At 42.4% G+C, this 72,089-nt stretch overlaps 1 long non-coding RNA gene across 4 annotated transcripts; it reads right to left on the bottom strand.

The window, feature by feature from the left end:
• Positions 1-38,478: 38,478 nt before the first annotated feature.
• Positions 38,479-40,211, bottom strand: LOC109236950. Of its 4 annotated transcripts, none has more exons than XR_002069570.1 (4): positions 39,916-40,211; positions 39,514-39,755; positions 39,195-39,292; positions 38,479-38,687 (listed from the first exon to the last, which is right to left on the bottom strand). It is a non-coding gene; the product is annotated as an uncharacterized LOC109236950 (long non-coding RNA). The 4 variants fall into 4 exon arrangements; XR_002069569.1 differs by having other exon boundaries at positions 39,514-39,589; positions 39,916-40,209; XR_002069572.1 differs by having other exon boundaries at positions 39,222-39,292; positions 39,514-39,589; positions 39,916-40,209.
• Positions 40,212-72,089: the final 31,878 nt, after the last annotated feature.

The following is a 72,089-nucleotide window of genomic DNA, read 5'->3' as shown; positions in this document are numbered from 1 at the left end:
CTAGAAGATGATGGAGGAGTAGAACTAGGTTGAGAAGAAGAACCACGTACAGATATTGACCCTAATCTACGCAACCTACTACCTCTCCTACTTCTAGTAAGAGCAGAAGAAGGGGGAAGTTCGTCTACAATGAGGACTTTTCGAGGATCAGGATTTGAAGAAGACATAGTTGTATGAAGAAGTAAAGCGTACTAAGAACAGGATGTAGATAAAGAACACTGAAGAAATTTTTTTGTGAAAGTAAAGACAAAGGGTGTATATATATGCAGAAGCAATCGTCATGCAAAAAAGGTAATGATGGAAACGTCATTATGAAAACTGTCACTTCGTGATTGATGCAGCTGTAAAAAAGCCCTAGAATCCGCTGAAAAGTTGCAGAGCCAATCAATGACCGCCACGTGTCACGTGCATTACATGAAAGTGACATACGACGCGTCAGTTCGGAAGAAGGTATAATGGTATGCGAGAAACGGCAGCAAAAATTCCCGCTTTAAATGAGATCCACTTCGCAAATATTCAATTGTTGAATAATTGACAAGTGGGGAGGGGGGGGGGGAGGGGGGGCTATCTTTATTGGGAAAAATAAATATTACACGTGGAATTAATTATGTGGCTAATATGGCAAGATACGTGGATCATTAGAAAAGTGACAGCTGGAAAAGAGTACTTAAAAAGACATGGGTCTTAATAGGTTTGAATAAAACGTATAAGAGACGAGAAGAAACGGTTGCTCGAGTCTCTTTAGTAATTTGAAGAGACACCGGTGGAATGAACCAAGACAGGAATAGACATTATAGCATTCCATTAATGTCATTAATGCTCATAATGACATGATCATAAAGGGGAAAAGACGTTATACTTAGAGGTGTCTATATAAGGAATAGAAATGTCATTTGTATGGACACGTTGATTATTACTGGAATACAATTATTTACTTTTGCTTTACACTGATTATTTTGCTATTTCATACTCTAATTTTCCTTTCTTATTGCAAAAATATTCCTTTCTTTGATTATCAGTAACTCGAGTAATAGGCTTTGACCGAAATTTCTATTTTTTGGTTAAACAATAACTTGGACAAATACATTCAAATAGGTACTACTTTCTCCATTTCACTTTATTTGTCGTAATTTAACAAGAATAAGGTTATAACAAAAAGATAAAGGTTTTTGAATATTGTGATCTTAAATATACTACATTATTTGTGTGGCTACAAATATTTTAAAGCTTATATCTTTAAACATGTGATATGTTTGTGTAGCTATAAAAATTTCTTTTTAAGAAAATAATGTAAAGTCTCATTTATTTTTTGAATGGACTTTAAGAAAATAGTGTCAAACAAAGTCAAGCATGGCACATTTCTTTTCTTTTTTTACACTATGTTACAAGTTTATATGCAATACATGGGAATGGAGTTAAAAAGAAATGTATAGTTATAGAGCCACTTCTGTAAAGTAATAGCATGCAACAACAACTATAGACTCAGTGTAATTTTATAAGTGGGGCAATATATATAAATATACAGACCGGCCAATTTTGATTTGTCCGTAAAGGAGAAACGTAGAAAGATCTCGAGCATAAGTGAGAGTTTCATCAAGATCCTCTGGATTAACTTTCCTTTTCAAATTTACCACAATATACCCAAAAAGAACCTACAAATTACCTCCAATTTCTTTATTCCCATTTGAAATTTAAAATGTTGACATAATTCTTGTTTTTTTTTGGGGGGAGGGGGGGTTTGGGGGGGGGGTTAAAAATAAAGATTTAAACTAGTTTAGAGGTGATATTTAGCTTTACCAAGGAATAATATTTAAATCATATAGAATGCATGCACATTCTGAATTGTCAATCGAGTGTGCTATATTCAAACGAGTACAAGAAAATCAGAATTACAAATTTGAACATCTACCGACCAAGTTCAACACGTATTAAAGGAAATTTCTGGTCCCTTATCTGTTCGCAAGACGCAACTAAGTGTGTACAAAGAAATATTCCTAATCACACTCTTTTTTTGTCAAATAAAATGTGTTTAGTTTAATCGAGGTTATTAAGTGAAGGCTGAAAATCAGAATTGACGACTCTTTGGTTAGATATATCATATATGATGGGGCCATCATGATATTTTTTTCATTTGGAATAAAATAACAGAACTGGGCGCACTTGACCTTTGTAAGGTATTTAGGTGCGTTTGGACATAAAAATTGTAAATTTCGAAAAAAAAGTGAAAAACAATTTCAAGTTAAAAATGGTATTTGAAAATTAGAGTTGTGTTTAGACATTAATATAATTTAGAGTTATTTTGAATTTTATGTGAGTGCTTTGGCATAGTCAAACACTGATTACGAAAAAAAAGTAAAAAATATTTCGAAAAAAAGAAATCTTTTTATGGACAAACGGACCCTTAGTTCCTATTTGGTGTTGTACAAAAATGGTGGGGGAATGAAAATAGAGTTTAAGTTATAAATTATTTTTATTTTTTACAGCGTTAATGTATAGAATTTAAACTATAAAAAAACAAATTATTGCCAGGGAATATCTCCTAAGAATGCGGAGATTCGGACTTTGGACGTCAGAATAAAGGATTATTCTTTCCCAAGCAGCACGACTTTTTTTTAATTCTTGGAGTACATCTAAAATGGTTATTTATTTATCCCTCCGTTCACTTTTACTTGTCCACTATGGACTTTGCATACTCCTTAAGAAATAATAAATAAAGTGCATAATTTACCATGATACCCATATTAACTGATGCATATTTTTAATGGATTTGAGAAAATGATTTGAAATAAGTAATTAATAAATATTGTGGGTATGATAGGAAAAAAAATCGTCTTTTTTTGATATGCTAAAAGTGACAAGTAAAAATAAAAATTTATTTTGAAACTACTGGAATATTAATTTATTACGTGAGTGCTACTCTTGGAGGGAATGCCCATTTTACCATCTTAAATTAAGAGAAAACCAAATGAATCGTCCCCCCCCCCCCCCCCCCACAACCAACCCCCCAACCCCAAAGTTTGTATAAAAGTTAAAACTCCACCTCTAACTCTAACCTGTAACGTTCTTCTCTAATCTCAATTAAATGTTATAAATGCTTATTTTACCTAAATTATCAAGCTTTCTTTTTACAATTCTTAATATCATCTTTTTTATGTTATTTTTTAATAAAATAGTATTGGGTTCAACCATATAATAAATAGAATTTTCCTCCTCTTTTCTCTCTTTTATTTATTTATTTTAAGTAAGAGTTTATGCTTGCCAATACATAAACGAGCAAAGAGCATGTAGTAATGAGTTGGCCACGTCAACTATTTGTTGGGGTCACGTCTAATTATTGTCACTTTGATTAAGTCAGCATGCATGATTGTCGATCTCCTCCTGTTTGGGTTATTTTGTGAATGAAAATTATGCTCTAAATTTTTTAGAAAGTATAATGGAAGGAAAATCATGGAAAGTTGTAGATGTATGGGTCAAAATCCGGCATAGGAAGTTAGGCGTGGGAAGATCGTTAAGTGAGAAGACTGTGTTTCGATTTGGGCGGCTAGGCCCAGGTCGATCAAAGCCCAATAACGAGTAGTCCCTGAGCAAGCCGTTAAAGCCGAGGTCGAGTAGCGAAGAGTAGGAACAACGACTAATGTAGTCTTGGAACTAGCAACAAGAATATTCCCTTGAATATTCTCTTTGTTGTACTTTTTTAGGGTTTTTAGAGAATATCTCATATAAATAGAAAGGGAGAGAGAGGAAAAGGGGCACGTGAGATTGATTCTGAGAAAAACTATTGTAAGAAGTTGATTCTTGAGAGAAAATACCAAAGTTTACCTCTCCACAGTGATTGATTTTGTGGATTATTCTTCCTTTCTACTCATACGATCCAAGAAAGCATTGTTCATTTTTTTACTGATTGCTACACTTTGTTGTCAGAAGGAAGAATCTTTCACATCATTCAATATTTGGGTGAATCGTTCTTCCTATTTACATTTGTTGTCATTTTCCATATTTATTGCTCATCATTCATTCTTCATTTATCCTCAAAAGCGTGCATTTAATAATCTGATAATCGATTCCGTGCGTTAAGTAGACGATACCATTTAAATACTTAGCTAGATCTAAGAATTATTATGCTTGACTAGGATTCAACTTTCACCTTATTTATCTTTTGATTAGTTTAACAAAGAGTGCTATACTTTTTGGTCAAACAAATTGGCGCCGTCGGCGAGGAGGTTCTAGTCAAAATCATAGTCTTTTTCGATCTACAAAAGTACACCAATAGCAAAATACAGGACTTTCTTTCCCCTACTTGCATAATCTAACATGGTAGGAAATGGAGAAGAAAGATTAAAAGCAGTGGCAGGCCTTACTACTAATCCCCAAAACACCATCAATCAGGGAGAGGACGAGGAGAACGTGACATCACGCGCCTCACCTAGGCGAAATGATTCACCTCCCCCCCTCATGGCAGAGTTACCTCTTCTCACGGAAAGGGAGCCTCTACGTCCACAACGGATGAAGCACCACCAGCGGTGAAAAAACTACTAGAAGCATGGCTAACGAATATACTGAACAATATACTCGACAAACCCGCTCAGAGGGTAAGCAGAGAGGGTGCGCGAGTCGACATCGCAACAACAACCAATGAGCAACACGCCCCGCCTCCCTCGACAGGTATCACTCACTCTGTTAATGATACAGGTAATGACGCCCTCGTTTCTATCCTAAGAAAAATGGAGGAGATGGAGAATGAGAACAAAGCACTCCGCGACCAAATGAGAGAACATCAAGAAAGGGTAGATAAGATACGGGCACCCCAAAACTCCTACCAAAGCGGGACGCCGGCCGGTTTGCGGAACAACCATATAGTGACGAGGCTGCACCACATGCTATACCCAAAACATTCAAGATGCCACCATACTTGAAGATATACGACGGTACAACGGACCCTGAAGATCACATCATCCACTATGTCACCCCAGTGAAAGGCAACGACCTCGCTAAAGAGCAGGTGCCATCTATATTGTTGAAAAAGTTTGGCGAAACCCTAACCGGGGGAGAATTAACGTGGTACTCGCAACTGCCCACACGATCCGTACAAATATTTAAATAAATGGCCGACAAGTTCGTCACCGCCCATGCAGTGGCCAAGAAAGCGGAAGCCAGGGTGAATGACATATTCACCATCAGACAACCACCTGGCGAAGGGCTCAAGGACTTCCTCGCCCGGTTCAACAGAGTGAGAATGACCCTTCCAAATGTATCAGAGGGGATGGCAGTAGCAGCTTTCCAAAACGGGCTGAACAGGAGCGGGTCGAGGGCGACCAAAAAACTGTTGACAAACTCATGAAGTACCCTCCCACCACTTGGGAAGAAATACATAACGCTTATTGTGCCAAGGTGAGAGAGGACGAGGATGACCTTAATGGGCCAATCCAGTGGTTGACGTCAGTCCAGATGGAGTTGAGAAAAGACCACAGAAACGACAACAGGAGGGATCATGCAGGTCCGCGCCTCAATCGCGAAAGACACCAGCTGTACACCAGAACGGCCGCCGTACCACCTGCCCGCCACGGTGACGGCTCGCCTAGGCCACAAACAGGGACTCACCGAAATGAAAGAGGTATCTCCACTGTTATTTGCTCATAACTTCTGTGTTTCTCCTTCAGAGACTGTCTACGCTCTAGAGAAGCTCGGCCCTAAGGTGAAAGGGCCACAAAAGATGAAGTCCGACCCAAACACCAGAAAATCGAACGCCCTATGTGAATTCCATCAGGAGCGAGGCCACAAGACCGAAGACTACATCGCCTTGAGCTAGGAGGTAGTAAATATGCTCAACCAGGGGCATTTGAGAGAACTGATGAGTGACCGAGGAAGAGCGAACTTCGCTCGCGGACGAGAACAAAACCAGGGGCCGCCCAAACTAGCTTCCCCAATTTGGACCATTCAAATGATCATCGAAGGAGGCGATGATGCATCTATCAACAACGTGAAGTTTACCACCACCCACAAACTCAAGCGGTCAATCACCCACGAACGGTATGACAAACTCGAAGAAAGTATCATCTCCAATAAGTCAGATACCCACGGTTTGGACTTCCTCACTATGACGCCCTTGTCATTACTTTACGTGTTTTTGATACTGATGTAAGATGTATCATGGTCAATGATGGAAGCGGCGCGTGCATCATCCATCCTCGAGTTCTCGCCCAAATGAAGCTCGAGGACAGGATAGTGCCACGCTGCATCACGCTAACAGGTTTTAACAATGCAGTTGAGCGGAAATCTGGAGAAATCACGCTGCCCGTCTTGGCCGGTAGCGTCACCTTGGAGACCACGTTCCACATCATGGACTAGGATACGACGTACAATGCCATCATAGGCCGACCATGGATACACGCCATGAAAGCCATCCCCTCCAGTTTGTACCAAGTCATTAAATTTCCCACCCCTTTGGGAGTATTCTGCATCCCGGGAGAGCAACGCATGGCCCGAGAATGCTACCGCATCGCCAAGACTACACATACACCCAACAGTTGAAAGGAAAAGCCGAGGAAGCATATTAATTAACGAAGTTGGGGTCGGATGGCGATGAAAAGAAAGACGTCATCAGTGACCCTAAAATCATAGAAGCCACTGGGTCAACCCCCGTCCAACTAGACAACAACGATCACAGCAGGAAAGCTTTCATCGGCCATAAACTCCAAGATCCAGGTAAATTTCATCAATTCTTAAAAAATATCATAGACATATTTGCTTTTTACCATGCAGACATGCCAGGTATCCCAAAAGAGATAGCAACTCACAAGTTGAACGTCGACCCATTTTACCCCCCAGTAAGTCAAATTAGATGAAAGTTTAACTCCGCAATAGACGACACAGTTCGAGAGGAGGTCGAGAAATTGTTAGTGAACTGTTCTATCAGAGAATCGAAGTACCCTTCGTGGGTCGCCAATGTGGTCATGGTGAAAAAGAAGAACGGTAAGTGGAGAATGTGCGTGGACTTTACAGATCTGAACAAAGCCTGCCCAAAAGACTCGTTCCCGCTGCCCCACATCGACCAACTCATTGACGCCATAGCCGGGCACGAACTGCTAAGTTTCTTGGATGCCTACTCGGGTTACAACCAAATCCTCATGGAGGAGGAGGACCAGGAAAAAACCACCTTCATCACCCACCAGGGGACATACTGCTACAGAGTGATGTTGTTCGGGTTAAAAAAATGCAGGGGCAATATACTAGAGGCTAGTGACCAAAATGTTCAAAGATCAACTCGGCAAGACCATGGAAGTATATATAGACGATATGTTGGTCAAGTCAAAGAGAAAGGAAGACCATAGACCACCCGAGGGAAGCCTTCGACATACTCAGAAGGTACGATAAGAAATCAAACCTCGAAAAATGTGCTTTTGGCGTGACATCTGGAAAATTCCCTGGCTTCTTGGTATCACAACGAGGCATCGAGGTCAATCCCGACTAAATCAAGGCCATAGAAGGAATCCCAAAAAATCTAACCAGCAAAAAGCAAGTGCAAAAGCTGACCGACCGGATAGCCGCCCTATCAAGATTCATCTCCCGGTCCTCCAATAGGTGCCACAAATTTTTCAAAAAGGATAATGGACTCCAATGGAATTCCGAGTGCGTAGACTCCTTAAAAGAACTAAAGGCCTACCTGTCTTTGCCACCGTTGCTCGCTAAGGCAGAACTCGGAGAGCGCCTCCTTGTCTACCTGGCCGTGTCCGATGTTGCAGTAAGTGCAGTCCTGGCCCTGGTCATAGCTTCACGAAAGCATTAGCAAATAAAGGTACGCAATCTCCGATCTATTGCATTAGCAAAACTTTGGTCGACGCTGAAACGAGGTACCCCCACCTAGAGAAGTTAGCTCTGGCCCTGGTCATAGCTTCACGAAAGCTTAGACCTTATTTCCAGTGCCACCCCATCTCGGTGGTCACGACTTTTCCTTTAAGGAGTATCTTGCACAAACCCGAATTGTCGGGCAGATTGGCCAAGTGGGCCATAGAGCTGAGCGGACACGATATAACCTATTAGCCGCGAACAACGATAAAGTTGCATGCTCTTGCCGACTTCGTCACCAACTTCAATGCGAAGATAAATTCCGGAGTCGAAAGGGAAACTGCCATTACTTCCACCAAAGTGCACGACCAATGGGTTTTGTGTACCGATGGCGCTTCTAACGCATCAGGATCTGGACTGGACTTGTGCTCGTGGTCCCAACAAGCGAAATGGTTTGACAGTCCATACGATCCCTGGTATGACTAACAATGAGGCCGAGTATGAGGCCGTGATTGTAGGGTTAAAGTTGGCACTCAAGTACGGAGCACATCGAGTCATCCTTTGATGCGACTTGCAACTCGTCGTCAACCAAGTCACAGGGACTTTCAAAATTAAGGAGCAACGACTACAAAAATACCAGGCCAAAATTTGCAAACTACTACCCGAGTTCGATGAATGCCAGCTCGACCAAATACCCCGAGCGCAGAACATCGAAGCGGATGGTCTCGCCAAACTAGCAGCGTCCGCCAAAAGCATAACCGGAGAGGGGGACGTGGTCACTCTACTCCATTTATCAATAGATAAAATCGAGGTACGATCTATAAACCTGACTTGAGCCTAGCACAATCGTATCATCTCATACTTCCAGGACGGAGTACTCCCACCCGACAAAAAAGAAGCCAAGAAGCTTCGAACGTAGGCGGCCAGGTACAACATAGTCAATAACGACTTGTACAGAAGAACATTTGGTGGTCCCCTAACAAAGTGCTTAGGACCAAATCAAACTTGGCGCGTCCTCGAAGAAGTACACGAGGGTCACTGCGGAGCTCACACCGTTAACCGAGCTCTCGTCAAATGCCTTATACGAGTAGGCTACTACTGGCCCAAGATGAAAAAAGAGGCCGCCGAGTTCGTCAAAAGGTGCGAGTAATGCCAAAAAATGATCCCATGGTCCATCAAGCTAGAAAGCACCTCCACTCAGTCATGTCACCCTGGACCTTCATCAAATAGGGAATGGATAGCGTCGGACCGCTCCCCCCAGGACAAGGTAATGTGCGATTTCTTTTGGTTCTGACTGACTATTTGTCTAAATGGGTGGAAGCAGGTGCGTACGCTCAGATACGCGAACAAGAAGTGATCGCCTTCATATGGCGGAACATCGTATGCCGTTTCGGCATTCCCAAGGAAATTAGTTGTGATAACGGACCTCAATTCATAGGGAAAAAGGTCGCCGAGTTCTTCGAGAAATGGCACATCAAAAGAATACTCTCCACGCCATATCATCTTGCCACCAACGGCCAAACTGAATCCTCTAACAAATCAATATTGAATATCATGAAAAAGAAACTCGAAAACGCCAAGGGACTGTGGCCAGAAGTGCTGCCGGAAGTTTTATGGGCAAATCGCACCACGCCAAAGACGAGCACATGGGAAACACCATACTCACTAGTCTATGGGACCGATGCAATGATACCAATTGAGGTCGAGGAACCAAAGCTAAGATATTCAAATGAAAGCGGGCAAAGCAACGACGAGAACAGAAGGCAAGATCTCGACGAGGCCGAAGAACGAAGAGACATGGCTTACATAAGAATGGTGGCCCAGAAGCATCAAGCGGAGATATACTACCACAAAAAAGCCAAGGTCAGGCCACTCAAAGTCGGGGACTACGTACCCAAAGCCAAAACGCAGGCGAGCAAAGACCCACGAGAAGGCAAATTGGGGACCAATTGGGATGGCCCATACAATATCACGGCGGCAGCAAGCAAAGGGTCGTTCCAACTGGAAACAATGGAGGGAAAAGTGCTACCGAGCAATAGGAACGTCGCTCACCTCAAATACTTCAACTTCTAAAAACAAGACGTCCTCGAAACCGTATTCTTTTAGCCTCGCCCAAGTTTTGTTCCAATTGGGTTTTATCGGGGAGGTTTTTTAACGAGGCGTCGAAGAGGGCATCTCGAAGTTAAGTATAAGTTCATCGCCTGACCTCTCAACAACCTCTCCAGGTTGGCCAATGAAGGGACTAGATAGACTGGGACTTCTCCAATGCATGTATGAGCAGAGCAAAAACATGTAAACTTCTCCAATGAATGTCCAAACAAAGTGAAATACGCAAACACATGAGTTTCTCATTTCTCCGCAAAGTTTATATATTACGCCAATCTCAAAGTCAAACATTCGACCTCGCTCGAATCGACTAACATTCGACCTCGTTCGCATCATTCAGAGTCAAACATTCGACCTCACTCGAATCGACTCACAATCGACATTGTTCAAATTAATTAACATTCGACCTCGCTCGAATCGACTAACATTCAACCTCATTCGAATAATTTAGAGTCAAACATTCAACCTCGCTCGAATCGACTCACAATCAACATTGTTCGAATTAATTAACATTCGACCTCGCTCGAATCGACTAACATTCGACCTTGTTCGAATATTTCAGAGTCAAACATTTGACCTCGCTCGGATCGACTGACAATCGACTTTGTTCGAATTAATTAACATTCGAACTCGCTCGAATCGACTTATATTCGACCTCGTTCAAATCAGAGTTAAATATACGACCTCGCTCGAATCGACTCACAATCAACTTTGTTCGAATTAATTAACATTCGACCTCGCTCGAATCGACTAATATCGACCTCATTCGAATCAGAGTTAAACATTCGACTTCACTCATATCGACTTGCATTCGACCTTGTTCGAATCAATTTAAAATCAATATTTGACCTTGCTCGAGGCAACTTATGTTTCGACTTTGTTCGATTAAAAACACAAGTCGACTTTCAACCTCGAACCAGCTCAACTCACAGTCGACCTAAGTGAAATCGCAACCAAGAAAGTCGATTACAAAAATAACATTCAAGGGAAAAATAAGAAGTTCAAGAACAGAAAACAAAAGTATTATCATTGCAAAATGTCATCTTACAAGGGCCAGATAAGTGTCCGCAAAACATAAAAAAGAGAAAGAACAAAAGTACAGAGAAAAGCACACTATTCGGCTGTAACTCCCCCATCGCCATCACCACCGACGCCCTCGCTATTAGAGTATTTGTCGTCATACCAAGCATCTAGCTCAAGCCCGTCCAAATCCTCTTTGTCATCATCCATCCCGGGCGTGCCGGGGTCATAGCCGCAAGCGGCGTGAGCTGCACGTGCCTTAACACGAGCATCCTCAAACTCTGCCTCAGAGGCTTTTCTGGCCGCCATCAACCCCCTATATATGTCAAGATGTGCCTCAGCATGGATCCACTTCTCGTACAAGTCTCGTGGGACGTTGGGATAAGTGGAAGCATGAGAGGTAGATGACCGGGCCTGCTGCCGCGCTTTCTCGGCCTTGAGGACGGCTATCTGCTCGTTCAAATCCTGTCTCCTTCCTGTCTACCTATCTGCTCTTCGAGCCTTGCCTCTTTAAGAGCAGAAGTCTCTACTTCACTAGCCCGCTTCGACCTGAGGACGCGGAGGGTGCCTGCTAGCGCCTCCGCCACCTTGACCGTTCTAGATCTTTCAATTCTCTCCAACTCCGCAGCTTTGGCATCCAGCTCATCCCTCAAGCCGTTAGCTCTAGTTTCGCGCTGCTCAAGCTCGGCCCGTAAGGACGTCACCTGAGCTTGGAGGTCGACGCACTCGGCCATGACCCCCTTGCTCACCTCAAGCTCATCATTTTCGGTCCTTAACGTCTCTTCGAGCTCGCTGCACCTACCGATAACCCTCATGAGCTCATCATCCTTCTCCTTCAACTCCTCATTTTTCTGTCTCAGCTCGTCACGGGGAGTTAGGAGCAAAGCGTCCTCACCAAGCATGCGGACCAGGGCCCGGTGTTTGGTACGGTACTCTCTGTATTTTGAGTCCATCTTCTTATAGAGAGCCATCCTCTTCTCCTCCCAACGGACACTCTCAATCTCCAGCATACGAGTGTGATAAACAGAATGAAGAAGGGTCAGCAAAGGCAAATAACGTAAAGGAAAGAAGAGATTAAAATGCTAAGAGAGAACTTACTCGCAGGGCCATCTCGGAAATGCCTAATGACAGGTTTGTATCCTTCAACGTCTGCAAGGTCCTGTTCTCGGAGTCTGCGCATAGAGGGGGCCAAAGCCGGAACCACACGCTCCGAGTTGACCAACAAGTTAAAATCCACGGGGTTACAATATTTCGAGTGGATCCCTCGGTCCTCACCGCCACTCGAGTAAATCTCTCCTCGAAAGTCTGCACCTTCTCAGGGTCGATATCAGAACCGGACTCGTCATCATCTACAACGACTGTTTTTCCTCTACCACCAGCAGACGAAGAGCCAACCTCGGCTGCCTCTGGTGTTTCCCTTTTTGCAACAGCCTCCTTCGTCTCCAATGGCCTATCCTTCGTGACAACCTCTGGTGGGGGAGCGGTCCCCGCAGCTGAAGGCCACGCCGCTTCCACGTCCATAATTATTGCTCGCTCAGGTGTGGCCACAGCCTCTACTCGTCGCCTTTTCAATGAATTACCGGCTAGGCTGGGACCTCCGCTGATGGAATGGCCATCTGACGACCAGGTTCGCTTAATATCAGAGTCTGGGAAGAAGTATTTCGCACAGACTTGGCCAACACAAACTACATCCCAACCAAAGCAACCGCCTGGCGAAATGCGGGGATAGGAGCCTTCACCTTCTTAGAAGTTCTCTGACCTGGCATCAAAAGAAAACCATGAGCGGCAGAAAGAAATGCACCACAACAAGAGCGAAATAGTTATAAGGGCGAAACTCGACTTATCGGTCGAAGGATTGAGCCCTAACCTCTTGCTGAAGGACGCCCAGTCACGGATCCCTACGGTATGAGGCAAGACGCAGGCCACCTAGTCACTGATATCGATGACCAAAGAAGGGGGATGCCTCTCAGCTACAAAAAGAAAATCAACGTAACAAGTCACGAAACACGAAGAGAAGGGAAAGAACATACTCCAAAAAATGACACTTACGAGAAAAATTCCATTGTTCAGGAAACTCGCTAGGGTTCGCCACCACGTGCTCGGTTTTGATGAAGTCGTAATGGGCCCAAAACCGGCGGTTCGTCCTATCATCTATCCCCGCCACCAACCCTTTGGTTCCGCGGTGGCGGAGGAGAATCATCATGCCCCTATGGAAACTCGGTCCGAAGAGATGCAGTAGATGGCGGATAGAGACTTCACAGCCGGTCAGCTCCGCAAATTTCGCCAACATAAGGAAAACCTTGTAAAGGTAGGGAGAAAGCTATGCCGGGTAGAGGAAGAGAATAACCTATCTGGAACGGGTAGGCGTAAAATGCACAATACCCAGGCCAGTGAACTTGAACCACGTCATCTCCAGCCGGAACCAGGTCAACATGGGCAGGAATGTCGTATTTGGTCCTAAGGGCGACAAGGTGCTTCACCTCCATCTCGGATTTCGTAGGCTCCGGTTCATGGGTGGGCTCCTTAGAGAAGTCGGACCTAGTAGGGTTACAAAGAACGATCTCCTCCACTGTGGAGAAGCTCTCATCCTCTATAACCTCTGATTCTCCGTCACCAGAAGGCATGGCCACCGATAATGGAGTAGTCAGAGACCATCTCAGCGTTGGGGGTCACGTTAGCCATTTTCCGCTAATATGTATACGGTGGAACAGAAAAGGAAGAAAGGGTGGCAACGACTGCAGTTGCAGGGAGCAAGAACGCAAGAAGAAGAAAGGGACGTGAGTGCAGGTTTGAAGAAATCAGAGAATGCAAAAGTTCCATTGAGAAGTTTTCCCCTCTTTATTTATCGACATTAGAGGCGTTCGAATCGATGCAAGCAACCACCAGTGGCCCTAGAATCGAAACGGCAGGGACTCGAGGAACGAGGCAACACAACGGGAAGATGCACAATGATGATGCATGCATCGTGACATCATCCTGCACCAACCCCACGACCCACGAATCTCAGAGCGACACGCCATTATTTCGGCTACGGACACCTCCACTCGATCACCACTCCAAAAAATTTTCCTAAGTTGCTAACTGATAAAGTCCGCTCATCGGGGCCGACCAGAAGGCGACCTCGACAAGCAGAGGGACTAACTGTATGGGTCAAAATGCGGCTTAGGAAGTTAGGCGTGGGAAGATCGTTAAGTGAGAAGACCGTGTTTCAATCTGGGCGGCTAGGCCGAGGTCGACCAAAGCCCAACAATGAGTAGTCGCTGAGCAAGCCGTTAAAGCCGGGTCGAGTAGCGAAGAGTAGGAACACTGGCTAGTGTAGTTTTAGAACTAGCGACAGGAATATTCTCTTTGTTGTACTTTTTAGGGTTTTTAGAGAACATCCCATATAAATAGAAAATGAGAGAGAGGAAAAGGGGCATGTGAGATTGATTCTGAGAAAAACTATTGTAAGAAGTTGATTCTTGAGAGAAAATACCAAAGTTTACCTCTCCACAGTGATTGATTTTGTCGATTATTCTTCCTTTCTACTCACACGATCCAAGAAAGCATTGTTCATTTTCTTACTTAGTGCCACACTTGTTGTCAGAAGGAAGAATCTTCCACATCATTCAATATTTGGGTGAATCGTTCTTCCTATTTATATTTATTGCCATTTTCCATATTTATTGCTCATCATTCATTCTTCATTTATTCTCAAAAGCGTGCATTTAATAATCTGATAACCGATTCCGCGCGTTAAGTAGACGATACAATTTAAACACTTACCTAGATCTAAGAATTATTATGCTTGACTAGGATTCACCTTTCACCTTATTTATCTTTTGATTAGTTTAACAAAGAGTGCTATACTTTTTCGTCTAACAGCAGACTCTTGACTTTTCTCTTTCAGTAAACTGGGGAGGGGGTAGGTATATTTGTAGAATGGATAAGATTAAGAAGAAATATTTCTTCACTTTAGATGCATGAATCAATTTCGTTGTTTCTCTTATAAATAGAAAAAAACTTCCTTCATTTCATAAGGGTCCAATTGAAATTTAAAGACATAATGTTGGATATATAAGGTTCCATTGAATAGACATTAGAATTAAGAGTATAAAAAGCTCAAAAAATTCTGAATTATAAAAGATGTAATAAATAATTGTGATGCATCTGAGTGTTTATATTGAAATACATACGACCAACTCACTCCATTTAGCGTAAACTAGTTTTCTCCATGCAGCGAATAATTTGCCACGAAAGAATTTGGGAGAGGCTGATCATGCGAGTTATGCAATTATACAGTCAGACCTCTCTATAACAGCATTCTATATAACAACCCCATACAATAAAAGTCAAAATTTTCCGGAATCAATTTTTAAGTTATGTTATAATATATGTTCTCTATAACAGCACTTCGCAATAACACCAAAAATATTTAGAACAAACGAGGCTGCTATAGAGAGTTTTGACTGTACATCTTTATTTGATGTGCCAACTCTCAAGGAAACCTAATTTGTAGAAAATATTTTACTTTCTTTTTGTTCATAGGTTAATTTCATATATAGGTACCTAACTTTAGTTTATTGCGTCAAAATCATAAAACCTAAGGGCATGTTTGGAAATTATTATTTAATTACTTAGTTGTGTAATTATAGTCAAACCTTTCTATAACAACTTAATTTGTTCTCATATTTTTTTTATGTTTATAGCGATTGATTGTTATACACCTATAAACAACATTTGACATTTAAATATTATTTGATAGTTACATATAAAAATTATCCAAAAAATTAATTTTTTCATTTTTCATATTATAAAAGATAAAAGAATTATTTAAATATGAAATCTCAAAATATGTGTATATATTTTGGTTGTAATATTCTTTATCACAAGTGATGTATTAAAGTTTCAACACATTTGGTCAAAATCTCTAGAACTACTATATTGATAATCTTAGATGTTCTATTTCTAAAAAGATAGTTATTATATTATTAAAAAAAAAGGATGGTTATTATAGAGGGATAAGTTTAAAAAAACGGAATGTTAGAAAGATGATTGTTGTTGTAATAAGTAAGAAAATATTACAAAAAAAAAACTATACTATAACATAAAGATCGATTTCGACAAAAGCTTAACTTTATAGTGAAATATCGTATTATATAGAGTGACTGTTATAGAAAAATCTTATTATACTAGGATGATAACTACACAACCAAATAATCACAAAGTACAGTAATATCATGATCTATTTGTTTTCTATAGCGTAACTATAGTGTAATTCCAAGTATAACAGTTGGTTGTGTTAGAAAAATAATGGGACGAAATAATTTGGCCTTGATAATGTAATCACTGTCCTTAACGAATTTAAACTTCCCACTTTGTTACTGAATGGATAATAGCAGAATTCTTTCAGAATTTTACAAAACCTCTGAATTTTAGTTTCAGCAATTAACTCGAATTTTCCACAAGAAAAGAATATTTATGAGTTGTAGAAAATAAGTAGAAGAGAAAGAGATATAAATTTTTAGATGTATTTCGTTTTGGAGATGATATGGGTATTAAAATACCTCTAGGAGTACTCATCTTTTCATATGCACCTTTTAAAACCAATAGTCTCCTTTTTGAATTTAGAAAAAGAAAATTGTTAAAAACGCTTTTTGAGATTTAATTTAAAATATATTTTAAATTAATTAATAAAATAATAGGTGATTAAAATATTAATTTTAGACTACTTAATAGGACCAAAGCACAAGTATTCAAGTGCCCAATCTTGACTATTAATAATATAGTCGACAAGAGGGGGTTGCTCAGATGGTCAGCACCCTCCACCTACAACCCCAGGGTCATAGGTTCAAGTCACCAAAAGAGCAATACCTCCAATAAATAGGATAAAAAGGAATCAAAAGGGGAGGGAAACTAAAAATAATAATAATATAGTCTGAATCTAATTTTCCTCCAAAACATCCTTTAAAATATTCGAACTATATAAGATAGAGAAGTGCTTTAAAACACTTCTTCATTTCTTTATTTTTCCAATGAGGGACAAAACAACCCTTTCTCGAATACTCCCATCAAACACTAACTAATCTGACATGTTGTACATGTGAAATTACATAAATTAATATTCTTATATTTTAGTTAAATCTAATTAAAAAATAAATATAGTCTATTCATTTTGAACAGGTAAATAATGTTAACATGACAAATATATGTGTATAGAAGAAATATATATTTTAAAATACAAAAAAAAATTGAAAAGTTATTATTAATTACACCATGTAATACTTCTAATTCCTTGCTCCCTCTTTAAAATTAGCGTAATTATTCCTCGTTGATACTTTTAATTGCTCAAAGTAAAAGTTGGCTCAAGCTTGGCTTGAACAGCAATGGTGTCACGACCCGGATTTCCCATCCTCGGGAGTCGTGATGGCACCTACTAGTGAAAGCTAGGCAAGCCAATTATTCCAGTTATTTAACCCTTTTCATTTTTAATCTCTTAGCAATTGTGAATAAATATTATATAAACAGCGGAAGTAATAAAGCGGAAGAATAAAATGTAACAATTTAATAATAATACCGATACTAATCCATAAACATAAGCTACCCAGAATTGGTGTCACAATCTTACAGACTGTCTAAGAATACTACAAATAGGGGTCCGAAAGATAAATACAACGTTGTTTCTGAAGTACGTAAAAGAAACAGTATGGAAAGATAGAAGGAGACGCCAAGGCCTGCGAACGCCTGCAGGACTACCTCGAGTCCCCTGATGGACCGAAAGCAACAACCTCACTGTGGTTCAAAAGCTGCAGCACCGGGATCTGCACATAATGCAGAGTGTAGTATCAGCACAACCGGCCCCATGTGCTGGTAAGTGCCTAGCCTAACCTCGATGAAGTAGTGACGAGGCTAGGACCATACTACCAAATAAACTTGTGCATTTAATTCATATACAATGGAAGGCAGAAAATTATAGGTAAAGATAGGAGGGGGAAAACATGTTGCGGGGGTGTCACGACCTGGTCGGTCGTTTTAAGAATTTACGCCCCGATGGCCTATTAACTGCATTCCCCGTGTTTGTTTCTGCTGTTGTGAGTTGCCTGGAGGGGTTATTTGGAGTTTCGGAGAGTTTTGGGACACTTAGTCCCCCAAATGAGGGTTTAAGTTTTAGAACTTGGACCGTAGTCGGAACAGCGTGAAGACGGCCTCGGAATGAAATTCCGTTGGTTCTGTTAGCTTCGTTGGGAGTGTTAGATGGAGATTCTTGTACAGTTATATGCCAGGCGGCATCTTAAACACTATTTAACTTTGTTATCTTGATTTTAGTTATTTTTTTTCCGCAATTGTTTCATTTCCGCATTTGTTAGGCTTACCTAGTCGTAGAGACTAGGTGCCGTCACGATAGTTCACAGAGGGCGAACTGGGGTTGTGACAAGTTGGTATCAGAGCTCTAGGTTCATAGGATTCATGAATCACAAGCCGGTTTATTAGAGTCTCGCGGATCGGTACGGAGACGTCTGTACTTATCTACGAGAGGCTATGTAACTGTTAGGAAAGTTCCACTTCATTTGATTTCCTTGTCGTGCGAGATTTTTGATATCACAATTCTAAACTTCGGTCTTCTACTCTCTCACAGATGGTGAGGACACGTGCTACTCGAGATGATCAGGCACCCGCGCCCCCTACTAGAGCCGTCAAAGGCCGGGGCTAGGGTAGAGGCCGAGGACGCGCTCGTGGTACAGCCAGAGCACCCGCGCGAGCTGCCACCGAGGTGTCACCAACAGTTCCAGCAGAAGTCCAGACACCTGATACGTCTGCTACTACTACTCCAGCACTCCAGGAGACTCTGGCGCAGTTTATGACTATGTATACTACTCTAGCTCAGGCAGGGTTGCTTCCCCTTGCTGCAGTTACATCCCAGGCCGGGGGAGGAGCACAGACTCCCGCCGTCCGCACTCCTGAGCAGCGAGTGCATGTTGATCAGGTTGTAGAGATTATCCCTGCGCAGTTGGTAGCCCCAGCTCAGCCGGAGGAGAGGGCAGTAGCTTTAGAGGAGGAGCAGAAGAGGCTTGAGAGGTTCAAGAAGTATCAGCCTCCTACATTCAGTGGGCTAGCCTCAGAGGATGCTCTTGGATTTCTAGAGGAGTGCTACTGTATCCTCCGTACCATGGGTATATCAGGATCGAGCGGGGTTTCCTTCACTACCTTCCAGCTTCGAGGAGCCGCCTATCAGTGGTGGCGTGCTTATGAGTTAGACAGTCCGGATGAGGTAGCTTGCCTAACTTGGGCTTAGTTTTCAGATATGTTCACGAGAGAGTATGTTCCCTAGAGTCTCAGGGACGCTTGGCGCAGAGTTTGAGCGTTTGCGTCAGGGTACTATGACTGTCTCGGAGTATGCTGTCCGTTTCACCGACTTGGCTAGACATGCACCAGCCTTGGTTTCTACTGTTTGCGAGAAGGCTGCCGGTTTATTGAATGGCTTATTCCCAGCATCGGGTCTAGAATGGCTCGTGAGTTGGATATGGATATTTCTTATCAGCAGGTGGTGAGCATTGCTAGGAGGATTGAGGGTATGCATGCTAGGGATAGAGAGGAGAGAGAGGCCAAGAGGTCTCGAGAGTCGGGCCATTATTCTGGTGCTCGTGCCCCAGCTGCAGGTTGTTAGGGTAGGGGTTATATGAGTCGCCCTGTTCATTCAGCTCTTCCAGCAGCCAGTGGTATTCCAGCTCCTCCCAGACCTCAGGAGCCTTATTATGCGCCACCAGTATCTAGTGCGCCTCCTACACGGGGTGCTTCCAGTGGTCAGTCCAGCAGACCTGGCCCGAGCCAGTCGCAGCCGCCAGGCCCTCCCAGAGCTTGTTTTGAGTGTGGTGACACACGCCATATGGTGAGGGATTGCCCCAGACTTAGGAGGGGTGCACCTCCACAGACTTCTCAGTCGCAGCATGCCCTGTAGAGTTCTCAGGCTATGATCACAACACCAGTTGCTACCCCACCTGCTCAGTCAGCTAGAGGTGGAGGTCGGGGAGGTAAAGGTCGCCCTCGAGGGGGAGGCCAGGCCAGATACTATGCCCTTCCTGCTCGTACTGAGGTTGTCCCCACCGATTTTGTCATCACATGTACTATCCTGGTCTGTCATAGAGATGCATCGGTTCTATTCGATCCAGGCTCCACTTATTCTTATGTGTCCTCTTATTTTGCCTCATATTTGGGAGTATCTCGGGATTCTTTGAGTTCTCCTGTTTATGTTTCTACTCCTGTTGGAGATTCTCTTATTGTAGATCGCGTTTATCGGTCGTGTTTGCTTACTCTTAGTGGTTTTGAGACCAGAGCCAATTTGTTATTGCTCAGCATGGTAGACTTTGATGTTATTCTAGGCATGGACTGGTTGTCGCCCCATTATGCTATTCTTGATTGTCACACCAAAACCATGACGCTGGCTATGCCAGGTGTACCGCGTGTTGAGTGGAGGGGTACCTTAGATCATACTTCCAGTAGAGTTATTTCTTTCCTTAAGGCTCAGCGTATGGTTGAAAAGGGGTGTAACACGTATCTAGCTTATGTGAGAGATATCAGTATTAATACCCCTACAGTTGATTCTGTCTCAGTAGTACGGGATTTCTCTGATGTGTTTCCAGCTGACCTTCCTGGCATGCCGCCCGATAGAGATATTGATTTTGGCATTGATCAATTGCCGGGCACTCAGCCCCATTTCTATTCCTCCGTACCGTATGGCTCCTCCTAAGTTGAAGGAGCACTTACAGGAATTACTTGATAAGGGTTTCATTCGGCTCCAGTGTATCACCTTGGGGTGCTCCTGTCTTATTTGTGAAGAAGAAGGATGGTTTATGCGTATGTGTATTGATTATCGCCAGTTGAACAAGGTTACAGTGAAGAACCGTTATCCTTTGCCTCGTATTGATGACCTGTTTGATCAGTTACAGGGTGTTTGTGTGTTTTCTAAGATTGACTTGCGTTCAGGCTATCATCAGTTGAAGATTCGTGAGCCAGATATCCCGAAGACTGCCTTCAGAACTCGGTATGGTCATTACGAGTTCCTTGTTATGTTATTTGGGCTGACTAATGCCCCAATAGCCTTCATGCATCTGATGCACAGTGTATTCCGGCCATATCTTGACTCACTCATTATTGTCTTTATTGATGACATTCTGGTATATTCCCGGAGTCGGGAAGATCATGAGCAACACCTGAGGATAGTGCTTCAAACTTTGAGGGAGAAGAAATTATATGCTAAGTTCTCGAAATGTGAGTTCTGGTTGGATTCCGTGGCATTCTTGGGTCACGTGGTATCTAGTGAGGGGATACGGGTGGATCCGAAGAAAGTGGAAACAGTGCAGAGTTGGCCCAGACCATCCTCAGCTACAGAGATTCGCAGTTTCCTTGGCTTGGCGGGTTATTACCGTCGATTTGTTTAGGGGTTTTCATCCATTGCAGCACCTATGACCAGACTGACCCAGAAGGGTGCTCCGTTCCAGTGGATGGAAGAGTGTGAGGAGAGCTTTTAGAAGCTCAAGACAGCTTTGACTACAACCCCAGTTTTGACATTGCCTACTGGTTCGGGGTCTTATACTGTCTATTGTGATGCCTCGAGGGTTGGCCTTGGGGCGGTATTGTTACAGGACGACAGGGTGATTGCCTACGCGTCCAGACAGCTGAAGGTACATGATAACAATTATCCTGTCCATGATCTCAAGTTAGCTGCTATTGTTCACGCCTTGAAGATCCGGCATCATTATTTGTACGGTGTGCCATGTGAGATTTATACTGATAGCATCTGTTCAAGCAGAAGGACCTTAATTTGCGTCAGAGGAGATGGATAGAGCTGCTGAAGGACTATGATATCACTATCTTGTATCACCCGGGCAAGGCCAATGTGGTGACCGATGCTTTGAGTCGCCGGGCAGAGAGTTTGGGGAGTTTAGCTTATTTACCAGCAGCAGAGAGGCCCATGGTGATAGATGTTCAGGCCTTAGCCAGCCAGTTTGTGAGGTTGGACCTTTCGGAGCCCAGTCGGGTTCTAGCTTGCGTGGTCTTTCGGTCTTCCTTGTTTGATCGTATCCGGGAGCGTCAGTTTGATGACCCTCATTTGCTTGTCCTCAAGGACAAGGTTTTGCATGGCGATGCCAGAGATGTGACTACTGGTGAAGACGGGGTATTGAGGATGCAGGGTCGAGTTTGTGTACCCAATGTTGATGAGCTTCGAGAGTTGATTCTAGAGGAGGCCCATAGTTCGTGGTATTCCATTCATCCGGGTGCTGCGAAGATGTACCAGGATTTGATACAGCACTATTGGTTGAGGCGGATGGAGAAAGATATAGTTGGGGTTGTAGCTCGGTGCCTTAATTGTCAGCAGGCGAAGTATGAGCACCAGAGACCGGGTGGATTGCTTCAGCAGATAGAGATTCCGGAGTGGAAGTGGGAGCGGATCACCATGGACTTCGTAGTCAAGCTCCCACGGACTTCGAGAAAGTTCGATGCCATTTGGGAGATTGTGGATCGGCTGACCAAGTCCGCGCATTTCATTCTGTGAGTACTACCTATTCTTCGGAGCGGTTGGCGGAGATTTATATTCGGGAGATTGTCCGTCTGCATGGTATTCCGGTTTCCATCATTTCAGATAGAGGTACTCAGTTCACATCGCGGTTCTGGAGGGCCGTACAGCATGATTTAGGTACTCGGGTGGAGTTGAGCACAACATTTCACCCTCAGACGAAAGGGCAGTCCGAGCGCACTATTCGGATTCTTGAGGATATGCTCCGTGCGTGTGTGATTGAGTTTGGAGGGTCTTGGGATCAGTTTTTGCCACTGCGGAGTTTGCTTATAACAACAGCTATCAGTCCAGCATTCAGAATGCACCGTATGAGGCCTTGTATGTTAGGCGGTGTAGATCCCGGTGGGTTGGTTTGAGCCGGGTGAGGCTAGATTATTAGGCACAGACTTGGTACAGGATGCTTTGGAGAAAGTCAAGGTAATTCAGGATAGACTCCGCACAGCCCAGTCCAGACAGAAGAGTTATGCGGACCGGAAGGTTCGTGATGTTTCCTACATGGTTGGAGAGCGGTACTGCTTCGGGTGCATTATGAGATTTGGGAAGAAAGGAAAGTTGAGTCTGAGGTTTATTGGCCCTTTTAAGATATTGAGGCGTGTTGGGGAGGTTGCTTATAAGCTTGCCTTACCTCCCAGCTTGGCAGGAGTTCATCCGGTATTTCATGTTTCGATGCTCCGGAGGTATCACGGTGACCCGTCGCACGTGTTGGATTTCAGTTCTGTCCAGTTGGACAAGGATCTATCTTATGTTGAGGAGCCAGTGGCAATATTGGATAGGCAGGCTTGAAAGTTGAGGTCAAAGAACATTGCATCAGTGAAGGTTCAGTGGCGGGGTCAGCCGGTCGAGGAGGCGACTTGGGAGACCGAGCAGGATATGCGCAACCGTTACCCTCATCTTTTCACTACTTCAGGTATGTCTCTATGCTCGTTTGAGGATGAACGAATGTTTAAGTGTGGGAGGATGTCACGACCCGGCCGGTCATTTTAATAATTTACGCCCCGATCCCCTATTAACTGCATTCCCCGTATTTGTTTATGCTGCTGTGAGTTGCCGGGAGGGGTTATTTGGAGTTTCGGAGAGTTTTGGGACACTTAGTCTCCTAAATGAGGGTTTAAGTTTTCGAGCTTGGACCGTAGTCGGAACAGTATGAAGACGGCCTCGGAATGGAATTCCGTTGGTTCCGTTAGCTCTGTTCGGTGATTTCGGGTTTAGGAACGTGTTTGGATTGTGTTTTGGAGGTCCGTAGCTTAATTAAGCTTGAAATACCGAAAGTTGAATTTTTAAAGTTTCCGTTTGATAGTGAGATTTTGATATCGGGGTCGGAATGGATTTCCGGAAGTTGGAGTAGCTTCGTCGTGTTGAATGTGACTTGTGTGCAAAATTTCAGGTCAGTCGGACGAGGTTTGATAGTCTTTTTGATCGAAAGCGTAATTCGAGAGTTTTTGAAGTTCTTAGGCTTGAATCCGATGTTAATTCGATGTTTCGATATTGTTTTAGGTGTTTTAAGGATTGGTATAAGTTTGGATAGTGGTATATGACTTGTTCGTGATTTTGGTTGAGGTCCCAGGGGCCTCGGGGTGGTTTCGGATGGTTAACGGGAAGTTTGGAGTTGGCAATTTGCAGTTGAAGCTGCTAAGTCTGCTGTCATAACCGCACCTGCGGCTTGGGGATCGCAGGTGCGATCGCGCAGAAGCGAAAAAGAAGCCGCAGATGCGGCCAAGAGAAAACAGGGCTGGTACCGCAGAAGCGGCTAAGGGAGCGCACCTGCGCTATCGCAGGTGTGAGCATTTTGTCGCAGATGCGAAAAATGGACTTTTAAGTGACAACCGCGGATGCGGTGCTTTGGACGCAGATGCGGTACCGCAGGTGCGAAAAGCCTGAGTCAGAAAGTATAAAAGACTTCCTTCGCGATTTTGGTCATTTTTCTCAAATATTTCAATTCGGGGTGGAACTTTTGAGAGCAATTTCAAGGGAGATTTTTAGAGGGATTCATTGAGGTAAGGTCCTTGGTTCCTAAGCTCGTTATTATGGTGATTTTTATCATTTTAAGCATGAAAATTTAAGGAAAATCAGTGGTAAATTGGGGGTTAGGGCTTGGTTAATTGGAGAGTTTTGAGTGGTGATTTGAGGGACCATTTGAGGTCCGATTTTGGTACTTTTGGTATGGCTGAACTCATGAGAGTGTGAGGATCCGAATATGTAAATTATACCCGATTCCGAGACGTGGGCCCGGAGGGCATTTTGGTCATTTTACCTAATTTCGCGTATTAGCTTAGAATTTATTTGTAGAATCAGTTACTTGAAATGTTATTTACATTATGCAATTGAATTGAATAGATTCGGGCCATTTGGAGTGAAGTACTCGTGGCAAGAACGTGGTTTCAGATTGACTTTTGAGCCGGTACGAGGTAAGTGGCTTGTCTAACCTTGTGCGGGGGAAACTCCCCTTAGGATTTGGTATTATTGATGTTTTAATTGCCTTGTACGTGAGGTGAGGAGTACGTACTTGTGCTAATTGTTGAAAAATCCAGTTTTTATTAAGTACTTAGAATTGTGTTTCTTTTCCTGTTTATACTACTCGCAATTTAAGCATGTCGTTAGCTTAGGGAAGCATGTATAATTGACTTAATTACTTTACTTGCTCAAACTTCCTTATTTGGATTATGTGCAGCATGCTAGGCTAGAAATACCCGCTTTACCTTGGTATCGGATTTGAATTGAATTGTGTATTTTTTTCGTGTTGTTACTGTGTGTTTACTTTGGGACTACGGGACGGTATCCGGGAGATCCCCGCTGTATGTTTACTTTGAGACTACGGATTTTCATTCCGGGAGATCCTCCTGCACTTTTACATTAGAACTACGGGACTGCACCCGGTGGATTCCCCCAGTACTGAGTATTTACATTTGGGACTACGAATCGGGATTCCGGTAGATCCCCGCGCACTATGAGTTGGACTACGGAATAGTATCCCAGGAGATCCACTGGATATTTATATTTGGGACTACAGGACGGTATCCTGGGAGATCCCCGGTTGTTATCTCTATGTGAGTTGTATTCCCTTCCGTGATTATTTTGTCTCTGTTATATCTGTTGTTGTTCTTTCTATCCTGTATTACTTCTTACTGTTGCACTTAACTATACTGTCTTATTCTATGCTGTTACACCTTGTATTTCATTTAACCTTAGTAGGGTCCTGACTTTCCTCGTCACTACCCGACCGAGGTTAGGCTTGGCACTTACTGAGTACCGCTGTGGTGTACTCATGCCCTTTCTGCGCATGTTTTTCATGTGCAGATCCAGGTACTTCCACTCAGTCTTATCTAGAGCTGTCAATATGGGCCGGGGCCGGGCTAGCCTAGCCCAGCCCATGTGGGCTTTAGCAATTGACGGGCTGGGCTGGGCTAGCCCACTATTTTGATGGGCCTTATTATGGTCAGCCCACCCCAGCCCTATGTGGGCCACAGGCCCCCACGGGCCGGCCCATCATTTTTAAAAATATAATTTTAAATTTTTTCTTTACGTTCTGACCTAAAAAAAATCTAATTATTTAAAGTTAAAAAATATCTTATTGGAAAAAATTCGCAAAACTTAATAACGTTTTATATTGTTCCAGTATATCACAATAAACACTAAAAAAAGTAAAAGACAAGACTATATTTCATTCACTAAAAGTCAAAACTTAAAACAAACTATTCAAGAGAATGTTCATGATGCTTATGACATATCCAACACATCATCTTCATCAAACACATTTGAATCCGCTTGTGACAAGGTTGTCTTAACATCTTCGCTTTCATCTACATCTACAATTCATATGCAATATTAATTAGTTAAATATTAAAAATAATTAAATTTTAAAAATTAATAATATTTAAATTCACATAAAAAAATATTACCAGTTTGAGTTTGGGAAAACCTGTGCAGCCAATTTCGAGTAGTAACAAGTGTTTGGACATTTACATAATAAATGCAACTTCTGTACTTTGTAAGAACACGCCACCAATGCTAAATGTTGATTCCGATGCTACAATGGTAATAAGAATACTAAGTACATCACGCACCATCACTGAAAGATCGGGATATTTTCTAGAATGGTTCTTCCCATACATGACAACATCCATCTCTTGAAACTTCTCAAGATCAAATTTTGGTTCCTCTTAGTGAAGATCCAATTCTGACTTTCCTTCTCTAAAGGCAGTATACTTTTTATTTTTTATATATTTTAATAAATATCTTATTAGGCCCACGGGTCGGCCCGGCCCAGCCTCAGTCAAGCCTCACGGGCCACGGGCTTACTCGGGCCGGGCTTAAAAGCCTCGTTTTTAAACGGGCTCAAAAAATTCTAGCCCAACCCTGTTAAATCACGGGCTGGGCTGGGCTGGCCCTACGGGCCAAGCCCATATTGACGGCTCTACTCTTATCACGCTTGAGGCGAGGCGCTTTGTGGAGACTCCGAGGTATATCTGCCACGTCCGCAGACAGAAGAGACCCTTTCTATTCTTAGCACTAGTATAGCCCTTTTTGCATTTTCCCCTTGTTGGTAGACATTTCTGGAGTTAGAGCTTACTATGAAATCTTTTAGCTTGTGATTCATGGGGTTCCGAATTTTGGGAGTGTTAGATGGAGATTCTTGTACAGTTATATGCCAGGCGGCATCTTAAAAACTGTTTAACTTTGGTATCTCGGTTTTTAGTCGTTTTTTTCCGCAATTGTTTCATTTCCGCATTTGTTAGGCTTACCTAGTCGTAGAGACTAGGTGCCGTCACAATAGTTCACGGAGGGCGAACTGGGGTCGTGACAGGGGAAAATCAAGTAACAACAGAAAACCAATAGATAAACATAAAGAACACTATAACTAAATTATCAGCAAGAATCAGGAAAATCAAGGACAAGTGCACGACATCACCCTTCGTGCTTTACACTCTCAAAATCATGCACGTTATCACCCTTCGTGCTTTGCACTCTTCCTGACCCAAGCAACAATGACAAAGCAATTTGGGCAAGGGAATCAATAACATCACAATAAAATCAAGTAACCACAGAAAACCAATAAAAAAACGTAAAGAACACCATAACGCAATTATCAGCAAGAATCAGAAAATCAAGGACAAGTGCATGGCATCACCCTTCGTGCTTTTACTCTCGTCCTCACCATTAGAATTGATATAATCGGCACGGCATCATCCTTCGTGCTTTTACCTCACATAATCATTGCACGGAATCATCCTTCGTGCATTATCACTCATATCGTGGCACGACATTGTACATCTTGCGGCACGGCATCACCCTTCGTGCTTTAACCTCACAATATCGGCACTGCATCACCCTTCGTACATTAACACTCTCTCCCAAATATCATTCATGGCATCACCCTTCGTGCTTTTACACTCTTCCTTACCCAAGAAACAATCACAAAGCAATACGGGCAAGGGAATCAATAAAATCACAATAGAATCCCGGCAAGGGAAAAATAGCATAACAATATCCCGGCAAGGGAAACAATATCATGAGTAATAACATCCCGGCAAGGGAGATAATATCAAAAGCAATAACATTCCGGCAAGGGAGATAATATCAAAAGCAATAACATCCCGGCAAGGGAGACAATATCATAAACCTCTTCTCTTTTCCACAATTACTTCACAACTCGATTCACAACTTGAGCCAACGATGTAGAATGTTTAATTACCAATAATGCATCCACAACTCTTTTTTCAACTTGAGCCAACGCTCTACAATGTTCAATTACCAATAATACTTCCACAAGCCTTGTTCAACAATAGAAGTCATCATATAAAGCATGAACAATACGAAACGGAGTCACATTTATCACAGTACAAGACTCACGGGCATGCTTGACACCGGCGTATAGATACTCGTCACCATGCCTATACGTCGTACTCAACAATTAACACATAGCAAATAAGACACAACTCCTAATCCCTCAAGCTAAGGTTAGACCAAACACTTACCTCAATGCCACGAACACAATTCAAGCCTCAACTACCGCTTTACCTCTTGTTTCCACCACCAATTCGCTTGTATCTAGCCACAATTTAATTAATTCTATTAATAAATGCTAAATGAATCAACTCTAATGCATGAATATAGGTTTTCAAATGATTTCCGCAAAAAGCCAAAAATTAACCCCGGGAACGCTTGGTCCAAACTCGAAATTCGGACCAAAACCCGACTACCCATTCACCCCCGAGCCCGGATATATAAATGGTTTTGGAATCCGACCTCAATTTGAGGTCTAAATCCCCAAATTTCAATATTCTTAAGTTCTACCCAAAATTCCCAATTTCAAAACTCTAGATTCTAGGATGAAATCTTGTAAAAAGAAGTTAAGGAGTGAAAGAAATGAGTTTAAAATCACTTACTTGTGTTTTGGGGAAGAAAGAGTGTTTGAAAAATCACCTCTTATGTTTTAGGTTTTTGAACAATGAAAAATGGCTGAAAAGGCCCGTTTATATATACCCCCCTCAGATCCTCACCGTTGACCGAAGAAAAAGGAGCGCGGCCGCGGAGCTCCACCGCGGATCGCAAAATATCGAGCGCGGCCGCGAAGACTGGCCTTGCTCACCGCTGACTGCATATATCCCACCGCGGTCACGAAGACCCCACCGCGGACTACGAAGCTTGGCTTCAGAGACCTGCAACTTTCTCTGAACCTGCAACTCTTATGTTCTAAGTCTAAATTCACTCCGTGGCCTATCCAAAACTCACCCGAGCCCTCGGGGCTCCAAACCAAACATGCACACAAGTCCCAAAATATCATATGGACTTGCTCGTATGATCAAATCGTCAAAATAATATCAACAACTATGAATTAAACCTCAAATTCATGAAATCACTCAAGATCATCAAAATTACTATTTTCTCAACTATAGGTCCGTTTTATACCAAACCAATTCCGATCTTTACCAAATTTTACAGATTCAACTTAATCATTATTTCAAACTTGTACCGGGCTCCGGAACCAAGATACGGGCTCGATACCATCAAGAAAAAGCATCAATTCACTTCTAAAAACCTTTATATTTTCCAGAAAATAATTTTCTTTAAAAAATTCATTTTCTCGGGCTTGGGACCTCGGAATTCGATTCCGGGTACACGCCCAAGTCCCATATTTTACTACAGACCCTACGAGACCGTCGGATCACGGGTCTGGGGCCGTTTACCAAGAATGTGGACCAAAGTCAACTTTATTCAGTTTTAAAAGCAAATTTCCATGTTTTACTTAGTTTTCACATAAAAATTTTCGAAAACGCGCCCGGACTGCACACGCAAATCGAGGTGGAACAAAAAGAGGTTTTTAAGGCCTCGGAACACACAATTTACTTTCAAAATGAGTGGTGATCTTTTGGGTCATCACATCCTCCACCTCTAAAACAACCGTTCGTCCTCGAACGGACATAAGAAAGAAGTACCTGAGTCGGAGAAGAGATGGGGATATCGGCTCCGCATATCGGACTCGGACTCCCAGGTCGCTGCCTCAACAAGCTGACCTCTCAACTGAACACGAACTGACGGGAACTTCTTCGATCTCAACTGACGAACCTGCCGGTCTAGAATAGCTACAGGCTCCTCCTCATAGGACAAGTCCTTGTCCAACTGGACAGTGCTGAAGTCTAACACGTGGGATGGATCGTCGCGATAATTCCGAAGCATGGACTCATGAAATACTGGATGTACGGCTGATAAACTCGGCGGCAACGCAAGTCTGTAAGCCACCTCTCCCACTCGATCAAGAATCTCAAACGGGCCAATGAATCCAGGGCTAAGCTTGCCCCTCTTCCCAAATCTCATCACGCCCTTCATAGGAGACACCGGAAGCAACACCCGCTCTCCGACCATGAATGCCACATCACGAACCTTGCGGTCGGCATAACTCTTCTGCTTGGACTGAGTTGTACGAAGCCTATCCTGAATGATCTTAACCTTGTCCAAGGCATCCAGTGCTAGGTCCGTACCCAACGACCGAGCCTCTCCCGGCTCAAACCACCCAACCGGCGACCGACACCGCCTACCATATAAAGCCTCGCAAGGAGCCATCTGGATGCTCGACTGGTAAATGTTGTTGTAGGCAAACTCCGCTAAAGGCCAAAACTGATCCTATGAGCCTCCACAGTCAATAACACAAGCTCGGAGCATATCCTCCAAGATCTGAACAGTACGCTCGGACTACCCGTCCGTCTGAGGATGAAATGTTGTGCTCAACTCGACCCGTGTGCCCAACTCACGCTGAACTGCCCTCTAGAAATGCGAGGTAAATTGCGTACCTAAGTCAGAAATGATAGAAACGGGCACACCATGAAGACGAACAATCTCCCGGATATAGATCTCAGCTAACCTCTCAGAAGAATAGGAGACTGCCACAGGAATGAAATGTGCTGACTTGGTCAGCCTATCAACAATAACCCACACTGCATTGAACTCCCTCTGAGTCCGTGGGAGTCCAACAACGAAGTCCATAATAATCCGCTCCCACTTCCACTCAGGAATCTCAATCTTCTGAAACAGACCACCAGGTCTCTGATGCTCGTACTTCACCTGCTGACAATTCAAACACCGAGCCACATATGCAACAATATCCTTCTTCATTCTCCTCTACCAATAATGCTGCCGCAGATCCTGATACATCTTAGCGATGCCCGGATGAATAGAGTACCGGGAACTATGGGCCTCCTCTAGAATCAACTCTCGAAGTCCATCCACATTAGGCACACAAAACGACCCTGCATCCTCAAAACTCCATCATCTCCAACTGTAACCTGCTTGGCACCTCCGTGCCGCACTGTGTCCCTAAGACCACACAAATGAGAATCATCATACTGCCGATCTCGGATACGCTCAAATAATGAAGAACGAGCGACTGTGCAAGCTAACACACGGCTGGGCTCGGAAACATCTAACCTCACGAACTAATTGGCCAAAGCATGAACATCCAAAGCAAGCGATCTCTCACAGACCGGAATATACGCAAGACTGCCCATACTGGCTGACTTTCTACTCAAAGCATCGGCCACCACATTGGCCTTCCCCGGATGATATAAGATGGTGATATCATAGTCTTTCAATAGCTCCAACCACCTCCTCTACCTCAAATTTAGTTCCTTTCGCTTGAACAAATACTGCAGACTCTTGTGATCCGTGAACACCTCACATGACACTCTATACAAATAGTGCCTCCAAATCTTCAGCGCGTGAAGAATGGCTGCTAACTCCAAATCATGAACTTGATAATTCTTCTCATGAATCTTCAACTGCCGCGAAGCATAAGCAATGACCTTAACATCCTTCATCAACACCGCACCAAGTCCAATACGAGATGCGTCAAAATAAATTGTATATGGCACTGAACCTGTGGGCAAAACCAACACTGGCGCCGTAGTCAAAGCTGTCTTGAGCTTCTGAAAGCTTGCCTCACACTAATCCGGCCACCTGAACTGGGCACCCTTCTGGGTCAACTTGGTCATCGGGGCTGCAATAGATGAAAACCCCTCCATAAACCGACGGTAATAGCCTGCCAAACCCAAGAAACTCTAGATCTCTATAGCTGATGCGAGTCTAGGCCAGTTCTTGACTGCCTCTATCTTCTTCGGATCCACTTGAATACCCTCTGCTGAAAAACGTGGCCCAAGAATGCAACTGAACTCAACCAAAACTCGCACTTCGAAAACTTCATACAACTGACTATCCCTCAGAGTCTGAAGAACGACTCGAAGATGCTGCTCGTGCTCCTCCCGGCTGCGGGAATAGATCAAAATATCGTCAATGAAGACAATCACGAAGGAATCCAAATAAGGCCTGAACACCCGGTTCATCAAATCCATGAAAGCTGCTGGGGCATTTGTCGATCCGAGTGACATCACCAAGAACTCATAATGCCCGTACCGAATGCGGAAAGCTGTCTTAGGGACATCGGATGCCCTAATCCTCAACTGATGGTAGCCAGATCTCAAGTCGATCTTAGAAAATACTTGGGCACCCTGAAGCTGGTCAAACAAATCATCAATCCTCGACAATGGGTACTTATTCTTGGTTGTGACCTTGTTCAATTACCGGTAATATATACACATCCTCTTCGATCCGTCCTTCTTCTTAACAAACAACACAGGCGTACCCCAATGAGAGACACTAGGCCTAATAAATCCCTTATCAAGCAAGTCTTGCAACTGCTCCTTCAATTCTTTCAACTCAGGCGGGGCCATACCATAAGGCAGAATAGAAATGGGCTGAGTGCCCGGAGCCAAATCAATGCAGAAGTCAATATCCCTATCTGATGGCATGCCCGGCAGGTCTGAAGGAAATACCTCAGGAAACTCACGAACACAGGTACATAATCCATAGAAGGAACCTCAGCACTAGAATCACGAACATACGCTAAATAGGCCAAACATCCCTTATCATCCATACGCCGAGCCTTCATATATGAGATAACCCTACGGGTAGAATGACCAGGAGTCCCTCTCCACTCTAGATGAGGTAAACCCGGTAAGGCTAAGGTCACAGTCTTGGCATGACAGTCCAAGATAGCATGGTAAAGTGATAACCAGTCCATCCCCAATATGACATCAAAATCAACCATATCCAAAAGTAACAAATCTACTCGAGTCTCAAGACCCCCAATCACAACTTCACAAGAATGATGAACACGATCTACTACAATAGAATCACCCACCGGTATAGACACATATACAGGATCACTCAAGGAATCACTAGGCACGACCAGATACGGTGCAAAATAAGATGACACATAGGAGTATGTAGATCCTGGATCAAATAGAACTGAAGCATCTCTACTACAAACCAGAACACTACCTATGATAACTACATCGGAGGCCTCAGCCTCAAGCTTGGCTGGACGACCATAACATCGGGGCTGGGGACCACCACTCTGAACTACACCTCTAGGACGGCCTCTTGCTGGCTGGCCTCCACCTCTAATACCTCTACCTCCACCTCTAGTACCTCTACCTCCCCCTCTAGCTAGATGAGCGGGCGGTGGAACACTCGGTGCCTGAACCATGGTACGGGAACCCTGATGCTGAGAGCTGCTCGGTGCTTGAGGGTAAAATCTAGCAATATGCCTCGTATCGCCACAAGTATAACAAGCCCTCGGCTGCTGAGACTACTGACCCTGACGGCCTGAATGACTACCCTGAAAACTCTGGAGCGACGGTGCACTGATAGGAGCTGGTGGTGCACTGTAGGACAACTGATCGGAATACTGCATATGAGAACCACGGCCACCTGGAGCACCGTGAGAAGCCTGAAGTGCTGAATGAAATGGCCTGGAAGAATGGCCCCTACCAAAAGAATCTCGGCCTCCAGATGAAGCGCCACTGAACCTGCTCGAACGACGAGGCCTCTTGTCAGACCCCTGACCACTCCCCTGTGATAGAACCATCTCCACTCTCCTGGCCACATTGGCCGCATCCTGAAAAGAAATCTCGCTCCCCGTCCCCTTAGCCATCTGCAGTCGAATAGGATAAACGAGTCCCTCAATGAACCTCTTCACACTCTCTCTCTCGGTGGGAAGTATAATAAGAGCATGACGGGCCAAGTCAATAAATCTGGTCTCGTACTGAGTAACAGTCATAGAACCCTGCTAGAGACACTTAAACTGCCTCCGATAGTTCTCCCTCTGAGTGATAGGAAGAAACTTCTCCAGAAATAGCTGAGAAAATTGATCCCAAGTCAAAGCTGGTAACCCAGCTGGTCTAGCCAAACAATAATCTCTCCACCAAGTCTCGGCGGATCCAGGCAAACGAAAAGCAGCAAAGTCGACCCCATTGGTCTCCACTATCCCCATGTTCCGTAAAACCTCATGATAGCTGTCCAAATAATCCTGGGGATCCTCAGAAGATGTACCACCAAGAGTAGTAGTGAAGAGCTTGGTGAAACCTATCCAACCTCCACACAGCCTCCGAAGACGTAGCTGATCCATCCCCAGTCTGTGCTGCTGCTCGGCTGAAGAAGCGGTACGTGACCTCGCCATTCGTGAAAGGACAAGAGTAGAGGTTTCAATTTAGTAGTGAGAGAACAAAATCGCATGACAGAGAAGAATAGAAGTGAAATTGTTCCTAACTCTGTAGGACGTCTTCGTACCGATCCCTCAGACTTTACTAAGCTTGTCCGTGAGTTGTGAGACCAAAGCAACCTAGAGCTCTGATACCAACTTGTCACGACCCGGATTTCCCACCCTCGGGAGTCGTGATGGTGCCTACTAGTGAAAGCTAGGCAAGCTAATTATTCCACTTATTTAACCCTTTTCATTTTTAATCTTTTAACAATTGTGAATAAACATTATCTAAACAGCAGAAGTAATAAAGCGGAAGAATGAAATGTAACAATTTAATAATAATACCGATACTAATCCATAAACATAAGCTACCCAGAATTGGTGTCACAATCTTACAAACTGTCTAAGAATACTATAAATAGGGGTCCGAAAGATAAATACAACGCTGTTTCTGAAGTACGTAAAAGAAACAGTATGGAAAGATAGAAGGAGACGCCAAGGCTTGTGGACGCCTACAGGACTACCTCGGGTCGCCTGATGGACTGAAAGTAACAACCTCACTGTGGTCCAAAAGCTATAGCACCGGGATCTGCACACAGTGCAGAGTGTAGTATCAGCACAACCAACCCCATGTGCTGGTAAGTGCCTAGCCTAACCTCGGCGAAGTAGTGACGAGGCTAGGACCAGACTACCAAATAAACCTGTGCAGTTAATTCATATACAGCGAAAAAATAAAGGCAGAAATTTACAGGTAAAGATAGGAGGGGGAAAACATATTGCGGGGGAAATCAAGTAACAACAGAAAACTAATAGATAAACGTAAAGAACACATAACTAAATTATCAGCAAGAATCAGGAAAATCAAGGACAAGTGCACGGCATCACCCTTCGTGCTTTACACTCTCAAAATCATGCATGACATCACCCTTCGTGCTTTACACTCTTCCTCACCCAAGCAAAAATCACAAAGCAATTTGGTAAGGGAATCAAAAACATCACAATAAAATCAAGTAACCACAGAAAACCAATAAATAAACGTAAAGAACACCATAACGCAATTATCAACAAGAATTAGGAAAATCAAGGACAAGTGCACGGTATCACCCTTCGTGCTTTTACTCTCGTCCTCACCATAAGAATCAATATAATCGGCACGGCATCACCCTTCGTGCTTTTACCTCACATAATCATGGCACGGAATTATCCTTCGTGCATTATCACTCATATCATGGCACGGCATTGTACATCGTGCGGCACGGCATCAACCTTCGTGCTTTAACCTCACAATATCGACACGGCATCACCCTTCATGCATTAACACTCTCTCACAAATATCATGCACGGCATCACCCTTCGAGCTTTTACACTCTTCCTTACCCAAGCAACAATCACAAAGCAATACGGGCAAGGGAATCAATAAAATCACAATAGAATCCTGGCAAAGGAACAATAGCATAACAACAATATCCCGGCAAGGGAAACAATATAATGAGTAATAACATCCCGGCAAGGGAGATAATATCAAAAGCAATAACATCCCGGCAAGGGAGATGATATCAAAAGCAATAACATCCCGGCAAGGGAGACAATATCATAAACCTCTTACAATTACTTCACAACTTGATTCACAACTTGAGCCAACGCTCTACAATGTTCAATTACCAATAATGCTTCCACAACTCATTTCACAACTTAAGCCAACCTCTACAGTGTTCAATTACCAATAATACTTCCACAAGCCTTGTTCAACAATAGAAATTATTATATAAAGCATGAACAATACGAAACAGAGTCACATTTATCATAGTACAAGACTCACGGACATGCTTGACACCAGCGTATAGATACTCGTCACCATGCCTATACGTCGTACTCAACAATTAACACATAGCAAATAAGACACAACTCCTAATCCCTCAAGATATGGTTAGACCAAACACTTACCTCAATGCCACGAACACAATTCAAGCCTCAACTACCGCTTTACCTCTTGTTTCCACCACCAATTAGCTTGTATCTAGCCACAATTTAATTGATTCTATTAATAAATGCTAAATGAATCAACTCTAATGCATGAATATAGGTTTTCAAATGATTTCCCCAAAAAGCCAAAAATCGACCTCGGGCCCGCTTGGTCCAAACTCGAAATTCGGACCAAAACCCGACTAGCCATTCACCCCCGAGCCCAGATATATAATTGATTTTGGAATCCTACCTAAATCCGAGGTCTAAATCCCCAAATTTCAATATTCCTAAGTTCTACCCAAAATTCTCAATTCCACCATGAAAACTCTAGATTCTAGGATGAAATCTTATAAAAAGAAGTTACGGAGTGAAAAAAATGAGTTTAAAATCACTTACTTGTGTTTTGGGGAAGAAAGAGTGTTTGAAAAATCGCCTCTTATGTTTTAGATTTTTGAAAAATGAAAAATGGCTGAAAAGGCTCCTTTATATATACCCCTCTCAGATCCTCACCGCTGACCGCAGAAAAAGGATCGCGGCCGCGGAGCTCCACCGCGGACCGCGAAATATCGAGCGCGGCCGCGAAGACTGGCCTTGCTCATCGCTAACCGCATATATCCCACCGTGGTCGCGAAGAGCCCACCACGGTCGCGAAGACCCCACCGCGGATCGCGAAGCTTGGCTTCAGAGACATGCAACTTTCTCTGAACCTGCAACTCTTATGTTCTAAGTCTAAATTCACTCCGTGGCCTATCCAAAACTCATCCGAGCCCTCGGGGCTCCAAACCAAACATGCACGCAAGTCCAAAAACATCACACGGACTTGCTCGTGCGATCAATTCGTTAAAATAACCTCAACAACTATGAATTAGACCTCAAATTCATGAAATCACTCAAGATCATCAAAATTACTATTTTCTCAACTATAGGTCCGTTTTATACCAAACCAATTCCGATCTTTACCAAATTTTACAGATTCAACTTAATCATTATTTCAAACTTGTACCGGGTTCCGAAACCAAGATACGGGCCTGATACCATCAAGAAAATGCATCAATTCACTTCTAAAAACCTTTATATTTTCTAGAAAATAATTTTCTTAAAAAAATTCATTTCTCGGGTTTGGGACCTCAGAATTCGATTCCGGGCACACGCCCAAGTCCCATATTTTACTACGGACCCTACGAGACCGCCGGATCACGGGTCCGAGTCCGTTTACCAAGAATGTTGACCAAAGTCAACTTTATTCAATTTTAAAAGCAAATTTCCATATTTTACTTAGTTTTCACATAAAAACTTTTCGAAAACGCGCCCGGACTGCGCACGCAAATCGAGGTAGGACAAAAGAGGTTTTTAAGGCATCGGAACATAGAATTTACTTTCAAAACGAGTGATGACCCAAAAGGTCATCACAAATGGAGGTCGAAGTAAGAGAGAGAAAAAGAGAACATTCGAGAAGACGGATAAAGGAAAAGTGGGAGATAAACCTCACATATTATTGATACCTGTAATGAATATATATACATAGTATCCTATCTAATTAACTAAATGTCTGGCCTAGCCACTTTGCATTTAACTAACCACTTTACAACTAACTAGCCATTTTATATAATTAGCCAATCTCAATACCCTCCCCCTCCCTCAAGTTGGTGGTATCGAAAAGTCGCCACTGATACCAATTAGAAGCGACAGTTGGGTCGCTCCAAGCAAAACCGTCACAGAATGTTATTTGTAACGACTCCTAGAGGTCGCCACAAAACATATCCATTAGTGGCGAGCTTAGTCGCTACAATAGGTACGGAAGATCCGCAATGACAAGGTAGATTTTTGTCTGGTCGCCACTGAAGAATAACTTTCTGTGGCGGCTATAGCTATTACACTTTCATTGGCAGCTCTTATCGTCACTATTGTATGAAACGTCGCTACTAAAACTTAATTTTTTACTATTTTTCTTAAAACAATTAACTTGCAACAATATTTCTATTTAAATTACACAACTGTATTAGAAGAGACACCATTCAAAGCATTTGTCAAACAAAGTGATCAAAGATTTTTATTAAAAATTCATAACATAGAATTTGTGAATACACATGAAACGTCGTAAAGAAAAAGCAAAAATAAATTCTATTTGAGCTCCTTTGCTAGCATCATTTCCTCCGGAAAAATATATGGCCTCAAAATGCAGCAAGAAGCTCTCATGTCCTAGAATGCAGCCAAAGGAGGGAGCGAAAATCCCTAAATAAAATCAGAAGAAAATAATATTAGCCGCTCCCAAGTGAAATGATGTAACCATGTCAATATATTTTTAAAAAGCACGTTAACAATGATGACCAAAATTAGTTTATCTCATATGTAAGTGCCCAAACTATTAAAAATGATAAATACATACCAACAACCAATGATACATATATAAAATATGAATTTTCTTTATTGCTTATACACTAATCATATTCTCTGTGATAGAAAAAAATCTCATAGATGTCATATCATAGTTTTGTGATGGAAGAATAGTTTGACAACATACCATTTGAAATAATTCTTGAGTAGCTGATATAAATTGAGTCATGTTTCATATTCCTAAGGCTGTCCCAATTTGCACTATGTTCTCTCTGTTTCTTCTTCTAATAAGTGCTTTTCCAACTATAGTTTACTAACTTCAAAGTGAAACTACTAGATGAAGAGTACAAAGTGGACTTTCATATGCATGCATATAACTCTATCATTCGTAGGAGTACAAACTACCAGATGAAGAGTTAGACTTTTCATTACTGCTTCTATGTTGTTGGTGGACTCTCTCATTTTCCCAGATATTTCGATGTCCCTTAACTTTTCCAAGTCTTCTGCAATAAAAGATAAAAGGCCAAAACAAAAAACAAAAACACGCGCACATAGAGAGAGTAAAGATAAGCAAAACAAAGAATTGAAATAAACAAAAGAAGAAGCAGAACAAAGAATTGATAGAAATAAAAATGTAGAAACAACTAATTAGATGTAGTAACAATACACACACAATTCAGTGGCTAAATTCAATTCATCATCAAAAGAACTAGATTTGACTTACCCCCAAAGAAATTTTCTCTAGCTGAAGAAAAATGGTACTGGTCGCGGTCGATCACCTGTTTTACAAGCAGAAAAACCTTCAAGGGCAACAAAACAAGAGTTGTTCAGAGATCCAGAAAGATCGACAAAATGCAGAAATAGCATAACAAACCCTAAAATAGAAAAGAAAGACCTCAGCTTAACCTCCCGTGCAACAGTAGCTGCGAGAACCAATGAAACCCTAGAAATAGGAAGTCACAAGATCTGGAATTGTCGAAATTTATTTATTTCGTTGCTTCGAAAGCACATAAATTGGAATTGACTGGAAATGTGAGTATTTTCATGAAATATGATATGCAAGAAAAAACAGCCAAATCGACTCGAAAGAAACCAAATCAAACCAACACAAAAGAATGATTTGTACCTCAATGTTACTCAAATTTTAGCTTTTGGTAAATAGACCTCTGCTACCTCCTTCAAATCTACTCCTCTTTACAGAAATGAGATTGAATTTTTTTCGGCTGAGAGGAAAATGGATTCCTTTAATGTTGGGGAACACGAGTTCAGTGAGAAACATTAATCTATTTTTTGAGGAAGATGAAATATGGAAGGGGGAAGAGGGAATTGGGGAAAATGGGATTTGGGGGAAACGAGAGAGGAAATTTTGGGTCTGAACTGGTGGGGGTGAACCATTTTGAGTTTTCACAAAATCAAATGTCAAAATAAAAGAATTAGAAGTGACATAAAGGTTGCCACAAAAACTCCACTTTTAGTAGCGAAGAAGTCGCCACAAAAGCTTTTTAGAGGCAACTTCTTCAAGTTCGCTACAAATACTTTTTCATCCATGTTCTTAAGTTCATATTTTGTGGCGACCAACATATAGTCGCTACTATATATGTTATTTTCTATGGCGACTGTAAGGATCGCTACTAATCTATCATTTTTGTGGCAACATTTTTTGGTCGCCATAAAAACCCTTTCTTTTGTAGCAATTATATCTGTCGCTGCTAAAAGTCGTGACAAAAAAAAATCTCATTTCTTGTAGTGAGCTAAACCCATAGCTAGGGTTGTGACCCAACCCTAGTGTGGGTATTTGATTTTAGGGCTTGAATGTGAATGGGTTAGTGATATTTAGCCTAGTTCTTGCTAGAACTATAGAATTAATGGTTGCAAACATTGATTCATGCCTTTATGACTTAGTCTCTACTTGAGAAAGTGGGACTAAGTCTAGGACAACTAGGCTAACAAGGAATTGGGGTGAACTCATAAAATTGATAGCCCCAATGAAAGGGTTAAATCTAGAGATAGTGATACCCGACTTGAGCTAGTATCACTTGATTTGTATGAATACCCATTGGACTTGAGAAAGTCAAATTGGGTAAAATCAGTCAAACTACCGAGAGGTATAGAGTGAGTACCCGGGTGTGATAGCTATATTACAATCCCAACTAATCAAGCTTGCCCTAGATTTTGCTACCCGTTAGATATCCACCTAGGTAGAAGTCACAACCCTAGTCTATTTAAACACTTGAAGCAACAACAAAAATATTGTCCTTAGTTTCAATCATTGCAATCTTTAGAGTAAAGTTAGAAGTAGAAATCAAACACAAATTTGTGGAAGTGTAATTAGACTCAAAGACCGCATCTAGCTTAGATATAAACCTAATTCCAAGCATTAACTCCCCGTGGATTCGATCCCGACCTAGTTGGGTTAAAATTGCATCGACCACTCTCGCTACTCAATAGTAGTGTAAGCTTGGACCCGATCAAATTTTGGCACCGTTGCCGGGGAGTTAGACGGTCTTAGCTATATATCTTAGTATTTGTGTGTTTTGTTTTTCTTTCCTTCGATTTTTCTAAGTTTGTGTGTTAGTTACTTTTAGGTACCAAATGGCTCTTAACAACGAAGCCCTCGGGAATATACCATTGGGGAGGAGGTAGATGACGAACAAGTGGATGAGGTTCATCTTGAACCTCAAGTACAAAGGAGAGGCCGCCAGCCTCATGACAACTTCCCAAACCTTCCCCTACCTCATCCAAGGGTAGCACATAGGCTGTTGCCCAATGAAGGCTATGCGAGTGAAATAGTCCTGCCCCGAATTAGGGCAGACAACTTTCAAATAACCAATGTCATGCTTACACTGTTGGAACAGAGGAGTTTCTTCACCGGAGCTCCACACCAAAATGCCTATAAGCATCTCAAAGGTTTTGTTGACAGGTGCTGGGGGAGCAAGCATACTAATGTCTCCGAGGACGCATTGAGGTTAAGGCTTTTACCATTTTCTCTAAAGGGGAAGGCTTTGGATTACCTAAAGAGGTTACCCAACTATTCCATACACACTTGGTATGAGTTGGCCGAGAAGTTCATCGCAAAGTTCTTTTCTCCCGGACATATGGCAATGCTAAGAGATGAGATTCGTGCTTTTAAACAAGAGCCAAATGAACCGTTACATGAGATTTGGAACAGGTACCGAACAATGGTCAAAGAGTGCCCTAACAACGACATGACGAGGCCATGATCCAACAAACCTTTTATAGGGGGATCAATACAACTAATTAGTGTGTGGTGAATCAACTCGCCGGGGGTAATTTCATGACCACACCGTATTCCGAAGCTTGTGAAATATTGGATGAGATGGCGGAGACCTCTTCGGCTTGGCAAAGTAGAGCTAATGTACCTCAAGGTGACCCAAATGTTATTCACCTACACAGGGAGCTACATGATCACGGACAAGCTATAGCGGAGTTGACAACCACAATGAATCAATTGGCCAAGGCTCAACTTCAACAAGTTCAAGGGCCAAAAGAAGTGAATGCCATGGAAGGAGTGAACATGATGGTCAACAAGAGAAGGCAACGAGGTAAACAAGTTCAAAACAATTCGGATCAATTTGAGCAAAGTGGTAGTGGGTACAATCAAGATGATTCATATGATGATCAAAGTGAAGAGGTTCAATATGTCAACAATCATCAAGGTTAACGGAGCAATGATCCAAATCAACAACAGTGGAGATCACAGGGAAACCAAGAAAATTGGGGCAATAAAGGTCAACAAGGAAATTGAAATAGTGGCAACAACAACAACCAAGGCAATTAGGGGAACAACAACATTCAAAATTGGGGTAATCAAGGAAATCAAGGCAATTAGGGTGGCAACAATAATAGTAATTGGGGAGGCAATAACAATCAAGGGGGTTAGAACAACAATAATCAAGGAAATCGGGGGTCGGGCTTTCAAAGGCCCCCGATGTATCAACAACCGAACAACCCGCCTCCATATTTATCACAAGGACCTAGTTCTTCCAACAATGAGATGGGACAGATTCAAAACATGTTCAAGCGAATGATGGAGAAAAATGCCGACTCTGATGCCCAATTAGCATCCCACAACACTTTTATCTGCAACTTGGAAGTCCAACTTGGCCAAATTTCTCAAGCCTTTAATACTCGCCCTAAGGGGGCACTACCAAGTGATACGGTAGTAGACCCGAAGGGTGGGAACAATATGGGGCATGCTATGGTGGTGACTACAAGAAGTGGGAAAGGTGGAGTTGCTAGTACCTCAAACTTAAGAAAGATTGTGAATGATGATGTGGTGATGCAAGATGATGATGAGCCAAGCAATGATGTTCAAGTAAATGATGAAGTGAGGATAGACATTGATGAAAATGTGGAGGAGACACAAGATGATGTGAACCCATCTAGGAAACATGTGATAGACATACCGGATCCGTTAGTGCCCAAAGCCAAGGCTCCTTTGCCAAGGCCTCCTACACCATATCCTTAAAGGCTTGCAAAGCAAAACAATGAGAATCAATTCAAGAAATTCATTGATATGATGAAAAGTTTGTCCATAAATGTACCATTGGTTGAAGCCTTAGAACAAATGCCTGGATATGCCAAGTTCATGAAGGACTTGGTAACAAAGAAGAGATTAATGAACTGTGAAATGATCAAAATGACACATCAAGTGGTGCCATTGTGCACATGGCTCAAAAGTTAGAAGACCCCGGTGCCTTTACAATCCCATGCACTATTGGTAGTGCCGATTTCGCCAAAGCTTTGTGTGACTTGGGGGCAAGCATTAACTTGATGCCCTATTATGTATTCAAGACATCGGGGATTGGGAAACCAAGACCCACATCCATGAGGTTGCAAATGGCGGACCGGACAATGAAGAGGCCATTGGGGATAATTGATGATGTGCTAGTTCGGGTGGACAAGTTCATACTTTTCGCAGATTTTATGATACTTGACTGTGAGGTTAACTTTGAGGAGCAAATATTTTGGGGAGACCTTTCCTAGCTACAGGTAAGGCCTTAGTTGATGTGGAAGCTGGGGAGCTCACCTTCCGGGTGGGCGATCAAAAAGTTGTGTTCCATGTTTGCAAGTCAATGAGGCAGCCTAATAGCAACGAAGTGTGTTCGTTTGTGGATCTTGTGACTGAAGTAATTGTTGATGACACAGGTGCTATGATTAATGTTGAAGACCCATTGGAAGCTGTATTATTGAATCATGATAAGGATGAGAAGGAAGGCTTGGTAGAATGTGTCAATGCTTTGCAAGGAATGGGATCATATACATATGAGCCCGGAAAACTTTCCTTGGACCTTGAGAACTGGAAGACTCCACCAACAAAGCTCTCAATCGAGGAGCCTCCCACGTTGGGGTTGTAGCCCTTTCCTTCACACCTCATGTATGAGTTCTTAGGTCCTTGTTCCACTTTACCTGTTATGCTTTCCTCATGCTTAACTAACGTGCAGGTAGATTCCACCCTTGCGGTACTCCAAAGGAGGAAGAAGGCAATATGTTGGACATTGGCGGATATTCGAGGTATAAGACCGCATGCACAAAATCATATTGGACGAGGATGCCAAACTCTCCGTGGAACATCAAAGAAGGTTGAATGAGGCCTTGCAAGAGGTAGTCAAGAAAGAGATCATCAAGTGGTTGGATGCTGGGGTTGTCTACCCCATTTCTGATAGTTCATGGACTTCACTGGTGTAATGTGTCCCAAAGAAGGGGGCATAACTGTTATTACAAATGACAAAAATGAGTTAATCCCCGCATGAACTGTCACCGGTTGGAGAGTATGCATGGATTATAGGAAGCTCAACAAAGTTACTCGGAAAGACCATTTTTCGCTTCCATTTCTTGATCAGATGTTGGATAGGCTAGCCGGACGTGCTTATTATTGCTTCTTGAATGGGTATTCCGGATATAACCAGATTCTTATTGCACCTAAAGACCAAGAAAAGACCACCTTCACTTGTCTGTATGGCACATTTGCATTCTCGAGGATGCCGTTTGGTTTATGTAATGCACCAGCTACTTTTTAGTGGTGTATGATGGCAATATTCATGGATATGGTGGAGGACTTTCTCGAGGTTTTCATGGATGATTTCTCTGTTGCGGGGGATTCTTTTGAAGCGTGTTTGGATAATCTTGATAAGGTATTGGCACGTTGTGAAGAGACCAACATGGTGCTTAATTGGGAGAAGTGCCACTTTATGGTCAAGGAGGGCATTGTCCTCGGCCACAAGATCTTCATTGTGGTATTGAAGTGGATGAAGCAAAAATTGAAGTGATATCAAAACTCCCTTTGCCTACTTCCGTCAAAAGGAGTGAGGAGCTTTCTAGGTCACGAGGGTTTTACCGTCGGTTCATCAAGGATTTCTTAAAAGTGGTGAACCCCTTGTGCAAGTTGTTGGAAAAAATGCCAAATTTGTGTTTAATGATGATTGTATGAAGGCATTTGAGCTACTCATGTATAGGTTGACTACCACTCCCATAATTACCGCACCAAATTAGAGCTTACCATTTGAGCTCATGTGGATGCTAGCGACGTGGCGGTAGGAGCGGTATTGGGGCAAAGAATCAACAAGATATTCCATCCGGTCTACTATGCTAGTAAGACCATGAACGACGCCCAATTCAACTATACGGTGACCGAGAAAGAACTCTTAGTCATTGTCTTTGCTATGGAAAAGTTCGGCCTGTACCTCATGGGTACCAAAGTGATTGTTCACACCGATCACACGGCACTTCGTTATTTGATGAGTAAAAAGGACTCAAAAGCTAGATTGATGCGGTGGGTACTTCTTCTAAAATAATTTGATCTTGAAATCATAGACCGCAAAGGGAGTGAGAATCAAGTGATGGACCACTTGTCCCGATTGGAAGAGGAGGGGAGGCCCCATGATGGTCTTGAGATCAATGATTCATTTCCGGATGAACAAGTCCTTTCCATGTCTTTGACCGAGATGCCTTGGTTCACCGATGTGGCTAACTATCTTGTGAGTGGAATTTTCCCGAATGAGTTATCTTCAAATGAAAGGAAGAAGCTCAAATAGGTTGGGACGAGCCATATCTTTTCAAAATTTGCACTGATTGTTCCGGAAGAAGAGCAATTGGGTATTCTTGAAGCTTGCCATTCTTCGCCCTATGGTGGCCACCATGGTAGGGCGAGAACTGCTACAAAGGTCCTAAGCTGTGGATTCTATTGTCCTACCTTGTACAAAGACGCTAGCGAGCTCGTTAAGCATTGTGATGATTGCCAAAGGGCCGGTGGGATTTCCAAGAAAAATGAGATGCCTCTCCCCACCATCCTTGAGATTGATATTTTCGATGTATGGGGCATAGACTTTATGGGTCCATTTGTGAGTTCGTGTGGGAATACCTATATTCTTGTTGTTGTGGATTACGTTTCCAAATAGGTTGAAGTTGTGGCTTAGCCCAGCAATGAAGCACGAGTGTGGTGGCTTTCTTGGAAAAAAACATACTCACAAGGTTCGGCACACCAAGAGCCATCATTAGTGATGGGGGTTCTCATTTTTGAAACAAAGCTTTCGACACTTTACTCTCCAAGTATGGTGTCACTCACAAGGTGTCAACCCCTTATCATCCCCAGGCAAGTGGATAGGTTGAAGTCTCCAACAGGGAGATCAAGAGTATTCTATCCAAGACTGTCAATGCAAACCAGACTGATTGGTCAAGGAAACTTGACGATGCTCTTTGGGCCTATAGAACAGCTTACAAGACTCCAATTGGTATGTCTCCTTATCGGTTGGTATTCGGGAAAGCATGTCACCTCCCGGTGGAATTAGAGCATACGGCCATGTGGGCATTGAAGAAATTGAACCTTGAGTGAGATGTAGTTGCCAATCTTCGGGTGGAGCAATTGAATGAACTTGATGATTTTCGGTTCCATGCTTACTCCAGTTCGTCCTTGTATAAGGACAAGATGAAGTACCTACATGATAAGTATATCCGGAAAAAAGAATTCAAAGAAGGTGGCCTTGTTCTCTTATTCAACTCTCGGTTACGGATGTTTCCGGGAAAGCTAAAGTCAAAGTGGAGTGGTCCTTTTGAAGTGGTACATGTGCCTCCTTTCGGTGCTCTAGATTTGAAAAACAAGAAAGGTGAGACCTTTAGAGTCAATGGGCACTGGGTGAAGCACTACCTTGGTAAGGTTGATGATGGCCACGTTGTGGCATTGATCCATTTCAAATGAATGATGGCAACATGCGTCGTGCCGTTAATCAGGCGCTTCTTGGGAGGCAACCCATGTGTTTTTTATCTCTTTTGATTTTCTTCTAAGATTAGGCTTTGTTTTGGACTAACAGGTTGTGAAGTGTATACAGTGCAGGAAATTGACAAGGAAAAAAAATTGGCCAAGTGGTGAAATTGTGCGGACCGCGCCAGAATTATTCGGACCGCACAAGCCCTCTGCCGCCGCACAATTCTGTATGCGGTCGCGCAACTGGAATAGGGAAAATGCCAACTCTCTAAAGTTTGGCCTAACAAAATCTCTTAAGGATTTGCGGCCGCAGCCATTTTTATGCGGATCGCGCCACTGATTCCACCGCTGAGTGAGAAAAAGGTAAAGAGTGCAGACCGCACCAAAGTTGTGCGGCCGCACTCAGGTAAGTCGGTGGGCCACCATGGTTAAATTATAAATAGGACCTTTTGAGACTATTCACATTTTACACATTCTAACCTCTCAAGCTAGACTAAAGCACAGTGTACTCTTTCTGGTTTTCAATCTCGTCCCATATTCATCAAGTGTTGATTTCTTACTACATTTCACTACTGGTATGTTGATTTCATTGAATTAATTTCATATTTTCTTTTCCTTTCTCTTTGGTTTAGTTTTCTTTTTATCTAGGGTTAGGTTCATGCCATAAATGTAAAATTGATGCTTAATTCGTGCTGAGAAACATGTGGGTAGTGTTTGAATGCATAATGGAGGCTGGGGTTAGTAGCTTTTATTGTTTAATTGCCACAAATCATGCCTAATTAGTGAAAATACTAGTATTAATCGTACTTCAGTGCCGCTCAGAGTTGAATTTCGCGGCCGCACACATTTTTTGTGCGGTCCGTGCTAGGGTATGCGGCCGCATACAAAATTGTGCGGTCCGCGATACCCTAGATTGAAGGCACTTGTGGTTGCTAAAATTGTGCGTCCGCACTCAATTTTGTGCAGTCCGTGGTTGGTTTTTGTGGCCGCACTCAGTTTTGTGCAGTCCGCACAATTGAACTTCAGAGACCCAACAAAATGATTATGCGGCCGCACTCAAAATTGTACGGTCCGCGATGAGTGTTGTGCAGCCACACTCAATTTTTTATGGTCCGCGGTTGGTTAATTTCAGAGAAGCAGTAGTCTAAACTTGGGATCTCCACGACCGCACCCAATTTTGTGCGGTCCACGATGGGTATTACGTGGCCGCACTCATTTTTGTGCGGTCCGCGATGGGCAGTCCGCAGCCGCACTCACTTTTGTGCGGTCCGTGCTGCCCTGTTCAGAGAAGCATTGTCTTTCTTTTCTACCGTGATTCAATAACTCATGTTGAACCCCAATTCTAACTGAATTTCACTATTTGTGTGTTGGAGACAATGGTGCGTTCACGTGGTCGAGGTGATACTTCTAAAGGGAGGGCAGAACCCTCCCGAGGCCGGGGTCGAGGCAAACCCAACCTACCACTGACAGTTCAGAAGGTCATCAACGAGAAAGCTATACCCAATAGAGACCCTGATTCCTCAGACACCAGTGAATACCTCCCAACCCGGAAAACTTCTGTGGGGGATTCTGTACAACCTCAACGGGGGGCACAATCACAACAATTCCCCGATAGACTCCGTTTAGTCAATGAACCTACCTCCGCCTCTAGTTCTTCTGCTGGCTCAGAGGGAGGTAGTCAGGCATCTGAACCATCTTCCCCACCTGCTACAACACCTGCCACAACAGCTATCCCAATCAATTTAGATGATGATGATGAGGTCCCGGATGACAGGAGAGAGGAGGTGATACAATTGTGGGAGGCCTGGCTAGATCAAGGAAACCAGAGGTGTGGGCTAATAGATTTGTAAGTGAGAAGGCGTATGCCAAGTTTCGGGAATGGTGGTCCGAAAGGTCGCTCACTCTTGAGCAACAATTCATAACCAAAGACCTAAGCCAACACAATCTGAATGTCCTAAAGCAATTCATGGAAAGAAAAGGATGGAAATAGTTCACCAGCCGTTTGCAAGATGCCAATGAATACCTCATCAAGGAATTTTATGCCAATATTGCCCACATCAAAAAGGGTACAAAGGTGATGAAGGTCCGAAACTTGAAAATCTAGTTTGGTGGCCATGCACTGAACATTTATGTAGGGTTTGAGGAGGTTGAGGATGTGCAATACCTGGAGAAGCTAGCCTTGGGTGATGCAGTTCGCCCATGGCTAACTGAGATACTTGCTATTTCGGGGACAACACCAGCATGGCTCACAACAGGAGTGCAGATTGTCAGAGCCACCCTTAACTTTGAAGCAAAAGGGTGGCAAACATTCGTGTGCAACCGTCTTGACCCATGCCAGCATGAGAATGTCCTTCCACTTCCCCAGGCAGTATTGGTAGCTTCCATCATGGAAGGCTATCCTATTAATGTGGGGAACTTGATGTCCTACAACATCTCCAATGCAGTCCAGAAAGAAGAAAGATCGTATCCCTACCCCAACTTCCTCATTGAGTATTTCCAAGATCAAAGGGTAGAGACGAGACATTTTGATGTGGAGGTGAAGGCTAAAAAGCCTTTCTCATAGTATCACCTCCAGGGAGCGGACAACCCTAAATTCAAGGGTAAAGCTACTACCTCCACTGGCCAGTCTGAAGAGCCAGGGGTAGTGGCCATTGGGTTAGTTGCCGAGCCCTCCACAGCAGCCGGTACTTCTACTGGAGCAGCAGCCATGCCTCCTCCATCTTCCGGACCATCTATCTTAGTGCCACTGTTAGTGCCTTCATCTTCTACCTACCCTCAGACTGTACTGAGGGTTTCCCAGACACTCTCCAGTCTCAATAACTGGATGTAGGCAGCTACCAGAAAGCTGACTGCCATATCCTGTGTAGTGACAGCACAGTCTTCAGCCCCAATAGCACTTCAGGTACCTCCATCAGTTGATGACTCATTGAAGATGATTCTGGACAACCAGAAGAAGATTCTAGACGACTAGAAGAAGATCCGGGAGACTCTTGATACACATGGGAAGATAATCAAGGATTTGGGGAAGCAGGTGAAAAAGATGCGAAAGACTCAGGCATCTAAGGAATCGGTGGAGAATTTGAACAAAGACGTTGACAAGATTGCTTCTGCTGGTGATATCCCACTGGACCTTCTCATGGAGCAAACAGTCCCAGCAGCACATGTAGCAGAGCCTGAGGCACCAGAGGCAGTAGCTGACCAGTCTGAGGAGTTGGTTGCAACATCACACACTGCTGAGGAGCTGATTCAGATGCTCAGTAACCCCGTAGTCCCCCAATCAGAGGAAGTGGAGATCCAGTTAGAGGATACGGAGGGTGTTGATGACCCCATGCATGCTAAGGACCCTGTTCATGTTGAGGACCTGATGCAGACAGAGACCACATAGGGAGTTTTCTCTACTCTCTAACCCTTTTCCCTGTTCTTAATTGTTATGAGCATTGAGGATAATGCTATTTTTCATTTGGGGGTGGTCCATTTTGATTCGATGACATTTGGTATGTAATAACCATTACACTATTTTTCTTTAGCTTTATTTTCACTTTTGGTATGTATATATTTTTACCATTTGATGTATATATTCATTTTCATTTATGTATATATTCGCTTTACCTCAAGTTTGTATATATTCAGTTTAATTTCCGTAGTTTCCTTCGTAACTTCTTTCGTTATTTTCCCTTAGTAGCATAGTTTCTTATTTACTTTAGTGGCTTCTTTTTAATTTGTTAGCTTCCTTTTAAGTTTTGTCTTGACAATATGCCTTTGGTTTTCTTAATGCCATGGTTCTTTCCAAAGGTGGATGTTGTGTGAACCGGGTGGCTCTTCCCAACAATGGATGGCGTGACAACCTTCTTAAGAGATTGAGTCCGTTTTCTTTATGTTTTGGTATATATAGTAGTAATGAATAAAAGTGTCTCAAGAAGGCTTCACTTGGTACTAACACATTTACCTTCGACCTTATGGTTAGAAAGAAGTTGATTGGCAAAGAATAGCTCTAGTTGTGACCTTTAGACTCTTGTGTTGACTAAAACAATCATCGAGTAATTTCTTTGATCCATTTGTGATGTTCGATCTTAGGTAGGGTTGTTATGGGCCCTCGACTCTGTTCTCTTTAACAACCCAGCAGCTTGAGAGGTGAGATATTGAATTGCAAGTCCAAGTTCCATGCCAATAAGTCTAGAACTTGCCCTGAATGCTTGTCTAGGCGAAATTCTAAGTTTAGCTTGACTTGAGAAATGATTGTAGGCTCTCCTTGATCCAATTTGAAACTTGAAAGCTTCCATAGCTTACTAATGTGATATCCCTAGTCAACCCCTTTAATTCGAAGCCCTTTTTCTTTCAATAACCACGTTACAAGCCTTTATCCGTTCTATAATGACCTTCTCTTGGCACCCGATCTTTCCTTGGCATTCTTGATAGACAATTGGGATAAGTTTGGGGGAGAGACGAGGAATGTGAAAGTGATAAAAAGCACAAAGAACAAAAAGAAATAACGAAAAAGGAAGGCAAAGAAAAGAAAGAAAGGCCAAAAAGAAAGTGAATAAGATAGAAAGTTGAAGGGATTCAAAGAAAGCAATGATGAAAGGCATGAAATGATTAGAAAAGGAGAAAAATGATTGTCATGAGCAAGAAAGAGTGACAGTGTCTCTCTAGTTCCCCTAGGAAGAAGAAAATGACTCAAAGAGTCAAGAAAGTATGAGCCGAAATGAGAAAATGGAGTGCTTAAGGAAAGACGAAACCATCATATATCGATAAGTCCTACCTTGATTCAAAAGCCTTCATTACATTCCTGCAAAATTCCTATATGATTTTGATTTGAGTGAGCCTACATTAGTGGTGATTTACATAAGGGGCAAGCTTATGGTACTTAGAGCCGGACTTGTGTCATTCTTTTCAGAGAGATGAGCGTACTTCTTTACAATCCTTGTTTTGAGTGTTACATTCTAAAGTGAGATTTGCTTATGGAGAGTAGAGGAGGAGGAGTTTGGGTTCCACAATGACAAACGTAATAGAGCGAGCTTCCTTGATGAATTAAGTCAACTCTTGATGCTCTAGTGTCACATCAGAACTATGGTACTCAAAAGGTCAAAACATGGTGTTGTTGATAATTCATTTGTGTTGAGGGTAATTGTTAGTCCTAATTGATGCATGATTGATTCACCTTAGGCCAGCTGAAATATACTTTTGTTTTAGTGGAGGTGGGAATTACCTTATTTGCTTGAGGACAAGCAAAAGCTTAAGTTTGGGGGAGTTGATAAGTAGGGATTTTAACCTATTATTTGCTCTCTTTTACTTGTGTTTTAGTCCAAAAATATTTAAAGGTATTTCCGGAAACTAAGGAAATGTGCTTGCCTGCAGGAATTGTTCAAAATAAGCCAAAGGAATCAAAACCAACTCACAAAGGAGTCAAAAGTTGAACAAAACAAAGACTAGACAAAGAAGCCTGAAGCGCGGACCGCACAAATATTGTGCGGCCGCAAAAGCCATTGTGCGGCCGCGATCAAAATTATGCGGTCCACATAAGGGAGATTCAGAGAGTTTCAACTTCAGGCTACAAGATGAGAGCGGACCGCACCAGAAATATGCGGCTGCGAAAGTCCCTGTGCGGCCGCAATGAAAATTACGCAGACCGCGAGGACTAAGATTCAGAAAGCTGGCAACTTAAGCGAAAGAGAGGAGTGCAAACCGCACCATAATTGTGCGGCCGCAAAAATCCCTTGTGTGGCGGCGATCAAAATTGTTGGTCCGCAAGATGAAGAATCAGAGAGTTGATTTCAAGCCAAACTCAAGCAAGTGCGGACTGCATCACTTTTATGCGGCCGTATAATCTGGAGCGTGGCCGCACTTAGAATTATGTGGTCCGCGAAAGTTCAGCTCAACCGAGATCCAAAAGAGAAAAACACGACCACATCAGAATTATGCGGCCGCAAAAGCAAGATTGCGGCCACAATCAGAATTATACGGTCGCATAACCTCCGCAGAGGCAATTTTGTCAGATATTTTTAGCTTAGTATAAATAGAACTTTTTGTCATTTTTAGGTTATGTTATGTTTTGTATAAGCACGTGAAACAACCGAGCATTCTGTTTTCGGAAATTTTGTACTAGATTCACTTCTTAACATTAGATTTTCATTCCAAAAATTAATAGTATGGATTTTAACTTCATTTCATCTTTAATTTCTGTTATTTCCATGAGTAGCTAAACCCATAACTAGGGTTATGACCCAACCCTAGTGTGGGTATTTAATAGGTATTTGACTTTAGGGCTTGAATGTGAATGGGTTAGTGATATTTAGCCTAGTTCTTGCTAGAACTACAGAACTAATGGTTGCAAACATTGATTCATGCCTTTATGACTTAGTCTCGTCTTGAGAAAGATGGACTAAGTCTAGGACAACTAGGCTAACAAGGAATCAGAATGAACTCAAGAAATTGATAGCCCCAATTAAAGGGTTAAACCTAGAGATAGTAATACCCGACTTGAGCTAGGATCACTTGATTTGTATGAATACCCATTTGGACTTGAGAAAGTCAAATTGGGTAAAATCACTCAAACTACGGAGAGGTATAGAGTGAGTGCCCAAGTGTGATAGCTATATTACGATCCCAACTAATCAAGCTTGCCCTAGATTTTGCTACCCGTTAGATATCCACCTATGTAGAAGTCACGACCCTAGTCTCTTTAAACACTTGAAAAACAACAACAAAAATAATGTCCTTAGTTTCAATTATTGCAATCTTTAGAGTAAAGTTAGAAGTAGAAATCAAACCCAAACTTGTGGAAGTGTAATTAGGCTCAAAGCCCGCATCTAGCTTAGATATAAACCTATTTCTAAATATTAATTCCCTGTGGATTCGATCACGACCTACTTGGGTTAAAACTGCATCGACCACCCTCGCTACTCAATAGTAGTGTAGGCTTGGACCCGATCAACCACCCTTTCTTGACAGCGATGGCTATTAGGGACCTCACAGATATCATCTTAACTTCTGCAGAAATATATTTCTGTGTAATCAATTCCAGCCTGTTGGGTTATACCCTTTACAACCAACCTAGCTTTGAGTCTTTCTACACTACCATCTGCTTTATGTTTTATTTTATACACCCACTTACATCCTATGGCTTTCTTTCCAGCAGGTAAGGGAACTAGGTTCCAAGTGTGGTTGGCATGTAATGCCTCAAACTCTTGGTTCATAGTTGTTTGCTAGCAGGATTCATAGCTGCTTCCTCATATGATGAGGGTTCAATGTCACTGCAAATGTCTCTCACAAGACTTTGACTCTAAGGATTTAAGACATCAGAGGTTATATGATGATTGTTATAGAATAGGACATTAAGGGAGAAAGGTACAGCAAAGTTGCTGTGAGCAACAGATGGTGATGATCTTTGCTTAGGAAGTGAGTGTAGGTAGTCTTGTAATATACAAGTGTCCTATGTGGTCTTTGTGATTTCCTTAAGGAAACAGGTGTGTTAACAGACTGATAGGCTATTGGTGATGAAGTGTGGGTTGAAGATTAAGGTGTTTCAGGTTGTGGTAAAGGACTGTAGGAATTCATAGTGGGTGAACTGGTGTTGGATGCAAGGGTTGGGATTGGCCATGTGTAACACTGGTGCTATTATCACTATCATAAGCAAGTTCAGTGCCTTTTTTAATATAATCAATGAATGGAACAGAATTAAGAATAGAAGGAAATGAAGTGTTTTTCAGGTGATATAGCAAAAGGAAACACATTCTCAATGAAGACAGCATCCCTAGAAACATATATCTTCTTAGTGGCAAGACATAAGACCTTTTACCCTTTGATACCATAGGGATAACTAATAAATATGTATGGGGATGTTCTAGGTTCAAATTTTTCTCTATGCACTTTTGGTACAGAAGGATAACACAGGCATCCAAAACTTGTCATGTGAGAGTATGTTGGTTTTCTCCTGTGAAGTAATTCAAATGGGGATTTAGGATAACTGTGGGAAGAGGGTAATCTGTTTATGATATAGGTTGCACACAAGAAGCATTGACCCCAGTATTTTATAGGTAACTTTGATTGGAATGGGAGTGCCCTGGCAGTTTCCAGGAGATATTTATGTTTTCTTTCTACTATCCCATTCTGTTGAGGTGTATAAGGGCAAGTCTTTTGGTGAATGATGCCTTGGATTAGAAAAACATACTTGCCTCTATACTGGTGAACTCCAAGCCATTGTCTGATCTGATTATTCTAACTTTTGTATTAAATTGGGTTTCAACCATATAAATAAATATTTTAATGACTTGTAAGGCATTACTTTTGCATGTGAGAAGCTCAGTCCAAGTGGACCTACGGTAATCATCCACCAATGTAAGGAAGTACTTGTAGTTGTCATGTGTTGCCACACGATAAGGTCCCCATATGTCTATGTGCAGTAGTTGGAAGATTTCTGTGGAAAAGTTTGTTTTCTGGAGAAATGGTAGTCTTCCCTGCCTGCCATTGGACAAATGGGACAAAGAAAGGGTTACTTTGAAGGAAAGGAGATGGGGATAGAGGAAATCCTCTCATTTTGACAAAGGGTACATGCCCAAGTCTATTATGCCACAAAACATTTACATCATGATCAAGTGATACACAAGAATTCAGACTAAGGTATTATTATTCAAACATGGACCATTTACAGGTGGATGAGATACACACTTATTTGTGGACAATGAACTATGGACAGATGAATCAATGTGACAGTGTGAGTTGTGTGTGCAATGAGCCTTATTACCAAGGCAAGAAACTGAGTTGCTAACAGCAGAACCTGAGTACTTGTTTCTCATATATTTTGGGAAAAGAAGGTACAACCTATCACAAGCCTTACCAATCTCCAGAGGCCTCTTCATTGAAGGGGCTTGCAGAATACAAAGATTGTCAGTGAAGGCTACTATGCTTCTGGGATTAACACCGGTCAGACCATGAATAGAAATTACGTTGTATTTGAAAGAAGGTATTGATGTGTGGCTATAATTCCATAGTTTCATGCATTATGTGCCTTTGCATTTTACATGCTTTAATAATAAATTATACTTTATTTACGCGTAATGGAGTCTATTTTATGTGCTTGAGAACAGTGAAAAGGAGAGGCCAGGCGAAAGCCAGCTCAAACAGGTTTTAGCCGGGCGAGGCAAGCCAAAGGCCAGGTTGAGGCTGGCGTAAGGCTGGCGACGCCAGGCCTGTGGCCAGGTCCATTCCAAATTTTGAAGGACTTATTCGTCTCCTGGTTTGACTGGGACTTGGACTACACGTTTAGGTCTTTTTCTATACATATAAATGGTCCTAAAAATGTCACTTTTGATAGACTTTAGACCTAAGAAGGCTGAGGAGATCGGGGATTCGACCTAAGGAGGCAAGACCACACTAGGAGCAAGGCGGAGAATTCTTCTACGAGTTTTTCACTTCCTTCTTCCTATTTTCATTATTGGTTATGAATTCTAGTATTGTAGTTTTACATACTATTATGAATAGCTAATTTTTTATCTAGTATTTTGATGGAACCTTTTGGAGGATATTTTCCTGTTATGTTAATATAGATTTGCTGTAGTATTTTATCTATTTGTTCAACTACGTTATTATTGTTATTGGTTGAAGAACTCTCAATCGACTGTGCCTATTTAGTGTCTATTACTAGGGAGAGAGTGCATATTTGGGTAGTTTTTGAATAATATCACTCCTAACGTATATGAGGGATCAATACGGAGGGTTTAAAGGTGGGATTAGGGATAATGAAACCTTGGTGCGATCCGAGTAAGCCGTACTTAATGACTGCTAGCGTAATTCAGGAGAATATGTCTAGTAAATTGTGGTAGTTACTTGGGAGAGAGTTACGACAGTCAGAATGCTCATGATCGGTAGAGAAAACTTAGGCAAATTTATAGAAAATGTAGTGTAAAGGATTCCGACAATAGGGTAAATCATTACTCTAGACCTCCTTAATTTTGTCTCCAATCCTTATCCTTGTTAATTGATAGTTTTACTGCTCTCTAGTATTTTTTTAGTTAATTAGATAAAAATAATATTATAATCTTTATAATTAGAAAATTGTTTGGACTTGTGTTTCTTAGCGATACTGAACAACTGTAGCTAAGCCTTAGTTCTCTGTGGGATTCGACTCCGGACTTTTAAATCGGATTATATTTGCAACTTCTGCTTAGTCCTTTTTATAAGGCATAATTGGGCGTGATCAAATTTTGGCGCCGTTGCCGGAGAACTAACGGTGTAGCTGTAGGTGTACGTATTTTTAGGTTTCAAGTTTGAACTTTTATTTTTATTTTTTGTATTTGATTTTTTTTATTTTGTTTTACTTGTTGATTTTAAAAAAATGGCATCTCGGAAATTATGAGAGTTTTGATGTTAGTAATTCTACTTTTAATCCTCCTCATGCATATTGTTAAGGAAACCACCCATTGCAGAATTGTCAAAATTTTCCCAAGAGCGAGTTATGTGCACCAACTCAATCTTATGTGTGGAATGTGTGTGATATGTGTGGTGGTCAAGATGGTCACTTTTATGGTTGTGATTATTTGTCTTATCCACCCCCAATCCCTTACTATGATGGTTCTACTTTTTCTGGTGAAGTTAATAGGAACAAAGAACCATAGGAAGCTGACTTGAAGGAGATTAAAGATATGTTAAAGTGTTTCATGGAACTATATGGTAAGAAACCACTGCAGATACAAATGCAAGAGGCAACTATTCACAACTTGGAGGCTCAAGCGAATAAACTAATTGAACCTTGTAAAGCGCAACAAGCTTACATTGTGGATAGTAGCCAATATGAGCATGAATTGGCTGTAGAAATTGCCATTATAATTGAAGATTTAAAAAAATACGTGGAGATGCTAGTGGAGGAGGTCAGAGTAGAACACTAATAATCTATCCAACTAAAATTTGAGGATGCCGATGTTGAAGAAGTAATACTAGAGTCAACCAGGGACGTTGAAGATACAAATTTAGTTGACTCTGGTGTGACCGGTGTGGAGGAGGTTAAAAATCTTGTAGTTCATGTATTTGAGCGCGTTGGACCTCATTCCAAACACTTCTCGACATTATGTTCAGATGATGAAATGGAAACTGATCTGTATGAGCCAATGCAAGAGTCAAAGGAAGAGGTAGATGTGCCCTATATTTTGAAATTTTCAAGGCCGTTTGGGCAAAATGACACTCCTCAGTTGAAAGCCAAAAAGTTCAGAAAGTATCATTTAATTTTTGGCTCGCAACAATTTGTATCGCCCCAAGAGCATGATCATAAAGCAGAATCAAAACTTGGGGTCCAATTCATAAGTTCAAACTGGAGGCAGAAAGTGATTCGCGTCGTGCCACGACGTTAAATCAAGCGCTTGTTGGGAGGCAACCTAGTTTTATGTTTTTTTTAATTATATTATTTTTGTAGTGTCGATTTTTGATTTTCTAGGAGCATGGAAAGCAAAGCTATTGGAAGGATCCAACAGCAAACCAGATGGTTGGAACTAAGTGTGAGGTACCCGCACGAAGGACCAGGTCTAGGAGAACTGAGTACCCCATGAGCTGCTAGTGCTTCGGCCTTTGGCCTACCAGGGAGTTTCTTTTACCCTATTATTAGTTATGGTGTGCATTGGGGGCAATGCACAATTTTAAGCGTGGGTTGAGGAGATTGTCTGCGTGACTCTCTATACAATTTTAGTTGTGTTAGTTTAATTAAATTTTTTTCTTGAGGGATTTAAGTCTAAAAAAAAGATTTTTTTGGTAGGTAGTGTAGTAATTCCCTCTTGGTTTTTCTTTGTGCCGCGATTCTTTTTCAAGGGTTTTGTTTGAACCGGGTGTAGTTAGTTTTAATTTTTTTAGGAGTAGAAGCTAGTGTGACATGAATTGAACTGAAGCAATATCTCTTGACTTTGTTATGCCTTGAGAATAGCATGTACTTTGGTTGTGACGCTTAGGCTCAGTTTTTGATTCTTGTAGTAATTTGCTTAACTGCTTTGATTAGAGTGGCTTGATGATCCAATCTTGTGTGAGTCATGTGCCATGTGCGTGTGAGGTTTGTTGTATTCTGCGCATTGCATTTGATGTCTAGAACTTGCCTCGTGTGTTTGCAAAGCGAAATAGTAGTTTTGTTCAGTCTTGGAAGTGATATAGGCATTTCTTTCTTGAACAAGATATGTATATTTTACCCACCTAATTGTTATGTAACGTAGTTAACCCCTTTGAGCATGTAATCTTGTTTCTTTGGATACCGCATAACAAGCCTTAACCCTTTGTTTGAATTAACCATCTATGTGAACCTTTCAACCTCTCATGAGCACTTGAATTGTATGAACTTTGTAAAAGTTAAAGTGTGGGGTGGTTGGTTTGGCTTTTGAGTGGAACTAATGAAATAAGGAGAAAGGTGCACTGTTTTAAAAAAGTAAGAGTCATTTGAATTGAAAAAAAAAAGAAAGAAAAAAATAGTTGTATTGCAGACAAATATTCTTTGATAGTGGTGACTCTTGATGTAATAGTGCTTAAAGAAGTATGGAGTTAATATATATTGATGTGAAGGTGGAGTTTTGGTTTGACATAAGTATGGGCTTGAATGGTAAAGTATATGTATTAAAGTGCTTAGGGAGGTGTAGTCACTCTTATATCCAAATGTATCATACCCGACCGGTAGCCTACATTACAACCAATTAAAGTCCTACTTGATCCTAGACTGAATGAGCTCGATTAGAAGAGTAGTACACTACGGTCAAGCCTATGGTGCATCTTTTGTAGCATATGAATGTAATTTCTGAGAGTGAGTGAATTCTTTCTATCTTAAGTTCCTAATTGTTCTTAAATTTTTATTGTGTGTGGGGAACTACTATCTTTGTATTGTGACGGCACTTGATTCATGAAGGAAAGGTAATGTCATTGACCTCCATGTTAGAGTAAGTGAGTGAGTTGTGAATAATGAATGGTACTTGCGAGTCAAATCTTGAGGTGAAGATGTTATACCGTTGTGCTTAGTCTATTTTAAAGATTTTTGGTGTGATGAGTTAGGAGAATTTCTTAAAAAGGTCGTGTCTATAAGTGTAGTTTGATCGCTCGAGGACGAGCAATGTTTAAGTGTGGGGTATTGATGTGTGGCTATAATTCCATAGTTTCGTACATTATGTACCTTGTATTTTACATGCTTTAATGATAAATTACACTTTATTTACGTGTAATGGAGTCTATTTTATGTGTAGGTGATTTGGAGATAAAAGTAAAGCAAAAGGGATACTTAAACGTTGAAAGTGTACCTGAGAACAGTTAAAAGGAGAGGCCAGGCAAAAGCCAGCTCAACCAGGCTTTAGCCTGGTGAGGCCAGCCAAAGACTAGGCTGAACCAGGCTTTAGCCTGGCGAGGCTAGCCAAAGGCCAGGCTGAGGCTGGCGTTAGGCTGGCGACGCCAGGCCTGGGGCCAGGTCCATTCCGAATTTTGAAGACTTATTTTGTCTCCTGGTTTGACTGGGACTTGGCCTACACGTTTAGGTCTTTTCCTACACATATAAATAGACCTAAAAACATCAGTTTTGACAGACTTTATACCTAAGGAGGCTGAGGAGACCGGGGATTCGACCTAAGGAGGCAAGAACACACTAGGAGCAAGGCGGAGAATTCTTCTACGAGTTGTTCACTTCCTTCTTCCTATTTTCATTATTGGTTATGAATTCTAGTATTGTAGTTTTGCATACTATTATGAATAGCTAATTTGTTATCGAGGGTTTTGATGGAACCTTTTGGAGGATATTTTCCTGTTACGTTAATATAGATTTGCTGTAGTATTTTTTCTATTTGTTCAAATACGTTATTATTGTGGTTGGTTGAAGAGCGACTGTGCCTATTTAGTGTGCTTTACTAAGAAAAGAGTGCATATTTAGGTAGTTGTTGAACAACATCACTCCTAACATATATGCGGGATCAATACGGAGGGTTTAAAGGTGGGATTAGGGATAACGAAACCTTGGTGCGATTCGAGTGAGCCGTACTTAATGCCAGCTAGCGTAATTCGGGAGAATATGTCTAGTAAATTGTGATAATTACTCGGGAGAGAGTTACGACAGTTAAGGTGCTCATGATCGATAGAGAAAACTTAGGCAAATTTATAGAAAATGTAGCGGAAAGGATTCCGACAATATGGGAAATCATAACTCTAGACCTCCTTAATCTTGTCTCCAATCCCTATCCTTGTTAATTGGTAATTGTACTGCTTTCTAGTATTTGTTAGTTAATTAGATAAAAATAAATATTACAATCTTTATAATTAGAAAATTATTTGGACTTGTGTTTCTTAGAAATATTGAACAACTGTAGCTAAGCCTTAGTTCTCTGTGGGATTCGACTCCGGGCTTGTAAATTGGATTTGCAAAGATCGCTTACTCCTTTTTATAAGGCATAGTTGGGCGTGATCAGGTACAAACATTACTTTATGTAAAGTGATATCAGGCACAAGTGTTACACTACCAATTTCTGTTACTCTCCCTTTATATCCATTTGGTAGGACAACTAGGAGTCGATAAGGCAGTGTTATTGTAACGACCCGACCGGCCGTTTTAAGCCCTAGCACGTTGTTCAGCCGTTCGAGGCCATGAGAAGCTTCAATTTAGGCATTATGACTTGTACGCATGGTCAGAATTAAATTTCGGGAAGTTCGGAGTTGACTTGGAGAGGAAATTCTCATTTCGGAAGCATAAGTTGAAAAAATTGACTAGGATGGGATCTCAGAGTAAACGACCTCGGAATTAGGATCTGAAGGTTCCAGTAGCTTCGTATAATGATTTCGGACTTGGGCGTATGCCCGGATCGGGTTTTGGATGAACCGGGAGCGTTTTGGCGCCTATTGTGGAAGTTAGCATTTTGGAGGAAATTTCGTAAGTTTGGGTTGAAGTGCATTTCAGTGTTATTGATGTCCGTTTGGGATTCCGAGTCTAGGATTAGCTCCGTATGGTGATTCTGGAGTTGGGAGCGCGATCGGAAGTGAATTTGGATGTCTGGGGAGCATATTGGAGCCATTTGGCTAAGGATAGAAATTTGAAGGTTTTTGAGAGGTTTGACTGGAGGTGGACTTTTTGATATCGGGGTCGGAATCCGATTTTGAAAGTTAGAGTAGGTCCGTAATGTCGAATATGACTTGTGTGCAAAATTTGAAGTCAATCGGACGTGATTTGATAGGTTTAAACATCGGAAGTAGAAGTTTGAAATTCTAAAGTTCATAAAGCTTGGATTGGAGGTCGATTCGTGATTTTAGCATTGTTTGATATGATTTGAGGCCTCGAGCAAGTCCCTAATGTGTTTTGGGACTGGTTGGTATGATTGGTTGGGGTCCCGGGGGCCTCGGGTGGATTCCGGGTGGCTAACGGATCGAAAATGGAATTTTTGGAAGGCTGTAGTTGCTGGTTGCTGGTGTAACCGCACCTGCGAGAATAGGGCCACAGGTGCGGAGCCGCAGAAGCGGCCCAATAGTCGCAGATGCGATTTTGGCAAAGGAGAGCTGGGACCGCAGATGCGGTCATTTGGCAGCAGAAGCGGAATCGCATCTGCGGGAATAGAAGCGCAGAAGCTGAAAAGGGGAGCCTGGAGGAAACCGCAGAAGCGGTAGTTTGGCTCGCACCTGCGGAACCGCAGAAGCGGTCAAGGGACCGCAGGTGCGGAAAGTGCTGGAGGCAGAGATGTGTTTTAAAAATCGGGATTTGGCCATTTTCTCTCATATTTTCTTCGCTTGGGCGATTTTTGGGAGAGCTTCAAGTGGGATTTTTCATCATCAACGATAAGGTAAGCTAATCCCATCCATCTTGAGTTAAATACATCGATAATGTATGGATTTTAGCATGTAAATTGGTAGAAATTTGGGATTTTGGTAGAAAGACCTAGAAATTTATATCTTGGAATTTGACCACGATTTTGGGAATGGAATTAAGAGAAAATTATATATTTGAGTTCGTGAGGCTATGGGTAAACTTATTCTTCGAAAATTTTGGAAATCCGGGCACGTGGGCCCGAGGGCGTTTCTGTCAACTTTTTGATCGGGGTTAGGAATTGGTATAAATTGGATTAATATGAGTAGTTTATCGTATATTAATGGATTTGCATAACTATTTGCTAGTTTTGGAGCGTTGTGCATCAATTTGAGTTTTCGGAAGGGCGTGAAAGGCCGGTTATGGATCTTCGGAGCGAGGTGAATCTCCTTTCTAACCTTGTGAGAGGGAATTGTCCCCATAGGTGAAATAATTGGTTATGTGCTCCTATTTGTGGGGGCTACGTACGCACAAGGTGACGAGAGTCCGTGCGTAGCTACTAATATGTGTAAGTCCGGGTAGTCTAGGACCCAAAAAGCATGCTATACTTGGAATAATTGTAATCTCATTGATAGTTGAATTTCTTAAATCCTATCGGGGACAATTCTTAATTTGCTGTTGAGCATGCATTTCTATGTGTACCTGCGTCGCATGTATGGTACGCGAGCAGGGTGATTGTTTATTTAAATTTGACCGCGTCGCATGTATGATTCGCGAGCGGGGTAATAGATGCATCTATGGTTCGGGCCGCATGACCCTCGTCAGTGCACATTTTAAATATTGTTGGATCGGGCCGTACGATCTCGGCATGAGTTGTGCATGCTTGTATTGCTTGCTTTGCTATTTGTTGATACTAATATCTGCTCTCCCGACTTGAGATAATTGTTAATTAATGGATTATGAATCCGGAGACTATTAAAAAAGAGGAACTTTTACCTGTTTAGTAATTTACTTGAATCTACTGTTGTTCTTAATAAATCCATGAGTCATCGCGTTAATATTATTATTACTGGACCTTTAGTAAGTGTCGAAGTTTGCATCTCGTCTCTAGTTCTTCGAGATTAGGCGGGATACTTACTGAGTACACGTTGTTTTTGTACTCATACTACACTTCTGTGCATTTTTGTTGCACATGCACATGTACTTCTAGTGGCCTACTGGGCGTAGCAGCATGGGTGATACTGGGACTCGGTGAGCTGCATTACTCGAGGCGGCCCGCAGCTAGTATAGTCCCTTTCAGTATATTGTATTTACTTTCTGTCCATTTGTATTCCGGACGAATGTTGTATTGTATTGTTTCTTAGAAATAGCTGATGCACTTGTGACACCGGGTTCTGGGGATGTCTATGGGTTTATTCAGAAACTTTAAAAAATTGTTAAATGATTCACTATTTATTCAGTGGAATTTATTATGTATTGTTTAAACGTATAAAAGAAGTGGTTTTGGAAATATTTAAAACGAGAATTTAATTAAGTATTTTGGTTGGCTTGCCTGACAGCGGTGTCAGGTGCCATCATGACCCTTAGTGGATTTTGGGTCGTGACAACATGGTATCAGAGCACTAGGTTCCTAGGGTCTCACGAGCCATGTGCAAGTCTAGTAGAGTCTCGCGGATCGGTAGGGAGACATCTGTACTAATCCTCGGGAGGCTGCAGGACTGTTAGGAGTACTTCCCTTCTTGATTCCTCATCGTGCGATTTGATCCATGGAGGATTATGCCTTTAATTCCTTCCTATTCAATCTTGTGCGACGCGAACCGCTTCTTATAAATCGAGAATTGAAGATTCGTAATGGTACTACCGATGCAGTGCGGGATTTTTTCCCCTGCATAGTTGTCTGAGCTATTATCGCCGCCTTGTGGAAGGATATTATGTCGTTTCAGCTCAGTAGCAGTACTTCTAAGAGCTCTGAGGCTAGGCACAAGTTGCCACGATGCTCTAAACTATTGTTCCGCAGTATTGATACGATGGTAGGACGTTTGCCTACGTGTCGCGGCAGTGAATGACTTGAAGGGAGGTTTACTCATTGCATAATCTAGAGAATTCGGTAATTTATCCCCGGCGAGGGAAAGGCGATCAGACTAAGAATGGTCAGATGTGGGCTGGGGGAGTAACGAGACTTGGTATTCGCAAGCGTGGTGGAGTTTTCTTCTACTATGAGGTGTCATTGTCCTAATTGAACGTACTAAGTTCACCGACGTTATGGTCTTCTACTATTCGCCTTTGGGGCGAGATATCGTGAAATAGTATTGGAGATGCGGCTATCAGATATCACAGGGTGCTGTGGTTTAGGATTGAATCAGTGTTTCTAATTTTGAAGGTTCGAGAAAGATGACCTTTGGAAGGGTGTAGGGTTAGTAGCAATTGTGGGTTCAAATGCCTGAAGATGAATTCTAATAAAGGCAACAACTGAGCAGCAGGGGATAAGGAAGGACATGTGGGGAGTGTCAGGTGGTGGTTAAAATTTCTAGAAGGCCAGGTATAAGAAGTAAAGGTCGAGTAGTCGACTAAAAGGGTATGTTTCGCCAAAGTGGGAGAGTTTGGAGTGATTTGGGAAATTTTAGTGATTGGTGATTTGGGCCTACGAATTAATTTGAAGTATGGGCTATTATGCGGTAGGAGATTTGATATAACGGAAAGGAGCTGCTTGAAATGAAGGAGGATACAACCTAACTTTGAGTTGAAGGGATGTTGCCGCGCAACTAATTGATGTCCACGAAGGGTGAATGGACTTGTACAGCTAGAGAGTGAGCTTGGACTCAGGAGGGGCCATTAATGCCATGGTGATTGCACCCCGTGTAGCAGTGTTGGAAAACGTCGGCTCGTAGATTCCACAGGCGGGATATCTCCAGTGAGCAGGACGGCGGTCGCATGGTTGGCGAAGCTTCTGCAAAGGTTTCTATTGGCTATACAACAAAGAGATCGGTCGTGTGAGCGTGGTTGATGATTCAGAGAATAACAAGAGGGTTTTACAGAAAGATACCGAGAATTTTGGCGGTTGATTGCGCAAGGTTATGTCAACAAGAGATAAAGGATCCTGGTGAATTCCAGAATTTGTGTAATAATGGCTTCAGGCTAAGTGGGAGAGTCCCACCGCCTATGATTAAGGATTGCCTGGTTAACTACTTGCGAGGTTTTTGATTATTAGCATATTGATGGGTTATTTCAGCTACAGGAAAAAAACATAAGTGGTAATTCGAGAAAAGGAATTGTTAGAGGCGTGCTAAGGTTGGCCTTATTGGCCATGTTCAGACTTGGGGAAGGATTCTGGATTTATGCCTTGTATAGATGTGGGTTTCAAGAGTGATTCTGCCGGGTGCTTCGCCGAGAGGGTATTCATGTGCTAGAAGATTTATGGAATTGATTATATTCGGGGCCGAGTCAGAGCGGGCGGTTCTCAGCAACGGTCCTAGTAGATTCAAGGGGCAAAGCGTCGTGCCTAGTGATTTCGAGCCTATACATACGGTTAAGAATCAAGCTTGGTAGCAGCTTATGAGAAGGGGTACAGGATGTTCTATGATGTTTGACTTGCACTGTAGCATTTGGGGGGTACAAAATGGTTCGTGGGATTTGAGATAGCATGGTCTCGTGATTCAAGGTCACTCGGGATGAGTGCGGATGGAATATGTTATATGTTGAATGGAGTTATTATTATTTCTAAGGCAATCAAGGATAAATTGGAAGAAGATAGATTGATTAGCTATAGTTGAATTGGCATGTTGGTGGCAGTGATTAGTTCCTTCAGCGCGATTGAGCTATGCAAGTGAATTGTGGCGGTACGTGTGAGGCTGGCCGGCCGCCGTAATTGATGTTATTCAAAAGTATTCTACTGCTATGGCCTGCTATGCGTAGGCGGACTCCGGAAGGGCTGTGGTAGCTTAGACCACTACTCAGAGATTTGCATATTCTACGGTTATGAGAATTCACGTGTATGTTTCTATGGTTCTCCTGAAGTGAGATAAGTGAAGAGTTTTATATGATGAAGTGTTAATCCATTTGTGGTTACGGATCTATGATGAAAGAACGTGTTCTATCGTATAGTGGCATGTTGGGTGCGGCGAGTGGCATGGAATTCGAAGGGAGGATCAAGGTTGCAGTTCGGTGTTGACAAGGAAGTCACGAGCTCGGATGAGCAGGGAAGCGGTCTCGATGTTTAAAGTAAGTTGGTATTGCCTTCAGCGTCACCTGAGATCGGTGTTTGTAAATAGGGCTTTGCATCCTTGTTAAGGATTCTTGATCGCTTTTTAGCGCTAGTGCGGCCGGTTAGTTGGAGGTACAGGTCGGTTATCTGTTGCGGAAGGTTGTGGGAGCGTGCCCACGGGAAAGTTGTATGACTGTGGCCTGTAGCCACTTGAGTGGTTGAAGAGTAGACCAAGTATGAGGATTTGTGGTGACATCGTAAATTTGAGAATTTATTTCCTGGAGGGCACTCGATTTATTGGGTTATGGACTGTGGATGATTACTCCAGCTATGATGGTCGTTCATATGTGTTACGAGAGAGAGGGGAGTTATTATGGACCTTTGAAAGGTTATTAGCCTAGTTCAACGCGATCAGGATCAGCTAAAGGTCTGTGGATGGATTCAAATATGTGTATGGGGCTCTATATCAGGCCAGATGTGTTTACTTCAGTGATGCGCTCCTTATGGAGGAGTAGTCAGGGTGCTATATCGTCGTCAGATATTTCATGTAATGATACATTGCGCCGTATGAGTTGTGAGACGGCTTGGGAAATTGCTTATGTGTTGAGGTTCCGCGTAGAGATGATGTTATATGAGCAAAATGGCTCTTGAGATTCAGATCATATATCACACCTCAGTTGTGCTTGAGTTTGTAGCTTATGGCACTATATGTCTCCCAGGGTTGGTATTATGCACATGGCGTACTTGTGACCGATATTCGATATCTTGTCGTAATGAGCAATCTAGCTCGGTGTGTACCTCCTTATGTGAATATTATGTGTGGACCGGGTGGCACGCCGCCATGGGTATGTTGTTTGGATCGGGTTGCGCGCCGTAGCAGTATGATCGAGCTGATGTGCCCAACTGAGTTGTGGTAGCACGGGTAGGTGCACGAGGTATTAAGCAGTGATTCGAGGCAACCTCAGCACAGTTCCTAGCACGTTCGAGGACGAACGTATATTTAAGTGGGAGAGGATGTAACGACCCGACGGTCGTTTTGAGCCTAGCGCGCCGTTCAGCCATTCGAGGCCATGAGCATCTTCAATTCAGGCATTATGACTTGTACGCGTGGTCGGAATTAAATTCGAGGAAGTTCGGAGTTGACTTGGAGAGGAAATTCTCATTTCGGAAGCTTAAGTTGAGAAAATTGACTAGGATGGGATCTCAGAGTAAACGACCTCGGAATTGGGATCTGAAGGTTCCAGTAGCTTTGTATACTGATTTCGGACTTGGGCGTATGCCCGGATTGGATTTCGGATGAACCGAGAGCTTTTGGCGCCTATTGTGGAAGTTAGCATTTTGGAGGAAATTTTGGGTTGAAGTGCATTTCAGTGTTATTGATGTCCGTTTGGGATTCCTAGTCTGGGATTAGCTCCGTATGGTGATTCTGGAGTTGGAAGCGCGATCGGAAGTGAATTCGGATGTCCGGGGAGCATTTTGGAGCCATTTGGCTAAGGATAGAAATTTGAAAGTTTTTGAGAGGTTTGACCGGAGGTGGACTTTTTGATATCGGGGTCGGAATCCGATTTCGAAAGTTGGAGTAGGTCTGTAATGTCGAATATGACTTGTGCGCAAAATTTGAAGTCAATCGGACGTGATTTGATAGGTTTAAACACCGGAAGTAGAAGTTTGAAATTCTAAAGTTCACAAAGCTTGGATTGGAGATCGATTCGTGGTTTTAGCGTTGTTTGATATGATTTGAGGCCTCGAGCAAGTCCGTAATGTGTTTTGGGACTGGTTGGTATGATTGGTTGGGGTCCCGGGGGCCTCGGGTGGATTCCGGGTGGCTAACGGATCGAAAATGGAATTTTTTGAAGGCTGAAGTTGCTGGTTGCTGGTGTAACCGCACCTGCGAGACTAGAGTCGCAGGTGCGGTGCCGCAGAAGCGGCCCAATAGTCGCATATGCGGTTTTGGTAAAGGATAGCTGGGACCACAGATGCGGTCGTTTGGCAGCTGAAGCGGAACCGCATCTGCGGGAATAGAAGCGCAGAAGCTGAAAAGGGGAGCCTGGAGGAAACCGCAGAAGCGGTGGTTTGGCTCGCACCTGCGGAACCGCAGAAGCGGTCAAAGGACCACAGGTGCGGAAAGTGCTGGAGGCAGAGATGTGTTTTAAAAATCGGGATTTGGCCATTTTCTCTCATATTTTCTTGGCTTGGGCGATTTTTGGGAGAGCTTCAAGTGGGATTTTTCATCATCAACGATAAGGTAAGCTAAACCCATCCATCTTGAGTTAAATATATCGATTATGTATGGATTTTAGCATGTAAATTGGTAGAAATTTGGGTTTTGGTAGAAAGACCTAGAAATTTAAATTCTTGGAATTTGACCACGATATTGGGTATGGAATTAAGAGAAAATTATATATTTGAGTTCGTGAGGATATGGGTAAACTTATTCTTCGAAAATTTTGGAAATCCGGGCACGTGGGCCCGAGGGCATTTTTGTCAACTTTCCGATCGGGGTTAGGAATTGTTATAAATTGGATTAATATGAGTAGTTTATCGTATATTAATGGATTTGAATAACTATTGGCTAGTTTTGGAGCGTTGTGCATCAATTTGAGTTTTCGAAAGGGTGTGGAAGGCCGGTTATGGATCTTCGGAGCGAGGTGAGTCTCCTTTCTAACCTTGTGAGAGGGAATTGGCCCCATAGGTGAAATAATTGGTTATGTGTTCCTATTTGTGGGGGCTACGTACGCACGAGGTGACGAGAGTCCGTGTGTAGCTACTAATATGTGTAAGTCCGGGTAGTCTAGGACCCAAAAAGCATGCTATACTTGAAATAATTGTAATCTCATTGACAGTTGAATTTCTTAAATCCTATCGAATTGGTAAATAAATTTCTAAGAGAATTAAACTTTATTCCTTAAATCATTAAAAGAGAATTGGCTTCTAATGGGATAAATATTCCTCGTAAAATTCTTAATTTGCCGTTGAGCATGTGTTTCTATGTGTACCTGCATCGCCTGTATGGTACGCGAGCAGGGTGATTGTTTATTTAAATTTGACCGCATCGCATGTATGATTCGCGAGCGGGGTAATAGATGCATCGATGGTTCCGGCCGCTCGACCCTCGGCAGCGCACATTTTAAATATTGTTAGATCGGGCCGTACGACCTCGGTATGAGTTGCGCATGCTTGTATTGCTTGCTTTGATATTTTTTGATACTAATATCTGCTCTCCCGACTTGAGATAATTGTTAATTAATGGATTATGAATCCGGAGACTTTTAATAAAGAGGAACTTTTACCTGTTTAGTAATTTACTTGAATTTACTGTTGTTCTTAATAAATCCGTGAGTCATCGCGTTAATATTATTATTACTAGACCTTTAGTAAGTGTCGAAGTTGCCATCTCGTCTCTACTTCTTCGAGATTAGGCGGGATACTTACTGAGTACACATTGTTTTTGTACTCATACTACACTTCTGTATATTTTTGTTGCACATGCACATGTACTTCTAGTGGTCTACTGGGCGTAGCAGCATGGGTGATACTGGGACTCGGTGAGCTGCATTACTCGAGGCGGCCCGCTGCTAGTATAGTCCCTTTCAGTATATTGTATTTACTTTCTATCCATTTGTATTCCGGACGGATGTTATATTGTATTGTTTCTTAGAAATAGCTCGTGCACTTGTGACATCGGGTTCTGGGGATGTCTATGGGTTTATTCAGAAACTTTAAAAAATTGTTAAATGTTTCACTATTTATTCAGTGGAATTTATTATGTATTGTTTAAACGAATAAAAGAAATGGTTACGAAAATATTTAAAACGAGAATTTAATTAAGTATTTTGGTTGGCTTGCCTGACAGCGGTGTCCGGCGCCATCACGACCCTTAGTGGATTTTGGGTCGTGACAGTTATAATATTGGTTAATAGGGACTTATTGAAGGTCATGTGATTTGAGGCCCCTGAGTCTAATATCCAGGAATCGGTCTTGCTTTGGAGACATTGACATGAAAATTTATCAAAATATAGGAAGTACAGACTATTATACCTGCAAAGTTCACAGCCCGATTGATAGGATTGGTGGCACCTGCATTCTCTCCTCCATTCCCAGCTTGAAAGTGTTGGAGCAGATTCATGATTTGTCCATATTGCTCCTTTGACAGGCTAATGTTCTGGTCTTCATTTAAATCATTTTGTTCTTCTCCCTTGTTGGATAACATATCAGAGGACTGATTTCTATGTACATTTGCCACTATTCTCTTTCCCTTGTTATAATTCTGGTTCCGATTGAATCACTGATTCTGGTTGAAGTTTTTTGTTTGGATTTTGATTTTTGATTGCGAGGATATCCAGAACTCTCAGGGTAGCCATGTAATTTGAAACATATATCCTTAGAATGCCCTGGCTATCTGCAGTAATCACATATAGGTCTTCCCCTTCCTTGTCCACCATAGTTGCTGTTGTTGGGCGAATAGTTGGTCCTATAAGAATTGGACCTAGAACTAGCAGTATTCATAGAAGTTGATTCGATAAACAGCTGAGTATGTGGCTTGATTTCCCTCTGCTTTTCATCTTGTATTAGGAGAGAAAAAGCTTGAGCTAAGTTTGATAATGGGTTTATCATGAGGATGCTTCCTCGAATCACAGTGTAGGTTTTATTCAATCCCATGAGGAATTGTATTAGCCGCCTGTCCCACTCAACTTTGTAGAAATTTTCCGTCGTGCCACAAGTACAGTTGCAACTGCATTGAGACTTTTTACTCAAGGTGCTCAATTCTTCCCAGAGCTTCTTCAATTTGGGGTAGTAATTGGTAACATCAAGAGTTCCCTGAGTCGTTTATTTTCTCTTGGATTTGGTACAGTCGAGCTCCATTTGTCTGCTCATACCGATCTTCTAGCTCAATCCACAGCTCCATAGCATCATTTGCATATTCAACACTATCTGCGATTTCCTTTGACACGGAATTAAGAATCCGTGAAGTCACCATGTCATCACATCGCTCCCATTGACGAAATATGGGTGAGTGAGGGTCCGGACGTTTGCATTCACCATTTATAGACCCTAGCTTGTTTTTCACTGACAAGCCTCGCAACACGCTACGCCTCCATGAAAGATAACCAACACCACTATAAGGAACGGAAACAAGCATAGCACCGAGATTATCCG

The sequence above is a fragment of the Nicotiana attenuata genome, unplaced genomic scaffold, assembly GCF_001879085.1.
Source record: "Nicotiana attenuata strain UT unplaced genomic scaffold, NIATTr2, whole genome shotgun sequence".
Lineage (NCBI taxonomy): Eukaryota > Viridiplantae > Streptophyta > Magnoliopsida > Solanales > Solanaceae > Nicotiana > Nicotiana attenuata.
Note: the sequence above shows the minus strand (reverse complement) of the source record. Positions and strands in the feature narration are given on the sequence as shown.